The 72089-nt window shown below is 36.0% G+C and overlaps 1 protein-coding gene across 1 annotated transcript; it reads right to left on the bottom strand.

Annotated features, from left to right (window-relative positions):
• Positions 1 to 13375: 13375 nt before the first annotated feature.
• LOC131039966 (transmembrane 9 superfamily member 2) lies at positions 13376 to 46302 on the bottom strand. Its single transcript, XM_057972819.2, has 7 exons — positions 45777 to 46302; positions 36515 to 36555; positions 35772 to 36354; positions 35464 to 35601; positions 35004 to 35160; positions 34402 to 34886; positions 13376 to 14338 (listed from the first exon to the last, which is right to left on the bottom strand). Exons 1-7 carry the CDS (start codon positions 45935 to 45937, stop codon positions 14119 to 14121), a joined length of 1785 nt encoding a protein of 594 aa, XP_057828802.2. The 5' UTR covers positions 45938 to 46302; the 3' UTR covers positions 13376 to 14118.
• Positions 46303 to 72089: the final 25787 nt, after the last annotated feature.

The following is a 72089-nucleotide window of genomic DNA, read 5'->3' as shown; positions in this document are numbered from 1 at the left end:
TTGTGTTTGTTATCATACTAAGGTCTAGGTGCATGTAAGGGGGAAAGTGGGCTTCTCAGTGAGTGACTGGGATCACATGGAGTGGGTTGCCAGGTGTACCCAAGGTCTAGATCTCTAGGTACCTCACGAGAAGTTTTCCAATGTAAACAAGTGATAACCTAATTAAAATACCTGGGTTGGGTAGATTAGTCAATCTTAATAAGATAATAAAATATGTTGGCCCCTTTGCCTTGCCCTGCAGTAGACGACCGGGATAGGAATGGGAAGGCCTTGGCAACCCAAGTAAGCTAATCTCCCTCACTCCATAAAGGGAGATGGCTCCACATGTGCTTTGGGATAACCAAGACCAGTGCCCAAGTAACCACATGTTGCATGTGATGACACTCTTTTCCCTACATGTAGGTCCTAGTGCATTGACCCTTTTTGGTGTGTCGCCTCTAGAGGTCTATGTTGGAGTTCTTATTGGATCTTATGATTTTGCATCCTTGTTTCTTGTGTTGTTGTGTTGGTTTTCTTTTGGTTGTTAGGTGTCGGCCTAGATCTAAAGTATGAGCATGGGGGTGGTTCCTTTGGTTCCACATGGTCAGGTGGTTGGTGTTTTTCAATCATTGGGATGTTCTTCATTGGATGCTCTTGTGTGGATGTGGATATCTTGTCTTCTCATATTTGGATGGATTCTTGTAGCAGATTGATGTAAATGATTATATGGCAATGTATGCAATGATTCATGATGTAATTGAAATGTAAATAGAACTATGATCCTTGTTGTGAAGGATATTGTATTCGTATATATTATAATAGTATGTTAGGATAATTGATGATGTAACTCGTGATATTGGTTCATTGATGGAAATTGAATTATGACATGCTTATAGTCTTATGTGATGTTGAAAATATGATAGATTATCTTATGATTAGATATGATGATAGAAATGCATAAGTAATTGGGAGTAGGAACATTTGGTGTTGGTGTTTTAAAATGAACTTAAAAGGGGATGGAGACTAAGCTTAGTAGATGGATATAATCATGCTATAGATTAGTGAATGGTCATCTATGCATTGAAGGAATAAATCATGCTAGGAATTAGTCTGCATTTAGACTATGATGGTATTTGTGTTATCATGCTTATTATGTTATGATTATTGATTATGGTTAGTTTAAATGATGACGTTGAGATGCCCTAGAGGATGCTTTGATGTGTTGAGTTTAATTCCGCTTGCGTTATGCTCTTATGTGAATTTAATTATGATGGTTAGATGTTATTTGATTAATGGATGGTTATTGCATTTGATTAGTGATGGTAATGGTTGTATTAGTTGATGTTTTAAAAAAAAAAATTATCTCTATTAGCATGTTAGTTAGTGTATTTCTCTAGGGTATTTTGGTGGCCATTACACCAGTTCTTTTGTAGGAGTCGTAAAGACTATTGGAGGTGTTACAAGTTGGGCGTAAAGAATGAAAATAGAGCACTTTCCTATTAGTTGGTGGTAAATTGGTATGCTATGCACACTCTAAGAGGAGTCGGATTGTTTAGCAAGTTGTAGCTAAAGAGTTAGAGAAGGCAAAATTGTTGAAGAGTGAGTTTGTGGTTTTAGGCTAACAAAGGAGGTGTCGACATCAAGCAAAAAATAAGCTAATCGGGTATCAACAAAACTGCAGTTTATTACTTTAGGGAAAAAACCAGAACTTAGATGGAATGCATGGTAAGTTCTTGACAAAATTCTTCCAAACAGTTTGGAAAGTGATTGTTGCAAATAGGGACAACCTATTATAGTGGTATCAGAGCTTTAAGACCTACCAACTTGTTAGGTGTTACCATAGTTGTTGATATATTATATAATATATTATTATATTTGAGTGACAGAAAGAGAAGATATTATTAGCGTGAACTAAGAAAAGAGTGGCAACCACCATTAATTTCAAAAGGACAAACTGTGTCAGGTTTGTGATCCCACAATACTAGGTTACACTTTTTGGTACATCCTATTTTTTTCTAAAATCATACATTTTTTAGAAAATATAATGAGTTAAGCTTTAAGAGGTCCCATTTGAAGTAATTAATTGAGGAGAATTATGTCAAAGGCTCTTAGATCAAAATTTCTTGGATAGAACCTCTCTACTTCTAAATCATACCTGCAATGGAGTCTCCTTTGCACCTATCAAAATGCTGATAAAAAACCACTTTTACATTAGCTTTTTGGGGGGTCAAATGAATTCATTTAAAAGTTTTCTTTTTAATTATGTAAGTCCTTGTAATTGGCTTTCTATATAGTATAATTTTTAATATATTTATGTTTTATTTCTTATGAATGTAGGTTTTTCATCGAACATTAAGGATTGTGTTTCACACAAGTTGAAAATTTGAAAAATAGAGAATAAAAATTATAAAAAATATCTTTTCCCTAGGTATTGATATCCTCATTTCAACACAAAAGGAAGAAGTTAATTCAAATACATACAAAAAAAGTTATGCATTACGGAATACACCTCTGTCCAAATTACAATTACTCTCTCTTCAAAAATTAACGAAAAAAAATATATCTAAAAAAAATTTATGAAAAAATATCCATTCACTAGATATTGGTGTGACAATTCTATATTTTAAAAATTAGAATTTGCTTCTTGCTATAAAAAATGTTATGAATTACCAAATAAATGTTACTTCTGAAAAAATGTTGATTACTGTAAATATTGAGTTATAAAAAGTTACATAACAATATGGACAATTAATTTCTAATATTTTTTTCAAAATATGTTTAGAATCTATATGAAAAATCTCACAAATTAGTAGTTTACTTCATCTTCAAATTCTTAATGGTTTAGCTACTATAGGTTTTAGAAAGTGAAGATCTGATGTAAAATGCTTATTTTAGTGTCAAGTTTGACCAAAAAGTGTAACCCAGTATTAGGGGATCACCCAGGTATTTTGGGTATTAACTAAGGCTCTTCACAACGGGGAGATTACATTCCCATTGTCAATTACCCCAACGATCTATCTGTATTTGAACAAGAAATTGATCCATTCACAACAGAAAATATGGGTGAGAGAAGAGACCTGGGTGAGGAAAGGTTTATACAGCTATTAGACATGTTGGTACAAGGGCAGTAGTTAGCAGAACAAAGAGCACAGCAACAGAATCAATGGTTGGATTTGTTGACACATATCATAGCACGATAGATGGGTATTAATGTGAATAACTTAGGTGGTGGACATAATGTTGGTAAAAATCAACAAGGGGGTAATAATGGGCAAAACGATGGCAACAATGGAGGAAATAATGGAAGCGGCAATGGTGGACATAACGGAAATAGGGGAAATGGAGGACAGGTGAGTGATAATTTTGGTCATGTAGCACAACCCACTAGGACAACGAGTTGTAGGCCCCTCTTGCCCACCTTTCCACCTAGAGTTCCAGCACAACCAATTGTTGAGCCACAAATTATAGATCTACAGGATCAGTTTAGGAGAGACTGGGAGAGTTGAGGATAGGACTTTGAAGCAGCTATATCTCTACGTGACTACATTGATGTGAGGATTAGACATATGCCTTGTGCAAGAGACAGGAACCAAAACTACGAGTTAAGGAAAAAATTAGGGAAGTTGTCTCTACCATATTTTGACGCTTCTGGAAAAACTTCAGCACGATTTTGGGTTCAAAAGGTGGACACTTACCTTTAGCTTAATCATATACCTAAAGAAGAAGCCATTAAATATGCCGCTATACACCTTGATGGAGTTGCACATGAGTGGTGGCACCATGGCATGGTGACCATGGGACATGGACAAATTACTTCCTATGTTGAGTTTATAGAGCGATTGATTGAGAGTTTGACACCAAGGACCCTAAGTTGCATTTCAAGGAGCTAGCACAACTTAGACAGTGGGGATCAATAGATGCATATATTGCAGATTTTCAGAGGATTGCAGTGCTAGTGATTGATATCTCATAAAGGAGGCTTGTTGTTTTATTCACGGATGGTCTTTCTGATCCATTGCATGGTTGGGTCAAGGAACATGATCCTTTGACATTACAAGAGGCCATTAAAAAGGCTAGAGACTTGACACCATCATCTTATAAAAGTAAATTTCAATCTAAGGACTCTCATTTCAAAAAGGACAAAGATAAGAAAATTTTCCAAAAGGACACACAATAGCCACGTGAGGGTGCTAAAAAGTTGGACAATGACCAGTTGAATGAACTTAGAAGGAAAAAACTATGTTTTCATTGTAGGGAGCCATGGGACCCTTCTCATAAATGTCCTCTTAAGGAAAAGGCTAAGCAGATTGAGTATTTTTCAATAGAGGATACAACTTCAGAAAGTTCAAAAAATTCATCCCCTAATGGGGACAGTGGTGGTAGATCAGTAGTTGGTGGGGATAGCAATGATGATAGGGTGATAGCACGTTTGACGGGTACCCATAAGTCAATTACCTTTAAGGTGTGTGGTGTGATACAGGGGTAGCGAGTGATATCCTTGATTGACACTAGCGCTACTCATAATTTCATCAATGCTCAGGTAGTAACGAAGCAAGGGTTACTGACAAAGGAGCATGAGAGATTCAGAGTTATGGTGGCTAGAGGACACAAACTCCTATGCACGTAGAAAATTTCTTATTTGCATATGAGGGTCAATGATTATGAATTGGTTGATTATTTCTATGTAATTGACATGGGAGATTATGATGTCATACTAGGTATGACTTGGATGACTTCTCTAGTTGAGTTTACATTTAATTTGGAGAAGATAGAAATGAGGTTTGAACATCAAGGCAGGAAAGTCGTACTTCGTGGTTTATTGGATGGAGGACTTAGAGTGGTATCACTTAGATGGATGGAGAGGTTGATTCATCGTGACCAGGTGCAGTGGGGTGCCAAGATTTTGGCGATGCCAAAGGTGACAGGACAACAGAAGGAGTATCCTTCACAGGTTCAGACATTGTTAACCAAACACTCCAAAGTGTTTGGTGATATTCCACCACGTAGACCTCCTGACAGGGGATTTGAGCATGTGATAGAATTAGAGGAGGGAGCTAAACCTGTTATTACTTCATCCTACAAGCATCTGAAAAGGTATAAGGATGAGATCGAGGTATTAGAGAACTTCTTGAGATGGGGCACATTAGGCCTAGTAAGAGTTTGTTTGCTTCTTTAGTTGTGTTGGTTAAAAAGAAGGATTGTGTTGGTTAAAAAGAAGGATGGAACTTTTAGAATGTGCATTGATTACAAGGAGTTGAACAAGAAAACGATTAATATCTTATACCCCATATTGATGAACTCATAGATGAATTACATGGCTCTTATTATTTCTCCAAGATAGACTTGAGATCCAGCTAACATCAGATTCAAGTTAGGGAGGATGATGTGGAGAAGATAGCTTCTAGATGTCATTATGGACACTTCAAGTTCTTAGTCATGACCTTTGGCTTGACTAATGCACCAGCTACCTTCTAGTCCTGTATGAACAGGACATTCAGAGATCAATTGAGGAGGTTTGTGTTGATATTTTTTTATGACATACTGATTTACAATAAAACTTGGGAGGAGCATCTGAAACACAAACATTGTGTTGAGCATTCTTGAGCGTGAATCCATATACACAAAGATGTCGAAATGTGATTTTGGAATGACAAAGTTGCTATATTTGGGGCACATCATCAATGCTAAGGGTGTTCGTGTGGATCCAGATAAGATCGGGGATATTATGGATTGGTTGTCGCCGAAGAATATTTCTCAGTTGAAGGGATTCCTTGGTTTGTGTGGATTCTATCACCACTTTGTGAGGGGTTTTTCTTAGACTATTACTCCCCTTACAGATTTGACTTGAAAGGATGTTTTTGAGTGGTCAGATAGAGCTCAGCAGTGCTTCGACAGGTTTAAGGAATTGATGAGCACTTGCCCGATTTTGGTTATTCCTGATTCTAGTAGACCTTTTGAGTTGCATTGTGACACCTCGGGTGAAGGCATAAGTGTGGTATTGATGCAAGATAGACATCCCATTTCATTTGAGAGCAAGAAGTTGAGGGGTGTTGAGAGGAATTATAGTATATATGACAATGAGATGTTGGTGATAATGCATGCCTTGGCTAAATTCAGACAGTACCTTGTTGGTAGAAAGTTTACAATCAAAACGGATCACAATAGTTTGAGACATTTCCTTGGGCAGAAGGATCTGAATGATAGGCAATGGAAGTGGGTCAGCAAACTGCAGGCTTATGATTTTGATATAGTTTTTGTCAAGGGCAAGAAAAACATAGTCGTTGACGCTTTATCCAGGAGACCTCACTTGTGTGTGTTGGGAGTGTTGGAGGATGATTGGAGGGAGTTGATTTCTACAGAGTATGCAGAGTATGTGAAGGACAAGTGGGCTACTGGGATTATTGATGGCACTATCTAGGATAACAGGTACCTAGTGGTAAATGACTTGATCGTTTACAAGGAGAGGATCTTATTAGTGTCAAGATTTGCTATGAAGCAGAAGATCTTGAGATCTTTCCATGAGTCACCGTTAGCAGGTCACCCAGCGTATTTCAAAACTTACAGGTAGGTGAGAGAGTGCTGCACTTGGAAAGGGCTCAAGTCAGAGGTATTACAGTATGTGAGGAAGTGCCCTATGTGTCAGCAAAATAAGCATGAGCACTCTTTCCCAGGTGGATTATTGCAACCCCTACCCATTCCTGAGAGGAAGTGGTACAGTGTGTCGATGGATTTTATCACGAGCCTACATAAGGTCCAAAGTAGGGATTGCATTTATGTTGTGGTGGACCAGTTTACGAAGTTTGCGCACTTCTTTGCTATCTCATCCACCTATACAGTGGTTCAGACGGCTAAACTATTTTTCTGAGAGGTATTCAGGTTGCATGGGTTGCCACAGAGCATAATCAGTGACAAGGACAACAAGTTCATGAACAACTTTTGGCAGGAGCTCTTCAGGTTAGGTGGGACAGAGCTTACACCAAGCACTAGTCTAGTTATCACCCATGGACATATGGGCAATTAGAGATTGTGAACAAGTGGGTGGAAGGATACCTCTGTAATTATATTGTAGGGCAACAGTATGCATGGGTGGAGTGGTTGCATTTAAGAGAGTTCTGTTGAGTACTGTTATAACACCACTTATCATATGTCTATTCAGATGTCACCTTTTTATGTTTCTCTATGGCTACGAGGCTTTAAAATTTTTGGATTTTTTGTTTGGTGATAGTCAAGTACCAAAGGCTAAGGATCTCTTATAGGAGAGTCGGGATATAATGAGGTCCTTGAAGGAGAATATGCAAAAAGCTCAGAATCAGCAAAAGCAGCATGCAGACCAGAACAGAGTGGAGAGATCTTTTGAGGTTAGTGACATGGTTTACCTTATGTTGCAACCTTACCAACAATCCACTCTCAAAAGGAGTAGTGTAGAGAAGTTGAAGCCACGCTATTATGGGACTTTCAGAGTTATCAAGAGGGTTGGAGAAGTGGCTTATGAGCTTGAGTTGTCGACAAACAATAAGGTGCATAATGTGTTTCATGTATCTCGCCTCAAAAAGGTGTTCAATCATAACGTGGCACCTTCAGCTGAGTTACCTCCTTTGGATGATGAGAGGAAACTTATTCTAATTCTTGAGGCCATTCTTGATTCTAGGGAGCGTACTTTACTGAGAAGGGTCATCAGAGAGCATTTGGTTAAATGGAGGAATCTGTCGGTAGAGGATACTACTTGAGAAGGCGACCAAGTTTTACAGCATCCTGACTTGAGATTGCTTGAGGATAAGCAATTTCAAGGGGGGGGACTATAGTGTCCCCTTTTTAGCAGTCATGAGGTGATTTGTTGTTAGCCCATCTTTCCATGGTCCCGAGGGCTAACTAGGACTTTATAGGGATTGGTGAAGGTTTTGGCCTAAGCAATTTCAATTTCAAGCCAATCAGAAGTGTTTTGGCGAGTTTTCCAAATACTTACTATTTATAGTAAGTTAGTTATGGCTCAATGTCTAGTAATTTTTGAAGCAATTTTGGTTGTCAATATTTTGGTGCATTTAATTCTTCATCTAGATTGTTAATTTAATGGGTCATTAATTAATTAGACAATAAATTAAAAGTTCCTAAAGTTAAATTTAAATATTTAACTTAAGTGATTATTTTGTGTTGAGACTAATGTTAAAGGGGAAGAATTAAAAGTACCCTTTCTTTGTGGGGACAAAAAGGGATAATAATATTTTATTATATCATCCATTTATCCCACATTTGTGGTCTCTTAGGAAGTGTGCCCAAATGAAGTGTAAATAAGAGCATATAATGCAGATTTGTTCATCTGGGAATTTGTGTTATTTTTTGAAGTTTGGATTTTCTGGAGAAATCTGGAAATTGTTCTCAGGGATATTGGAGGACATATACCCTCTTGTGCAACATTTTCCACGCATATGAAAGATCAAAAGGCATTGGAGGACATATACCCTCTGGAAGACATTGGGCGAAGTTATTTCAGTTTGATGACGTATTTTCTCAGGCAGTAGCCGCAGCACTCGGGTATTTATCGAGTTTCCAGCACCTAGGATTGTTGTCGCAGATTCTTAGTAACCAGAAGGAGGTTCAAATTAAGTTTGGAATGACTTAGTCATATCAGTCCGACATGTCAGCCACAGGAAATTATCGCACTCCTTAATTTGGTGAGGTGACTTTCAACTTCAGTGCTGAAGTAAAGCATTTCCAGCTAGCACGACTTTATCATCAAAACCCTCTCTCTTTCGTTGGTGGTCTCAGTTGTTTGTCTTGTTGAAGACGTGGGAGGGGTGAACTGGAGTTACAGCAGTGTTCACTAATTAAGTAGGTTGAATTCTATTGTAGGAGTCGTAAAGACTGTTGGAGGTGTTACAAGCTGGGCGTAAAGAATGAATACAGAGCACCTTCCTATTAGCTGGTGGTAAATTGGTATGCTAGGCACATTCTAAGAGGAGTCGCATTGTTTAGCAAGCTGTAGCTGAAGAGTTGGAGAAGGCAGAATTGTTGAAGAGTGAGTTCGTGGTTTTAGGCTAACAAAGGAGGTGCCGACATCAAGCAAAAACCAAGCTAATCAGATATCAACAAAGCTGCAGTTTATTACTTTTATGGAAAAAATCAAAACTCAGATGGAATGCATGGTAGCTGTTTGACAAAATTCTTCCAGACAGTTTGGAAAGTGATTGTTGCAAATAGGGACAGCCTATTACAATGTATATAGGCATGGAAGGTACAACTATGGGTGTGGTAGGTAATGGTTGAGCAATATGAGGAATGAGAGAGGATGAAGGTTGAGTAGAAGAGAAGGGTTATGTGAGTAGAAAAAGGAGTGGTAGGACGTAATGAGTTATTCATAGCCGGTGGGGCAATGTATAGGTTGAGACATGAGGTTGGTATGGTGAAATGGAGGTATAGAAATGGAAGGTGTTTATGGATGTAATAGGTAATGGTTGAGCATTCTAAGCAATGGAAAAGAAGCAAGGATGGGCCATAGCTATGGAAGGATGGAGGATGGTCGAATGTTCATAGATAAGCTATAATTAGAATGATTAGAACCCCTAGGGGTTAGGAACTCATTGGTAAGCTATGGGTATGTAAATTATGGATAGGACCTAGGGATTGGGAAAGACTTAAACAAATATGGCACATCATATGAGTAGTTTGTGCATCTTCAACAAATTGCCTCATTGCCTTGATTGTATTTGTGACATGTCGTATGGTGAGAAGTACCTTCCAAAAAGCATCGATAAGTAGTAAAGTGGGGATGCCCTCATCTATGATTGAATAAAGATTGCAACTTATCAAGAATCTCATAATTATTTTGATTTTCAACTTTAAATGAACACGTCATGATTATAATATTCTTCTTTGTTATTAAAATACATGTGACAAGCATAAGAGATAGAGTGAAGATGGGTAATCATAATGACAAGAGTACAGTTTAGCACCATTTATTGCTTTTTATGGCATACTATGGCATGAAAAACAATAAATGGATGCAAAGATAGGCTAACAAAAGCAAATTTATTATAAAAAAGAAACAATGATCTACCCCAAAGGATAGATGTAAAAGTTTATTAGTTCATGTAGGAAAATAAATTACATCCTACATAAAAGAATAGAGGATAAAATGCCTAAATAAAACCCTAGATATATTTAAAACTTAAGAATTTGAGAGTTGGGTGATAAATAAAAATATATATTTTTAAGTAACTAAAACAAAAAAATAAATGCACATTTTTTTAACGGATATAAAGTTTGTCTAATTTATGGATATTTAGTAACTAAAACAAAGAAATGGACTTTTTTTATAAGGAAATAAAGCTTATCTAATTTATGTAACTTTGACCTTCACTTTGACCACTTTGGCTAATAGCATACATTTACGAATCCACATAAAATAGCATAATAAATAAATTTAAATATAAAATATACATTTTTATTCTTCGCAATAACTTAATATCCTTGTACAACAATAACATATTAAAACACAGAATAGGAAAACTTATGGCAAACGAAAGCAAGAGCGCATGGGCAAGGGCGGGAGCTTGTGCGGGTGATGGGGACACTAGCTCTACCTGTACCAACAATGGTGAGGGTAGCTTTGATAACGAAGAACTGGGAGGTGTTCTTTGTGGCTCGTTTGCAAGAGTTCTTGATTCGGTGGAAGAAGATCTCTCTTCCCCTTCGTCTACTCTTAATTTTTCCCTTTTTTGATGTGGTTGATGTGTTTGATGACGATGAGCTACTTTTGGACATACTATCGAAAGCTAATTTGAAGAAATGGAGGGCTTTGTTTTCTAACCTAGAAGCCTCTAATGGCGATAAGTTTTGGGGGTTGAAAAAGGGTTTCTTTCACCAGGTTCTTGATTCGTTGGAAGATCTCTCTTCCCCTTCGTCTACTTAGTTTTTCCCTTTTTTTGATGTGGTTGATGTGTCTGATGACAATAAGCTCCTTTTGGACATCCTATTGAAAGCTCATTTGAAGAAAAAGAGGGCTTTGTTTTCTAATCTAGAAGCCTCTAATGACGATAAGTTTTGGGGGTTGAAAAAGGGTTTCTTTCACCTTCCTCAGGAGATACATCCTCCAAATTGAATCACAATTCCACAGATAAGTCTAATTCCTCCCTTTCTTCTATGGACTAAAATGGGTCTTTATTTGAGATAGTGGAGGATGAGGCGATTTGATGTCCTTATACCCTAGTTTTTTTGAGGAATGCTTTAAAGAACAGTGTGGGGTTAATTCTAAGGTTGTTGTCTCTTCTCCTAGCAAAGATGAGCTAAATAATGTTGGCCTCGAGGATGATGCTCCTTTTGCTTTGGAGCAAGTTTCTACTCTTGAAGATGGAGGATCAGTGGCTACTTCCCCTCCTGTTGTTGTTGTCGTCCCTTCTCCAAAGAGTTCGAAGGAACCCTATGTTATGGTAGTTGGGGCGGTTGTTGTGGATGCTCTATCCCCTCGACTTTCTTTGGGATAGACTTTTTGTTCTACTTTCAATGAGCCTTATAAGGTTATGAAGGAAGGACGTTGAATTCATTATTCCTAGTTCTCTATTGGATGAGTTGGTGACTTGGTTGAGGAGCTCACTTGTAAAGAGATTTTGTGGTTTTCACCCCAACATCCATATTGTGCATAGATAGATCGTTCGGATATAGAGGCTTAGTGGATAGGTTGTGGTAGCTACAATGTTGAATGGGTTCTTTCTTTTTTCATTTTCTTGTGTGGAGGATTGCTTTAGGAATCTACATGATAGCCCTTGGTTTTTGGGCATGAATGGTTTTGTATTCAAAGTTGGCATCTTGGTTTTAACCCTCTAAAGGAAACTCTCAAGTTTCCTATTTGGGTTCATTTGTCAAGGTTCCTATTTGGGTTCATTTGTCAAGGTTACCTATGGAATATTGGAAGGAAAACACTTTTAGAATTATAGCCAACTCTTTTGGGCAATATTGTGCTACCAATAATGTCTCCAAACTCATGAAGTGATCGTTGTTTGCTAAATTTTATGTTTGTGGAGAAAAATCAGGTGCTTCCTACTCATATTACCATAGCCTCTAAATTTGGTAAGTGGCTGCAACAAATTGAATTTGATGTACTTATATTATTTGTCATTCTTGCCATAAAGTGGGGGATGCCTCCACTTGGTTGAAAAATAAGAAACAACACTTTGTTTGGAAAATGAAGGATCAAATCTCTATTTCTATAGTCTTGTTTTCCCTATATTTAGGAGGTTCAGAAAGTTGATATTAAAAGGAAACCCGGTATGAATTGTTCTATGAAGAAGTTGGAGGAAGGTCTTGTCAATGATTTTATGATGCCTCTTTGTCTCAAGAAATTTAAGCTCGAGGAGGAGGACCCCAGTTTTGAGTTAAAGAAAAGCTCCTTGGAGCATTTTTTTAAACCACCTTGACTTTGGGTGGGTCTACCTTATCTTTGAGTGGGACTGCTGTAAGCTTTTGTTTTGACTTGCTTCTAGTTGCCTAGTTGTTGTTTTGTTGCTGTTGTTTGGTGTTTTGCTGAGATAAATGCTTCATCTTTATCTTTGTACAACATACGAGGGCCCTTTCAAAATTCCTACATCCTTACGTAATTAATATTAATTTTAACGTATTAAAAAAAAAAATTAAATAACATTAACATTTAAAAAATTTTACACTTGCACTTAGCCAAGACTATACTGGATTGGTAACGAGGGAGTTGTATCATGATATTAATTTTTGTATAACTAGATTTAACATTAATATAAAATTGGTTACTATTATTATTATTCCATATAGTAACACATGTTCACTCCACCCCGCAAATAATAACATAACTATAAAGCTTAAGAAGCCAGTGGAAATGATTGCTCCTCCAAATAAATACTATATCCTTGTAACACCATCGAGTTGACCTTGTCTTTTAACAATAGAATACAACTTAAAAATTCATATTTAGATATTAATTTCTTTATTATTAGAAAACATATGACAGAAGATCAAAAGTCACCACTATAATTACAATTTAAATTTCATTTTAAGAATTTTTAAACAAATTATTATATTCTAAAACAGTCATGTGAAACGTTTAACTCTTATTAAATAAATCTCCTTATCATTTGCGGTTTAAACATTAGATAACATGATTTGACAAGTCCAGCCTGCCTTTTACATAAATTATCAATAAGTTAAATGCAAGACAAATAAAGTTTTAAAATGGTCATATTCTTATCTACCTAAACTTTACGTACTAAATGGGCAATGTCTATGCAGCCAACAAAACCACTGCAAATGGCAGTTTTAATAAAAGAGCAAATGAACTATTTTGTCGGCTGAATAGCCATTTCATACTAAAAGTATGGCCCTTGTCTTATAGAGGCAAAGCAATTTATAGAGACAAAGCAATTTATCGAGACACGCATTTGAATTAACTATTGAACTTAAATATACTACTTAAAATTATAGTTGGAATCAACTAAATCTTTCTTCTGCTTCTATGTAGCAGCTCTACATTCAAATTGTAGTTGTTCAATACATGACACAGCTTGAATTTAAAATCCTTGAATGCAGCTTGTTATCATATAAATTTTATATGAAACTAGTGCCAGTGGCTCTCATACTCATGAATATCTAAACTTCTGGTAATGAAGATGCATCGCACCAAGTCCCTTAAAGATACTGTGGCTATGACAGGTATAGATGCATCACAATTAATCACCATAGTTAACATAGATAAAACAGTTGCTACAAAGAGGCAAAACAAATCTGCTACATGGCCATGTGATTGCCAGCCCAGTGGTACCAAGAGGAACATATCGGATGATTTCAATAAAATAGGGCAAGAAATAGAGTACACACTGATGGAAAGCTAACATTTGCAGTTCCCTCTGATCTTGTTGGGTGCTTATTCATCCTAGAACTTCATATAATTGAGGTACAAAAATATTGGCTTGTCGCCATATGCATTTATCACAGAGAGCAACTGTTTCAGATTAATAATACCGCTTCTGTATTGATATGCTAATTATTCAATGACCACCTCAGCTTAAGCAGGCATTGAAGCTTACTTATATACTCCTTTCTTGACAGCAGGGCCATAGATTGTACGGGGATGGGAGAAGGGGAAGATGAAGCAAAATGCACATGCCTCATGATAAATGAAAATTATTCACACTTAATTGAGCGGTAGATATGGCGGACAAACAGTAAAGATGATTGGAAACCAACTGTTCCAAGCATTAAGAAGAAGCCATAACATACACAAGCCATGTACCCAAAGAAGAATGACACTTGCATGAATCCAGTCATATCTGATCGTGCAAAGTAATAGTAAAAGCAATATCCAAAGACAAACAAACCAGTTGATCCTCCACATAGAACAGACCTGCATCAATATCATAAGAGGTATTTCAGTTGATCCCGTTTCTCAATCAGATCAGATAAAGAAAGAATCCTAATTCATGTGAAGACGCCTTCAAATTTCTGAATTTGACCTGGAAAATACAACAATGCTATTTGTATAACCTAGAAAACAGAGTTACCACAACAAAGACAGAAAAAATTAACTTCACAAGGAAACAAACTGGCAAACATATGAGGAAAAAAATATTGCCTCTTATGTAATTCATGAACTATAAAGTCAAAAAATTATGCCAACACAAGATCCTTTCATGCAACCAAGTTACCAACCGATTAATATGGTATACTAGGAGTGCATTACACAAAATGTAGGCCTTAAAGTAGGGCAACTCCTATACAGCTCTAGACCAAAATTTTGACAGTTAGATGTCATTTGCAAATTGGACAACGATGCCAATTTTATTAGCTTATGCATGAGCACAGATACTTCAGAGGCAAAAATTCCCAGGGTTAACAAAGACCCAATTACAATGTCAAATGCATAAAATGCCTATTACCACACCAAGAACTTGCCTGTTTTTAAATGCTTCAAAAAAAACATGCCTGAAAAATATAGATTCAAAGAGGCCTCAAAACACAAGGATGAAAATATTCCTCAGTTTTAGTACAGATGCACTTACAAAGCTCTCCTCAGTTGTTCTTTATACACTATAGGAGAAACATAAGACAAGGTCTAAGTGGGCCAAAAAATTTGTAATTCCTAGTATGTATCCTTGAAGGAAGAAGTTCTTTAGGTTGTGAGGTCAATCGTGGAGATCAGAAATGGTAGAAATTGAATCCTTGATAAAGTGGAAATATGGAAACTGTCTAGAGAAGATTCCAATGATTAATAGTTAGAAACCACTTCCATCCAATGCATTATTTCATGATTTTGTTTCCCCCTGATACGGTAACCCTGAGGTGAACCTTTAAAAGCCTAATTTATCAAAATTTAGCTGGGATGTCTGGTTCTCCAGTTCAGGCCCCTGGTTCTGGTCCAGTTCGACATGGGTCCTGGTCCGGGGCCGGTCCGCTTGTGGGTCTGGACAGGGTCCGTGACCACGGGGCCTGGTTCGAACTAGTTGGACCAGGTGAATTTGGACGGACCATGGGCGAACCAGGCGGAAAAGTCCGCCAAAAAGCTGCTTTTTTTCCACAATTAATAATTTTTTGGCATCCACAACCCTAAAAAGTGGATTTATAATAACTTATGTCAGGTTTTATGTCTCATTTGGTGTGCAAATAGATTGTTTTCTCTTGAGCTGGAGCAAATAGGTGATTGAGCAAAAGTTTGGTTGAGAAAGAGGGAAAAGTTTGGCTGAGAAAGAGGGAGTTAGAAGATCAATTTGTGAAGCTTGATCAAGTGTTTGTGCTTCATTCCTACTCCTTTTCAAGCTTCTATTGGGTGAAGGAGGTAAGTTTTTTTTTCATTTTATTTTTATTTTGTTTAATTTCTTCAAATTTTTTCATTTCTCTTTGATTCATAATTGTCCAAAAGATCTACCTATTTTTCTTTCCATTCTCTTGTTTTTATTTTGAATGTGTATAGAATTTCTTCCCATAGGGAATACAATGGCATCTACCTCTTCCTCCATAGGAAATGCCAATAATGAACAACAACCAAATTCTGATTCTCCTTTGTGGAAGTATGTTGATATCATAAGACCCCTTCCAAAAGGATTCAGATGGAAATGTCAGGGTTGTGGTAAAAAAAGGAATAGTTCAAATTTTAGGGTGGCAAGGCTTTGTGTGGAATACTTGGTAGAGGAGTCAAGAAATGCACTGGAAACAAAATGCTCCTATAACAAATGAGACAATATTAAAATATATCACGGAGCATGACGAGGCAGAAGAGAGAGAAGCACGTAGACCAAATATGCCCATTATAAAAAAAATCAAAGGGAATGCAAACCCCATGTTCAAATATTGTGATAGAAGACCACCCCTTTTATACTACTGCACCCATTCCACGCAAGCCCCCATTCCACGCAAAAGAAAGGGACCTTTGGAAACTTCATTTCAAAATGAGAGTCAGGACATTGCCAACCAAGATATAGCAAGATGTATATATGCAAATGGGTTGCCTTTCAATGTTGTTCACTCCCCATACTGGAAGAAGATGCTGAAAAGTGTCAATGAAGCTCCAAAAAAGGTATAAGGGCCCCAGTTATGAGAAGATATGCAACACCTTGTTGGAAAGCGAGGTCAAGGGGGTTGAGGATGCATTGAAGCCCATAAGGGATTCATGTCTTGAAACAGGGGTATCCATTGTCTCAGATGGGTGGAAAGATTCAAGAAACTGTCCATTGATCAATGTCATAGCGGTGTCCCCTAAAGGGGCAATGTTTTTGAAATCCGTTGATTGTGAGGGGCAAGAAAAAGATGGGCAATTTATTGCTGATATTCTCATCTCTGCCATTGAAACAGTGAGACCTAGAAATGTTGTTCAAGTCATAAAGGACAACGCAAAGGATTGTAGAGCTGCTGGTTTGCTGGTTGAAGAGCAATATCAACATATCGTTTGGACACCTTGTGCGGTCCACTCACTCAATATTATGCTACAAAAGATTGGGAATAAACTTACTTGGATCAAAGATGTGTATGCAAAGGCTGAGGACATCCAGATGTCCATCACGAACCACAACATCTCAAGAAATTTTCAGATTATTCTCAAGTTTGGAGCTATTTAAGGTAAATGAACTTGAAGAAGTGATTTAATTTTAAAAATTAAAATTAGTATTTTACATTTTCTGATTTTCATAACTTAATTGTGTGATGTCTATTCTTTTTACATGTTCGTCTCTATTTAATTGTATTTTTTTGCTTTAATTTGTATTACAAGTTGTTGAGACCTATTTTGCATCTAACTTAATCATCTTGAGGCGACTTGTAAAAGTGAAAGGGGCACCTTGCAATATGGTGATCAGCAACATTTGGTCTATATGGAAGAAAAGCAACACTAAGAGTGCAGCAAAAATTAGGCTAAGGATATTGGATTACTCATGGTAGGAAAATGTGGAATATCTCCTTCACTTCACCGAACCCATTATGAGCTTGCTTCACTACACTGACATTGGAGAGGTGTATGATAGCATTGACTCCATGATTGAGAAGATGAAGAAAATCATAAATGACAAAAAGAAAGACCCTCAGGAGACCTTCAAACAATTAGAAGCAATTGTTGTAGAACAATGGAACAAGATGACCACTCCTCTACATCTTGCCTATGCATTGACACCAAAATATTATAGCAACCAATTTCTTGATATGCTGGGAGGGCTTCCACCATATAGAAATTTAGAAGAGTCTGATGGTGATATGCGAGATTTGATTTCAAATAAGTTCATAGAGTTTGTGAATGCGAGAGGTCTAAGTATTGACGCTCTTCGTCGTCAATTTAAGAAGGATGCCCATAGTTGATGGTACCTCCATGGCCAACAATTCCAATTGTTGCAGCCCCTAGCAATCAAAATTATATCACAACTAAGTTTTACTTATAATTTTAATTTACTTTATCTTCATAGGTTGCTAAAAATTTTGTAACTTTAATAATTTAGTTTTATTGTTTACTTTGTCTTGTCTTCATAGGTTGCTAGTTCATCTACATCAAAAAGAAATTGGAACACATATTCTTTCATCCACTCTGTAAAGCGCAATAGGTTGCAATCAAAAAGAGCAGAGAACTTAATATATGTGCATTCCAGCTTGCATCTCCTTTCACACAAGCAGAATGAATACAAAGAATGGGAATCAAAGATGTGGGATATGAATGGAGAGCATATGGACTTGGATGCTTCCACTTCTCAACTTGCAGTTGCTTCATTGGAAGACTTGGACAGCAAGAATGTTATTGGTGCAGCCGATCCCATTGGCCTTGGCAGTATTGATGAATCAACTAATGCCGTTGAAGAAGAAGAAGAAGAAGAAGAAGAGATGATTTAAACAATTTGAATTAAACTTAGTATAAAGTTTAATATTTTGATGTTGAACTTGAAGTATATGATGCTATGATTACAAGTTTATGGTGTTTTTGTTGTTTATAATATCAATGAAGCATTAATCGTTTGGAGAATTAATCGACAAACCAAAAGTATAAGATTTTTTGAAAAAATCAGGAAAAAATTGGATTTACAAAAAAAACGTTAAAAAATGAAGAAAAACAATCAGATTAATTTTATATAATTATATTGATATTTATTATTTTTAAATATATTTATATCAATAAAATAATAGATACATATAAATAAAAAATAATACTGTATAAATAATATTAAAAATATATAAACATATAGTATAATGAAATAATATTTAATATATAAATAAAAAATATGACATTATATAAATTTAAAAATGTAAAATATATTTATTACAACACATGTAAAATTTTATTTATATATTCACATTAATAAAATAAAATAATATTTATTATTTTTAATTATATTTATATATTTATATTAATAAAATAACAGATACATATAGATAAAAAATAATATTGTATAAAATATATAAAACATTAGTATAATGAAATAATATTAAATATATAAATAAATAAATAAAAAACAATATAACAAATATTATATAAATTTAAAAATGTAAATATAATATTTTTTACAACACAAATGTAAAATTTTATTTATATATTTACATTAATAAAATGAAATCATTATTTTATTTAAAGAACAAAAAAGGATAAACCCTCGAATCATTCCTCTTCGCGCAGGATCATGCCCTAACTGCAAAAGCTTCCGTTGGATTAGGGGAAAGTACCTTCGAAGTCTCAAAGCGTCAAACTTTGCTTCATAAAAACAATAAAAGTTTTTCTGAAGCCTAAAGTTCTGCATTATAAGAATTTAAAATTTTCCCATAATTTTTTTATAAACCGATCAGGGGGATAAAGTTTAGTTCTACATGTTTTGATCTGATCAAAGATTTCAAAGAAATTTTGCCAGCTTGAACAAGCAAAAAGGATTTCTCTCTAGCTCTGACAGTTTGTGAAAAATAAGTATTTTCCCACGTTTTTCACTTAATTTTCTGAACTCATTGCAGGATGCAGTTTTGAGGTATCCTACATCCTTGTTTTAATCAAGGGGGGGGAAGCTTATTCCCATGGGAGAAACAAATACCAGGAAAAATGCTGCCAGGACCATCAGTGAGCTCCATGGTGTATATTGTGGTCCACAAGACTATCAGATCTGGATGTCACAGGAAGCTGGACGACCACAGGAGGATATAGGACAACTTGTGCCCACTCAGCAATTGGCATAATGTTCTAATAGCAATTTGGTTTTAAAAAAATAAGGTTTTCACTTTTCAGTAATGTCCAATTTTGTTGCCATATTCATCTAAAGAGGACCAGACCAACCACTTTATTTTGTGAATGGTTGTGTGTCCCTATTCACATATGGTATTCTAAGTAATACGAAGTCTATGTCTCCCTGTTCATATGGGTCCAGAGAGAACATACCTGCTATTGAAAAGTGTTAATGGTCGTGTCCCTATTTGCCCTCAAGAGTGTTCTTTGGTAAACAGCTAAGTGAGTCCATGTTTACTCAAGTGTGCAGGGACTGCAGTGTGTATCCCAATTAATATGAGAATGTTTCTCAATAAATTGTGTGTCCAAATTCATCGATTGATTGAAACCTTAAGTATGATGAACTGTGAAACATGTTCTTGTTCACAAACAAAGTTGTTTCTCTCCAAATCTCACAAGACTGACGTAATAGGGGAGGAATGTTAAAAATATGTATTACATCTTAACATAATGGTGTGGTGAATAAATATTAATAAGACGTTACTAATTATAGATTAAAACAGAATGTCCTAATAAACTATAGACAATAGTGAGATAAAATAATAGAATGTCCTAAATAATAGGACAAACTTTTGTACCAATATCCCTTTATGGTATGAATAAAATATAGTTGTACATGAATTTCGTCGTAAAACTTCAATGCCTATTAGTTTTAGAGTCACACAAAATTGCATTTTATTTAACAAAGTCTACTGTTTATACTTTTAAGTGACAATTTCCAATGATTTGATAGAAACATCATATTTCTAAGGCAATTTTGTTGGGAACCAAGAAAGAAAAAAAAGTTGGGACTTGCCTGATGTTTTTTTAAGAGTTGAAATTTTTTAGTCTTCTGAAGTTATGTAGAAATAGGCACTGATAAGGCAGTTCTACCCTTCTATCAACAAATTTGTTAGCACTCTGGCCTGCTTGAATTATCATGGCTAAATTATTATGAGCATGCGTGGAAAGTTTTGAACATGGCTCATTATCATCATGGCAGTGCTTCATTTTATAACTGACTTAAGCATTTGACTGCCATCAATACCCAGCCCAATTGTCCAAAATAGCTCATATCCAACATGAATGCTCAAGACTTCTCGCCCTCAACAATATCCCTTAGGCACAAGTTTAAACCTATTTTTAAATCAACTAATCTAAAAGACTCTTCTTCGCATCATCTATTGATCCAACATGAATGCTCAAGACTTCTCACCCTCAACAATATCCCTTAGGCACAAGTTTAAACCTTTTTTAAATCAACTAATCTAAAAGACTCTCCTTCACATCATTTATTGATCATGCCTTCAACTCTAAGCTGTTAAAAAATATCACACCTTTCATCGATGAAATGACCATACATTCGATTGCATATTCATAGTTCTATGCAGTTATAGATGCTGATACAAGATCCCATATACCTAAGGTAGTACCAAAACTTGCACTCATTAGCACCAAGCAATGTAAGAGGATAGTTAGTTATAGGACAAACTTAATCTTTATCATCAACATCTAGTATATAAAGTAAATCCAAGGAATGTAGTTATAGATGTTGGTGATAGGATATAACATATACCTAAGGTAGTACCAAAACTTGCACTCATTAGTACCAAGTGGTGTAAGAGGACAATAAGTTCTAGCAAGAAATTTGTACTTTTGATGGTGCGACCTGAATAGAAGAACGTCCTTGCAGCAACAAAACAGAGTGCAACTCTTGCAACAACATCAGAAAGAACCTCAAAGTTGAACCACAAGTTGGCAGAGTACAACAATATCTTTCAACCATTGGAAGGAATGCCCACACGCTATCCACTAAGCCATATTATCAATTTGATTCATAGACCACCTTTACCTAATGCTTCTTTGTATGACAATCATTTCTAGAGATCAAACAAAAGATCCATGAACTTGTGGAGAAAGAACAATCAGACCTAGCTCATCACCTTACAGTAGCCCAATTGTACTGGCATAGAAGAAAGATGGCACATAGCTACCCTCTTCCAAGGATTGAGGACTTGTTGAACCAGCTTTGTAGTGTGAACTTCTCTAGTAAGATTTATCTTAAGTCTAGATACTGTCAAATTCTAGTTGAGCCCACAAACATCTGGAAGACAACCTTCAAGGCAGAAGAAGATTTGTTCAAATGTTACCTCATGCCTTCCAGCCTAACCAATGCTCCAGCCATATTCATGAAGATGATAAATGACATATTCAAGCCATTCACTACTTTGTTTGTAGTTGTCTACCTTGATGGCATTCCAATCTTCAGGAAGACTTGGGAAGAACACCTACATCATATTGAGCAAGTACTTGGTCCACTTTGTAGAAACACAACTTGCATGCAAACATGGATAAGCATCCATTTGCCAAGCAGGAAATTCAATATAGGATACAATGTAGGTGCACGGGAAGTGCATGTGGATCCAACCAAGATTCAAGTCATCTAACATTGGCCCCAACCAAAGAATCTTATGAAACTCTACAAGGCTCTATAGCACATAGCAATTTTTATGTTTGCTTGGGTTTCCAACCTTTGGTGTAGACACCTAGATTTCACCACCTTAACTTCATCGTTATCTCATGTTGTCAACTAATTTCATTATTACAAACAATTAATTCTATCATCATTTCTTTTGTCAATCATATAATTTTGTTGTCTTCATCATCTTGTCATGTTACTGGTATATCAACTTCACCATATTAATCTGCATTGTAGATTAATTGATTGCATTATATTAATTAATTAATATTATTTACCCTTATATCAGCCCATGACTAATTAATTGGTTAGTCATTGTTAATTGATTAATTAACAGTATTTACCTTTATATCACCCCATGACTAATTAATTGATTAGTCATTCTTAATTAATTAATTAGTAATCACAAATTATTTCATTAGCTCATTGTTGACGTGTATTTTGTACACAATCATACACAGAATAAAATACCCAAAGGCATCTTATCCTCTCTTGAATAAAGTCTCTAACTGCTGAAGATATCGCAAGAAGGATCAGTTAGGGTGACTCCAATGTTCTTGTAAGTAGGGTCTCTACGTGTGGATAAGCACCAATGGTCGTTGTGATTGCTGTGTCATCAAAGGGCCTTACGTTTCCGAAGAATTTTCTAAACTAAACAAGCTCTCAAAAATATCAAAGGGCAGGGTTTGCAAGAGATCTAATCTAGTCTAACCCTAAGAATGACTCCATGTAGACGAGACTTGGCGAGATTCTACCAACTTCAATATTGCCATAAATTAACAACTCAATTGAAATTGATGCGATCTTCTAAGGTAACAAATGATTTTTCAATACATCAAGTATCAAGGACACTACCACGAAGGTACATATCCAAGATACAATAACGATTGAAGGTTTAAGCGATTCAAATATCTCCAGTCGACCACGCAAGGCGTTCCTACAATCAGCAAGAAGCTAGTGGTTTGGAAAGCGAATCCTACCAAAGATCAAGTCCAACACTTTGTCCTTCGAATTAACACACTACTTTGATTGAGAATGATTCAAGAAAATGAACAACCATGAAGATAACCACGAGAATTGCAATAAAACACCATAATTTCAATATTTTATTGATCTCAAAGCCATCATGTACAACAATTGTTTGAAATTCCTCCCTCAAAGCTCAATCTTGCTACAAAAACAACTTGCTTCTAATCTCTCTAATTTCTCCTTAATCTCTAATTTTTCTAGTTCTAGTTACAAAATGAAAAGAAATGAGGGTATATATAGCATCCTCAATTACAATGAACGGTCCAGATCGAAAAGAAGATAAAAGGCCAAGATTATGACACCTAAACCCTAATTAGGGTTTTATTACAAAAGTCCCCCTTTTATTGGACAACATTAAATGCATAGCCAATTATTAAATTTGGCACGAAAATCTAGGAGACATAGACCAATGACAATTAAGGTGCCATGTCATCTATAATAACCTGTCATCTAGAATCTTATTCCCTTTCCAATGCTCCTTTTTAGCATATGCAATGAATCTAGACACGATTCCTTCAATCTCAGCAATTGGAATCTCGGGAAGATTCTTCATTCGTTCTTCTAAGTGGATGACCTGATCAAATGCCTGGAGAAGAGCAGCGTCCCAACCAGGTTCAAGTTCCTTAGTCTTCTCAATCAGGAGCATGGTAGCATACATCTGATCTCGTTGCTCATTTGTAATAACATTCTCATCTTTGCAAAAGATGACTTTGACTTTATCCTCCAATTCCTGCAAATCCACATCTGTCTCAACTTCGATCCTCCTGCCAAGAATGGTACGTAGTACCTCAAATACTCTGTCCTGGATCGAGTGGATAACCTCCTCAACATGATTGCACCTAGAACTGATGTCCTCGAAGAGAACTTCCTTCATCTGGAGTAAGGTTGACCACTGAAGCAAACTATGAGATCCTCCATCCATTATCTTTTCCTGTGCCAAGACCTTCCTTGATGTTTGTCTGATTACTTGCAAGACAGGAATGATAACATCTTTAGTATGAGCAAAAGCAGTTACAGTTATCATCAAGTTGTGGATGACCTCAAGAACCTGAATAGCTCGGTGAATGGTCTGCATCATCCTTGTTGCAAATTCAATAGCAACTGTATGGGATTTGTCAATCCATGAGCTCATAAGCTGAACCAAACTCTTGACTCTCTCTGCCTCACCAATTGATTGAAGGGGAAGTGCCTGTGTAGGGGATACTGCTGGATCCTGACGTCCCAAAGGTTGATTGAGATGGCTGAAGTATGTTCTCCATGCACCGACCTCTCTCTCAAGCTTTCTATTTTTCTCCATTTCTTCCCTAAGCTTATCTTTCAATGCCTCAAATGAATCGGTGGCATCATCTAGTGTCTGCTCGGCTGTGAGTGGACCAAGCTCAAATGTCTCTACATCATATTCTTCTGCAAGGATCTCACCTTCATACTTGTCCACGGCCGATGTAGCTATCTGCAATATTCTGGATCCAGTCTCATCTCTAATCATCTTGGACATCCTAGTAGCCTTCCTCTTCTCTGTCACTTCCTGGGAATGTCCAACGAGACTCTCCAAATCAATCACATTGTCCTCATCCTCGACCACAATTACCTTCGTTAATCTTTCCTTTAACCAATCTGGGATGGCAGATCTTGTTTCTTTAACCTGAATCTCCTTAGGCATTTCTTCTTTTCTGGGAGGAGATGTCACTTCGTTATCTTCCCTATCTTCATGCAACTCATTATCTTGGAGAGATCCACCTGGTGACCTTCGAGGTGCCTGTCCTTCTTTATCATTCTGCACCATTGATTCCATGGATTCCTCCATCTCAAATGTCCTCTTCTCCTGTCGAGAAGATGTGCCGGATGAACGATCTTAGTTGGCCTCTTGCTTCTTCTTGGAGGATTCCCTTTTCTCAGGTCTTTCTTTCCTCTTCGAGCCTCTAGGATGGAGATTGCCTTCACTTGCGCTTCGAAGGTTGCCTTCACTTGTATTTCTGGGATTAGGATTACCTTCGCTTACACTTGCCCCACCTTCAACTGGTCTCTCCTCCAAAGTGAAAGTCATAGCTATGCCCTGTTCTCTCAACTTTTGATGCTGCACATCAACCCATCTGCGAGTACAAGACAAGACTGGAGCCATCAAGGCATCTAGATCCACAACCTCAGGTTCATTCCAATCTAGCTTCACTGATTTGCTTTCTCGATCATAAGATGATTGAAGATGCCTGCCACTGTCCTGAGCTTGGTCGGCCACTCTGTAAATCTTGCATTTCCTGATGAAATCTAAAGGCAATCTAGAATGCATCTTTCTTTTCACTTCAAGATCATCTAAGAGATTCATCATAAAATCTTCTATTTGAAACTCATGCTTATATTTCCTACCGACTGTCTCTTCTATATATCCATGTGGATCAAAGCTCTCTCTCAAGGCAAAGAATGAAAATGAATACAAAGCTAACTCCTTCTCTGCGTCATCCATGGCTAGAGCATTAGGACATACCTCAATTGAATTTCCTAATATGATAGGTACAGGAACTCCATTTCCATGTCTGTGTCTGAATGCCTTTGCATAAGCTGCCAACTGTCTAGTTACTTCAAGTAACACTATTCTGTCTGTCGGATATCTCGGCAACATGTATGGAGGTGAAGGACATCCATGAACTCTAATATAAGTAAATTTCGGAAATTGGATGAACCAAGCACCGTACCTCTTTACTAGCTCTTGTGCATCCTGTGATAGCCTATTGTGAATCCCGCCTTGCAACGTCCTGGTGATGTTCATCGTGAAGGTATCATTAACTAACTTGTAGTTCCCTCCTGGTGGATGATGCAAGTGGACATAGGAATCACAAACTCTAACCTCACCGGGTCCTTTTCCAATCACTCCTCTGTGAGGTAGTCCTGCATATTCAAAACTCCTGATTAAGGCATATATGACGTATGAACTCATGTGGAAAGACTTGGTAGCCTTCAGTCTCCTTAACTGTACGTCCAAGCAATGGCTAATCATTCTAGCCCAATGAATTGTTCCTTTTCCCTGAACTATCACTTGGATGAAGTAGAACATCCACTTCTCGAAATAGAAGGCTTGAGGGGCTCCTGTGACTCGGTTGAGCATTGTTATCAAATCTCTGTACTCCTCCTGGAAATCAATCCTATGTGGTGTGTTCGGGATCTTGCTCAGGCGAGGACGACTCTTAAGTAACCAATTCTTGTTGATGATGCTTAGGCAAGCATCTGGATCATCTTCGTACATGGACTTGGCTCCTTCTAAGCTTTTATAAATCATATCTTTATGTTCTGGTAAGTGAAGAGCTTCACTTATAGCCTCCTCTGAAAGATAAGCAAAAGTGTCTCCTTCCTTGGACACGATCGTTCTGGACTGAGGATCATAATGGCGAGCACACTCGATCATCAACTCATGGCACTGGACTGCTGGAGGGAAGCCGACCGCCTTAATGATGCCACTTTCAATTATCCTCCTGGCGACAGGTGATGGCTTGCCAATATAAGGGACCTCTCGAAACTTCTTCGTACTGAAGTTGCCCAAGTTGGTATCTCCAATGTTGCTCCACTTAGACACGATCTTGGTCTCCAGTTCTTCGTTCTTTTGATCTTCCTTCATGAGAGTTGGACGACTGGTGGATGCTCCCACCTTCGGGGTCGCCATCGTAACACCTACACAACATTTCATAATAAGTAATAGATTTTGCAATGTATAACTATATATTAGAGATTAAATTTAGGAAACTTCATGATAAGTCTTTGAGTTATCATTTCCTAAAAACGATTAAGCTAATGGAATTTCAAATTTTCAAAATTCAAAATTTAAACTATGACGATCAAAATTCAAAATTAAGACAAGGGATCTTCGCCGTACCTCTCTTGCGAGCTAACTCTAAAAATGCAAAATAAGGCGATTTGTCTAGACAAAAATTGGAGTTTTGAAGATTTCAACGTGATCTTCCCCAAGCGAACACCTTCCTTAGTAACTTCGCCAACCTTAGGGGTCTTCAACGTGATGATGGCAAGTTCGCTCAACTTCAACCTAAGTTCGCACTCCCTTTTATGATGTTTCGCATTACCTTGATGAAATTCGCACCTTGTCTTCTTGATATTTCGCATATGAAAGGATGAATATGATGGTTTGAAATGAGATATCACATCTTCATTATATAGGCGCTCACCCTCTAATTGCACATAGGCCGACTTGGAAATAAGTCCAATAAAAATTTAAAATAAAAAAAAAAGGAGGCCGACTTTGCAAAACATTTAAAATAAACCCAAGCGCTCTTTCTTTATTTAAATTAATTAATTAATTAATTAATTAAATGCCTTCGTAATTAATTAATTCAATCTTTTAAAGGCAAAAATAATTAATTAAATGTTTTGCGCAATTTTTAAATGCTAATTTTAATTGGATATTTCAAATTTCATCGATTTTTAGCATTTAATATAATTCAAACTTCATTGGCGCCAAAACATTTTGTTCTTGATTTTCACGCCCTTTTGCGTTCAAAGTCACTTCTTGTACGTCAAAATTGGCATTTTAATTGGGGAACCTTGAGCTTGATCGATTCAATCTTTTGAATGAATGTCCCCTAGACCATTTTCGCCCTGGTCCCTTGGTGAGGGACAGGAGCGAACTTTTGTATTTCTCCTTGATCCTTGATCATTTTAATTGCCAACTTACGTCACAAGGCAAGAAATAACTTTATCTTATTCATTCTATGCATACTTAACTTGTCCTTTGCAAGGCCAATTTGATATTTAAGTGAATATCGCCCTGGTCCCTTGGTGAGGGACAGGAGCGAACCTTGTATTTTAGCTCCAAATTGTCAACTTTTAACATTAACTCCTTGTTTATCACCTTTCTAATGACATTTCGGACCTTGCATGACTTCGCCTTGATATGGTTTTTTGAAGGAAATGACCAGTTTAATGAATATCGCCCTGGTCCTTGACTGAAGGACAGGAGCGATTTTGCATCTTTGCTCAAGTTGATCACCTTTTGACGTTTGGTTCCTTGTCCATCATCCTTCCAAAGACATATTCGATCTTGTGAAACTTTGCCTTGGCGTGGTCTAGGAAGAAAAAGATTGATTTCATGAATATCGCCCTGGTCCTTGACTGAAGGACAGGAGCGATCTTTTGTTCATTGTGCTAATCCTTGATTATATCGACTTGCAATTGCCTTCACAGTGTAAAATGAGGTCCCTTGATCCTTCTTGAACGTATGGAATGGGATTGATATTCAAAATTTAAGCACATCTAGAGATTTCGCTCTGGTCCCTGGGAGAGGGACAGGAGCGAACTTAGGCATTTCATCATATTTGGCGATCTTTGCAACTTCGTTTCTCTTGAAGCACCCTCAAAACATCATTGCCTCCTCGTACCTTGGTCTGGAGTGATTTTAAACTTGTAAGGAAGGCAACATAACTAATATTTCGCCCTGGTCCCTGGCTGAGGGACAGGAGCGAATTTGCATTTGTAAGCTCAATCACACTTTGCCAATGTTTAAAAATATCTTCAATGGACTCGTCATGCTCCCTTTCATTCATTTTTAAGATGGAATTCGTTTCATCTTGGCGAGAAATTTGTCTAGGGAAGAAATCGCTCTGGTCCCTGGCTGGGGGACAGGAGCGCCTAGGACACCATAGGCCTCACTTGGCATTTTACAATCTTCAAATTATCTTCAACGGGTTCGTTACACCTCCATTGCTTGCCTCAAAGTTAAAACTTACTTGATCTTTGCCTAAATCTTGCCTTATAAGGAAATTCGCTCTGGTCCCTGAGAGAGGGACGGGAGCTACCACTAAAACTCGCCCTGGTCCCTGGGAGAGGGACAGGAGCGAACTTGCTTCTATGGTCCATTTTCCTCATGATGACATTTTCAAGTTATATTCAACTGATAAGATGTATCTCCTTTGTTCCTCTCAAATCGCGAAATCGTTCGAATGTTGCAAGGGCAAGGCAATTTTGGGTTTTAAGCTTCGGTCCTTCAGTGAGGGACAGGAGCGATTTTTGCTCCTGGCACATTTCCATGTTTGCAAATTTCCTCAAATTATATTCACTGGAAAGAACATGCCTCCCCTCATCTCTTCCAATCCAAAATTCATCTTGATCCTGCAAGGACAGTAAAATTTTGAGAAACAAGCTCCGGTCCTTCAGTGAGGGACAGGAGCGATTTTTTTGTCCCTGAGGGCAAATGTTCAACTTTTGTTGCAAATGACTAAGTCCTGGCATTCCATCATGTTTATTCCATCTTTCATTACGTCCTTGACGTTTTAGCTTGATCAAAATGAAGTCAGAATGGTCCAGACAAGACATTTCGCCCTGGTCCCTGGGAGAGGGACAGGAGCAATTTGTCCTAAAACTCCAAAAAATTCGCCATTTTCAAATCTCAAACTCTTCAAACGTTTCAATTCGCGTTCAAACGCATCTCCTGGCGACCCTACACAAGACAAATGAAACAAATTAATAACCAGGATGCATAAAATATCACTTTCGCCCTGGTCCCTGACTGAGGGACAGGAGCGATTTTGCTTCCCTAGGCCAAAATATCATGAATTTAGAGTTTTAACCACTTGACAAGGCAACAATAAGACTTTTCCAATGTCCGGAATCAATTATCAAAATTTTCAAAATTTGGTCAAAATCATTCAATTAGACAAAATTCCACAATTCCATCATCAATACTTAGGCAAAATTTGGACTTATATTCAAAATTCCGACTGAACCTAGACCAACCTACTCAACCTCTGACGAATTTACCCCACTTCAAAATTGCATCCTACAAGAGGAAGCTCAACAATCTCTCAAAATTGGACTGGATTCTGGCTTAAAATCACCAAAACGGAAACCCTAAAGCTAAACCCTAATCCAGACGACTGAAAAACCCAAAAAGCGGAGAGAGAAACAGGTAAAACCGAGCAAAAAAGAGGGGGTCCCCATTTTAATGGGGCGATGTGTGAAATGGTCACAACACTCATAAAATAAATAAATAATCCTAATTATCCTCACCCACATTTCATTCATGTCAATTTAGTCAGTTCCACAATTCACTCATCAATCAAAATTGTTACCTGATTATTTGATATAGTTAACTCGCAATCAAATTTGTTGAATGAACAATCAATTCAGTTGATTGACCAATCAAGCTAGTTAACTGGTCAATCAAGTTAGTTGACTGATCAATCAAAGCTGGTTAACTAGTCAATCAAACTAGTTAACTTAAAAATTAAGTCTCTAGTCTCGAGATTGATTGGTTAATCAATCTTGACTTTTCCTTTTTCCACCTAAAAATCTATAAATCCACCATTCTTTTAAGAATTTGGGGAGCTCTCTGAATAATCTCTAATATATTTCTGAACATTAGAATCGTGTTTGACCCCTACCTCTAGATGTCCTTATAGCTACAGGAAGATTTTCAAAAGTTCATGGGAGTGGAACCTCTACTTGCATTGTAAAACTCACGGTTGCACATTGATTTCCCCAAACTAATTAAGGTTTCCTACCAATACAAATTAGTCAATGTTTTAGCTCCACAAGTATGATGGAATCAATATATTATAGTGGTGTAGTATGATCTATGTTCCTTACATAGATGGTTTCAGTCAAGCCAAAAGGCATTATTCCATTCCTACAACCAAAAGACAAGAGGAACCTAATCATGTTTAACCCCTACCTCTAGGTGTCCTTATAGCTACTAGAAGATTTCCAAAATTTCATGGGAGCAGAACCTTCACTTACATTATTAAATTCATGGTTGCACATTGATTTCCCCACACTAATTAAGCTTTTTCATTCTTTACTTTATCTAATATTTTCTACTAGTACAGATTAGTCAATGTTTTAGCTCCACAAGTATGATAGAATTAATATTATAGTGGTGTAGTATGATCTATGTTCCTTATATAGATGTGTAGTGTCATTAATTGTAACCCCTTCACAATTTCACACTCCTTTTTGGGCCCTTGCTTTAGTGTGCTCTCTCATTGCTCATTTTAAGCCTATTGCTGGCCTTGTCACTACAACACTATCGTCATATACTAATTTGTTGACCAAATCCTATGTCCTGGGCTTGTGCACACTCTACAACCACCGTTAGTTTACCCTTTTTTGGGTGGACTAGGGCACCTAGGCGCCTAGTGCCATAGTCCCCCTGAAAAGGGCCATAGTTGACCAGCATTTTCAAGCTCAGATTTCAGGAGCAAGGTCATTTCTGTATCTCATTTCCAGATCTGTATTTCTGTGTTTTCTTTCTGCTCTATTTCTTGCATCATTTCTTATATAAATTTATAATCGTATCCAATCATATCATTCAAAAAGGGAACAATTAAACATAGTGCTCAGCTCTCATAAGGGACTGAAGCTGAGCCTAATTGATTGTTCTCAAATGAAAGTTGGATTCAGAATGATTCCTGGTTTGCATTTTAAGCTAGTCCAGCACACTTATTTCCCCGATATTTCGAGATGGTTTCCTTCAAGCCAAAAAGGCATTATTCCATTCCTAGAACTAAAAGACAAGAAGAGGAACCTAATCTCATACTAGATGGATTTTTGTCTCCAGTGTACTGGTTTATAATTCGTTTTCACAGTCTAATACAAAATACCTTCTTAAGCATTGTGGATATAGGATCTTGATGACCCAAATATTATTGACCATTAAAAAAACACTCAACCTTTTATATTGTTCCAAAGTTTGAGGGCTTGGACGAGCACAAAAAATAGCATAAATGATTCCCCTTTCTATACATACACACATAAAGACAAAAAACTGACATACTATGGTTAGCTTACAACACATACCTACTTAAGAATATGTATAAATGGTGGTCAAGTTATTAGAAAGCCCCCTGATTTGGAAAAAACCAAACATCATCAAACATCCATAAGGTGGTCATCAAAAATCCATAAGGTGGTAATCATGGTAACACATCTTGGAGTTATTAAAAAATTGAATAGCCATAATAGTGAGAATTGACTTGGCACTAGAGAATAAGTCTGCAAGAGCTGACTAAATTCCAACTCAAACTACCTAACATAAACTAGCAACAAAGCTTCAGAGTTAGTTTTGGCGTCAATTTCATAGCTAGTATGATAGCACTCAGGCAACCAAAAGAGCACTATGACCATGATGATAACCTGTGCTGATCCAAGGTCCTGGTACAAAGGAAAAGAGAACAAGTTTTGTGGGCAGCAAGAAAATTCCTCTAATTCTTACAAAGTTGGAGGGTTTGAATAAGCTTATAAAATTGAAAAAAGAGTATGACTGACTCCCCCAACCTGCACACACACATGGAAACAAGAGATATCACAATACAGTTAACATGTAATGCATACCTATTAGCGAATTATGGGTAGCAAGGCTAAGACTGAATACCATGATAAGGAAAAAAATAGTTAAGACCGTCAATAAACCTTGAAGCATGAAGAGAAGCATTGCATGGGTGCTCAACAGTTATTCAGCAGTGTTGAGAAAATACCAACTCAACGCACCTACCTCAACTAATGAAGTTCCATAATTAGTTTTGATGCAAGTTTTGTATTTAGTTTGGAGCTTGGCAATAACTCACCAAGAAGCTGACTCTGCTCTATTGGAAAGTAGAATCCTGATTACTCACCCACTCAGGTGGCTATGATAATCTATAAATATGATTGATGAATAAACTAAATGATCATAACAATTCCTTTCCATCCTATCATAGTTAGATGTGTTTGCATCTGCTTTGTTCAACTAAAAATTCCTCTGCTGCTGGAAGATGAGTCTTTTGGGGCATGGTACAAGCCTAGTAAGAAAATAGAATCAGGTAAATTGTAAGATTAAAATTGATCACAATTTGGCAATTTTCTTTAAAGCTCACCTTGACCTGTTTAATCACTCAAACACCACTATTAATAGGTTATCTGCCATATGGCACAAAAACGCCACTAGCACATAAATTGGTTTCTACCCGTCTACCACTGTTCTTTTTTGTCAGCACAAAATATCCTACATAAAATGACAATTAGTCAACACATATCATCAAAAGGTAGTAAGCAATCCAATTTACAGTAACCTATCTGATAACAAAATAAAACCACCGTAGGATGCACCAAGGTTGTGTAAAAATATAAGAATTCTTATAGTAGAAAAGTTAGAGGAAAGGTGAAGGGGCTCCATCCTCCATCACTTAGCAATGCCTTCCCTTTAACTCAAATCCTAGTTAAGTTTCATCAAAATGAGCTTGCAAACACTCTGCTGGCTAGGTGGAGAATGAACAGTAAGTATTGGGGAAGTGTGCAGCAGGCTACATTATAGAGATGGATAGCATATGACACGGCATTCTTTAGGACTTATTTAGATTATTTAAAAAGCTTGGAAGAGATTAAGGTCAAGTGTAGCATCGTATAGTTATAAGCTTACCTATAGGACAGATGAGAATGAATTCTATGGCCTCATCAGCAGACGTTTGGTCTTGTGTTGTAGCAGCAATTTGAGGATGCTAGTCCAAATCTTGAGGTTCTCTGATAGGAGCTTGCGGAAATAAAGCACTTCTTGCAGCTGATGCCCTTTAGGTTCACTTTTGTCTTTGGCAGAGGCTTGTTTTGACCATATAATTCCCCTGTTGGTGCCATTTTATGACTTGAACTTCATCTTCTCAACACCAGAGTTATTGTTCAGTCTGCATGCTAAGGATTCTATCACCCCAACTCTGGTCATTACTTCATTATAGGGGAATATTTATTGTTGCTTCATGTTCTGTGTGAACTTCTGCAAATTATTTGCTCACCCTTTATTCAGATTAGATTCTACGTTTTCTGTAATTGACTCTCTTTTATTTTAGAGATCATATTCACTCCCAAATGACTGTTGGTAATGTTCTGTTATGGATTTTTTTTAATTTGATTTCTCTGGTACATGCTTCTCCTTAGCATGGCTCCCATTTCTTTTTAAGAGGACATTTCTGGTGAGGGTGGTTGTTGTTCGGTGTATATTGCAATTTTCGAGATTTTGGTGAAGCTTGTTTTTCTACTCAAAAACCTGCATTTGCTGGTCCAATTATTTTTTTGTAAATGCTTTATACTCCTAAAGTAACTTTTAAATTGTATATCAAGCAATTTCAAGGAAAAATAAAATAAGAGAACGTGATAACAAGATTTGCCCCCATGAAGCTTGATAACTGCAGTGGTGTCAAGAGATGTCTTCATGCAGAAATACAGAATAGAAACAATGCATTTCATACTATATTATGAAACATATAAGCTTAAAGATTTTCAGGAAACATACCTCCACCACCATTCATGGTCCTCTGCTGCAAGCTGGAAGTATGTTAATGCAATGGTAATAAATGCAGTGACAATTATAAGGATGATGAAGACAATGAAGAGAATGCTGTATATTGTGTAAATCTTGTGACCCCATACACTGGCAAAAATATAATATAGCTCAATGTAAATGGCACTAAATGGCAAAAAGCCTGCTGTGGCCATCTGAGGAACAGCCTTTCTGTACCATGGCAAAGGAGGAATCTCCCGGGGATACTTTGTGGTACGGCATGGAGCATGGAACTCTGTTTTGCTGTTCTTACCAGCAATGCCACCCAAAACAAGCAAGGGGGCAGTGATTAGCGTCCAAATAAGAAGAATTACAACAATAGTCCCAAATGGCAATGCTGCTGTAGAGGTATACACAATGGCTACCGTGTTCAGGAAGCAAAAGGTTAAGAACAAAGGCCCACAAAATATGCAACCTGTCAGCAACAGGTTCCTTACCTGCAGCATGAAAACCTTAGATATTCACCAGCAAATATAGAGTACAAAGATATATTCAAAAACATCGAAATTTACTTCAATAAAAAAAGAAGAGAAGTAATGACATCTTTCCAATACCCAATTAGTTCCTTCAAGTTGGCCATAGAAGGAGGCTGCAACATAGCCCGCAATGCCAGATGTAAGAGCATATATAACCACAAGGGCAGTATACAGAGCTCCCCTGTTGTATGGATAGAAAACTCCCACCAATGCAAGCATAAAGATGAAGATAGCTCTGCAATGCAATGATGGAGTAGCACTGTATTAGCAAAAGGTTAATGTTTCTAAAAGACTTATTTTAATCTACCATGCAGCTTACAAATGATGAAAATGATTGCAATCATCTTGGACTTGAGGGTATAAATGAGTGTGAAAGATCTATAGGCAATGGCTCTTTACAAAGTCAAAATCAAGAGAAGAAAGCAAGAACGCGGAAGCTTATTTCATAGAGAAAAACTCAGATACAGAACATATTGCATGAAACTTTAAATCACTGAAGGAAAGCAGATTATCCAGAAATTGATTCAAACCTACTCACAGTGCTAGCAGCTGAGTTCCAGATCCCAGAACAGCAGCAAACAGAGACTTGTGTGAAGGATATCGGAACACATCTCCATGAATATACTTCCATCCTGTCTCTTCTTGGTCATCCATTGTTTCCTCATCACGAGAATATCTTCACATTAATAGGATAGGAGACACAAGTTTAAAACAAAGCACAAAGGTATGTCCTGTACTGTAAATCCTATCCAAGACTATAAGTTTCAAGGACAAGAAAACATTAAGAACTCTCACTCATTAAGATTAAAAAAATTATGTGCAATACCAAAAATCAAGCCACATTACTTGATAAAATCATTCTTCAGAATTCGCATGAGAATTGTTGCAAGAAATCCCGTCAAAAGGAGAACAGTTACACATGAATTAATGATAGAAAACCAATGGATTTCCAAATGTTTAGGTAAAAATGAAGATTTTGCATATTTATCCATTCGGTGTTCAAATGGAATGTCAGTTTTTGCCCACTTGACAGAATATGTGAACTCAACCTCAATTTCCTTGTCATCAGTAATATCCACTGTGTAAGCAGGATCTGTACTCACCTTAATTTCTATCACTCTGTTATTGTTATATAGAATTTCAAATTGCAAATGTCTGTAAATCAGATACCTACGATCCTTTGGTTCTCCTTTTATATTTTCAATCTTTCCAATAAAACCCCATACAGGCAAATCATCATAGTACATCTGAAAGTAGTAATCGTTCTTAACTGCATCTCTGAACTTCATCAGATCCACTTTGGTCAGTAATTTCTTGCAAATAGACTCCAAGTCCTTGTCCACTCTGAATTTTAGTTTATACTTAGCATCAACCATACGGTCACCATTTAATAGTTCTCCAAGAGCCTCCCTCTTCTCAGTCACATGATCTGCAATTATTTATTAATCAACAAAAGTAGAATGGCTCTCAGGATCACAAAATGTAATGAGAGATGCTACTATCCTAAAGGTAAGAAAATTAAGATATCCAATCTCTTACAACATACAGAGATTTTTGAAAGAGAAAATGTCATTCAGCCTATAACCAACCTGGTGGGCAGAATGGCAAATCAAAATACCGATATGTCTCACTGCCAAAACATCACAATGACCACATTAGTAAAGGAAACGTCTTCAAATTACATAGTTATGTAAGTGGCTAGTATCCAGCTCTAGTTGTAATAAATATAAAAGTGTAAGCTATCATGAAAGATAAAGTAACCATTAAGCAGAAAAAGTCAAGTTTTTGTGAAGATAAGCTACTTAATTCCCAACTACTAAATAGATCCTAAAATAAACATAAAGTGCAGAGCAATCCAGCTACCACTTGTATCAAAGTTCAATTGTTTCCATTCATAATCATTTCAGATTTATTTTAGTGTCCTTTATTTAGAAGGATGCTGAAATCTTAAATTGATAAAAGAAGCATGATAGACAAATTGGATATATTAAGTAGTTATGTTTTCTGAATAGCAAGCAACAATGGTAAAACAACACTTGCTATATACCTGAAATAATACCAGATGAGGCATCAACCTATGAAGAATATTAAAAACAAATACCAGGCATCATAGGCTGGACAAGCTTTGTATCCAAAGAATATGTTATTTTCATCTAAGTTGAAAGGAGAATCAATCTCCTAAAATTTGTCAGGACTGAACAAGCTTTGGTCTTACAAAGCTTGTCATCATCCCATTATTCTTTTGTTGAATCCCTAAATCTGATTGTGGACACTCCACAGCTCAATTTTGAGAAGTTACCAACAATTCTCTTGCAAAAGGAGCAGAGGCAAGATCATGTTGAAGCATCAACCTCTGAAAATACAGAAAGTGCATTCAATGCAAGGATCAAAGGCAAAGGCAAACACAATACTACTAGTTCATCAAATAGCTCCTTCAAAGGTGACATTAATTCGAAGAGATCTAAATGGAAATGTTATCATTGTAATAAGCATGGATTTCCAAATAGTATTTGTCAGAAAACATCAGTGTGATCTGGAAGCCAGTGGGAATCAAACCAGACAAATGTTGCCAAGGCTGACAAACAAGAGGATGCACCGTATTTGGTGCATCCTGAACATCCATTAGCACATGATCTATGTAATTTTTCTGAACAACAACAGTATTCAAGTTGTTGGTTGTTTTCCTAATCATTCTTGAGTCAATACATATAATCTGAGTTTCTATTATTGATATATCAATTTCTTGTGATTAAGTTTACATGTTACACAATTTGAAAATCAAATAACACTAGTAGAAAGAGTTGGTGAAATACATGAGTTTCTAGGAAATTCAGGTGTATCTCTTGAAAAACAAGTCCAAGTGTAGCATTCAAAGCTTCAGTGGAAAAACAAGAAGATAGACAGATCAAGACTCTTGGGTCTGATAATGGAGGAAAGTTTCTTTCAAACAAGTGTCAGAAATTTTACAAGAAGAATAGCATATGCAAACAGTATACTACTCCATACACTCCACAGAGAAATGGAATCGTGGAATGAAGGAATGGGACTGTTATGGGGATGGTGACGCACACAATGCACAATCAGATTGTGCCATATCATTACTGAGTAAAAGCTATAAATAAAACAGTCTACATCCTTAGCCAAAGTCCATGTTAAGCATTGTCGAACGTCTCTCACAAGAAGTATGATCAGGCAGGAGATCGTCAATGAGTAAATGTCATGTTTTCAGTTATCTCGCTTTTGCATTGATTCTTTTAGGAAGGAGAAGTTAGATGTATACAGCAAAACATATAGGTGTTTTGGCTATAGTGACCAATCAAAGGCATGCAAGTTACATATTTCTACAAACAAAATTGATGTCAGTAGAGACATTTTTGTACATAAAAAGATATCTTATTTTTTTCAAGTAATGGTAAATCTACATATAGCTTTGTATGGGTAACAACTGCTGATAATTCTGGAAGAAGTTTTGATGATAATATAAAACAAGACTCAGACCAAAGAACATCACAAGAATCAAGTTAGAATGGAGACTTGATGAAGAACATAGTGAAACCCAACTTTCAGAGGTCCTACAATACACTTTTTGTAGTAAATTCTTTTATACGTCAAAAGAAATCTCGACTACAGCATTCTATACTAGCGATTGCAAACTTCATGCTTTCTGGATATGAGAATTCCAAATGGGATGGATCAGCTGTTACTAAAAAGTCTACAACAAATTATGTTTTTACTCTTCAATCCAAAGTAATTTCTTGGCAGAGTAAGCTACAACAAATACTAGTTGATCTTCAAATTAGACCCAACAGCATCAACTTTGCTTTTCTATGACAATCAGAGTATGCTCAAATGATAAAGAACTCAGTCTATCATGCCATAACCATGCAAATTAAAATTCATCATTATTACATCCTGTTGTTGGTTGATACTAAAAATTTAAAACATTCATCTTTATTATCGTCCTACAGAGAAGCAGATTGCTGAAATAATAAATAAGACTCCTGGAAGAGATAAACTTAAGATCGTATTTGGTTTAGTCATTAAAGGGATATTAGATATATCCTAAATATCACTAGAATATTTATGCAAAATAGTTGTTTGACTTTGCTAAATAGTGGCAGACTGTTACACCTACCAGAAGCTCCTTAAAAATTTTGCTACCTGGATATTATTTGTACTTTGAGGCTGCCGGCCTACATATAGCAGCACCATAGAGTGTAAATTTACAGCTCATGAAATAATTCAATAGACCCCATGATTAAATGGAAAGAAAGTCCATTTGAGCAGTCGTAATGTCCCCTATTAGGAGATAGCCTATTTTGAATTTTCCAATAATTATACACATCTCATCATACTTATTTTATTTTAGTATGCATTTGTTAGCCCTAGGGAACAATTAGCACACATCATACAAGGGATAATCAACATAGCCAAGTCTAATCCCTAATCAATCCTAATGATCAATGTTAGCAGAGATTGGGAAGTATCTTTGTTAGGGCGCCAAAAAACCATCCTCCACAAGTAGTGCCTTTGTATGATGTAACATATGCCCATTTCACCGCACACCTTATCCATTGCCTTTGTATGATGTAGCACATGCCCATTCCACTGCAGGCCTTACCCATTGCCTTTGTATGATGTAGCACATGTCCATTCCACCACAAGTCATATCTACCTTGCAAGGTATATATATATATATATATATATACTATGCATAGGGAACTCATCCCACAGACCCCAGTATATGATTGAACCTGCTGTGTATTCTTATCAATTGTTTATACCCTTTAGAAAGAGACACACCCTTTCACCATTAGCACCCTTTGAAAGAGTGCAACTCTTCATTATTTCTACCCTTTGAAAGGAACACAACCTTTCACAGTCAGATCTGCACTTCTTATTTAAATCAGATCTGCACTTCTGATTCCCAAATTATCCCCCCTCAAATGAAGTTCTCTTCTCCCTTTTATATCTCTTGTTTGAGGGAGTCCTAACTTTTCATTTCATGTCTTTTGACCATTCATTAACTTAATTAAATTTAAATAATATTTAATTACATTATTTTATATTTTAATTTAATTTTTAATATTTTAATTTTATTATTATTATTTATTATTAAATTCTATTTCAAAGTGGGGACCTTACACAGTCAATAAACCTATTTGCACTATTATGTATTTACAACAAAATCATGTAACGACACTTGTTCAATGGGTTGCTAGTTGTTCTTGATTTGAAAGGAACTCGAACGTATTCTTTCATTCACTTGGTGAAGCGCAATTGATTGGCGGTGAGTAAAACTGCAGACCTAATTTATGTGCATTCCAATTTGCACCTTCTTACTCACAAAAATGATGAGTACAAGGAACAGGCAATGAAGTTATGGGATGTACACCCAAAGCATACTGACTTTGATCTTTCTTTTGTTGCAAAATTTTCAGTTTTTCAGGAGTTGATTAGCCAACATATATTTAATATGAGTGGCAATGCGGTTCCATGTGGTTCTGCTAATGTTAATGATCATGATGATGTTAGTCTTAATGATGACTCTTATTATGCTGATTACTTATTGTATTGTTTTAATGTTGAATAATGATCAGTAATCATGAATGTTCAAGTTTGACAAATTGATATCGAATTAATATCTTGCATTTCAAATTTTGAAATTAGAAATATTTATGGTGGTTTTGTTTAGCATATTCAAAATATATGGTATTCTAAACTTAATTTTGTTTTAGGCTGCAAATATATAAATATGTTTTTGTACAGATGTACCCAGAACATACCCAGCCTGCCCAAAAAAAAACCTGTTGTACTATCTATCATACCCATGTACCCTACCCGTACCTAATTCCGATTTGGCAACTTAGTCGATAGGTTCCAAACTTCTAACAAAGCATAAACCCTAACCCTAATCTCAAGTTTTAAGGTTAGAATATTTAATTTTTTAAAATAAAGACTGTTATATTTATGCTAGGCAACTTGCAACAGTTGCAAACCAACAAAATCCTTCTTGCAGCAACTAGGCGAATGCTAAACAACTTACTATAGTTGTTGGAAGAGGTCATGTTCATATCCCACGGCTGTTGTAGGTTGTTGTTTGATTCTTGTCTAAGTCATAAAGTTCGTCATATTTTATCATAGATCTTCAAAATCCAAAAAACAATTTTAAAAACCCTAAAATTGATACGAAATCAACTTTAAATTCGCCTATACAAGCTTGTACCAATGTTTGTGACTCATGAAAAATAGTAAGAAAAGTATCACTTCTCCAATAGGCGTCAAGAATTTTCCAAATCTAATGGCTATAATAGTGTTGGCATCAAGTCTGCAATTAGTTGGTCTCAACCAACATATTTTACTGGTAAATCTTGTTTCATCACAAAGTCTTCTCTTTCCCATTGCCAACAAAAGTTGAGGCCACCTCATATTGATTTGATCAATTTCAATCTCGTCCCAAAAAACCTGGAAAAGGTAGGAGTTTGGAAGTTAGTCGTCATTGGCCTCAAAGCTGCTTATTGTGTGTGCTAGGTGACCAAGGGATTTTGGATTCCTTAGTTAAAATATTCTCTATTATATCAATAATATTTCTTCTTGTTCCTTTCGCTTTTTTTTTTTTTATTTATTTATAGAAATTTGTGTATTAATTTTACCTTTCAGCGTTTAATTTTTTATTTTATATGTATAGCTTTATAAATATTATTAACACCTAATACATTTAGATTACATTTTAATTTAAAAATTTATCTGCTATGTATTTTAAAATATATTTAAACTTTAATAGTTTTAAAAAAATTTATTTTTTTATCAGTCAAAAAAGGGCCATAGCACTATTCTATTATAATAATAAAAAAGAACCTAAAGAACTCAAGGGGAACGACAGTTTTTACTTCTTTGACGAGCCAGAAGGTAGGAATACATGGTAGTAGTGAGCAATGACCATAACATAGCTATCAGAATTAAGGAGCATCCCCGTACTGTTCTTTATTTTAAGTTTAGTATAATATATTTAAGTAAAAATAAAAATTGTCAGTTTACATTTTTGAAATTTTAATAATGAATATTTTTTTAATTTTTTGAGTTGACAAATTTGTTTTGAATTTCTCGCCGCCAAATTTGAACACAAGCACAAGCCTTGTGATATAGCTTCTTACAGCTGCTGTGGAGGGTTGTTTGTTGTCTCACAGATGTAGGTTGTTGGTTGCTTCCTGCAGCTGTTGCAAGTTGTTTTGCAGTCCTGCAGGAACTGCACAAAATTGATCCTAATTCAGAATGGATAATAGCCAAGGAGAAGCCTTCATTTCGTAAAGACGATCTGGCTATATTGCATGAGGCTTTAAATGATTATGAATGCACACATATGGAGCAGAACAGGGATGTAGGGGCATCGATTTCCACTTCATATTCTTAGTCTAGGAGGATAGGAGCCTTAGAGGCTAATTGTGTTCTCAACTTTTGTTTTGTAAATGTACTCTAAGACCAAAAATTTAATAATTAATGACAATTTGAGAATAATTGGCAACATTGAATCTTTATTTGTGTTTTATGTTTTACGTTGAACTTTTAATCGCTCTCTATGCACTCTACTTGGCAGGAAATTGCAGTTCTTTTTCCATGTTTTTATGAGTATTTTAGTGTTTTTTAATTTGTCATACTTTCCCATTTTAAATAGATTTAAGGTAATGCTCCTATGGTCTACGCCAAAATCTGATCAGCATTGGCATAAGAGTTCCAGCAACAAATGTCTTCCAAAATATTACCACCACTATTGTCATGTCAAACTGGTGCACAGCACAACATGTTGAGTTGGAAGTTGGCACCAAAACATTCATAACAAACTTGCCTAGTGAAACTTGGCAACAATCCCAAACTCTATACCACAAAATACACGTAAGGCTCTATCCTCACAGATCCAAAAAAGTATTCCAAAAACTCTAATACCACATGTATGTGTCTTCCCTCACATAACAGACTGCATATGTACATGCTGTTATTTCACTATATATGGAACCGTATGTTACAATAACCTGATCCTACTAACAATCAATTAAAGAAAATATTATGTGCAGGAAATGTAATAGAAGATATAATGTCTAACAAATGGATGTCTTCTGGAAAACAGAAACTAATACAAAGGAATTTTCAGCTGTTTGTCATGGAGTTATTTCAATAGAGCTTAATGAACAAGTTGATAATGCTCAAAAAATTGATTAAAAAGGGGGTTTAAAAGACCTAAAGGAATAGAGGCAACTGCAAGCGGTGGAAATAAGTAATTCCAAACCCTAATCTGAGAAAAAAATTCAACATTCTTTATGGCAACTTTGGATCAGTCATATCAACACCTAGAGATCCAGATTGAACTTATAGTAATGCTATACACACCACACTATCATATCACAGACCCAAGCCCAACCCCACGTTTCCCTTTAATGTTTTAATCTTTCCCGCTAAAGTTTGCCTAAACTTTATTTTCCCTCTAAATGGCCTAGCAATAGTGAATAAAGGACCACAGACAGAGAACACTGTATCAAAACTACCTCACATGGTGCAGAAAAAGAAATTGCAAGATATGCTCTATATCAAAGCACTATGTGAAGATGGCATGTACAAAAAGAAAAATCAAAAAGTGGGAGAGGCTGTGCAGTAAATACTGCAAATTGCCAAGCATGTAATAGTACTTAAGAGTATGAGATTATGTTGAGACTCGGTGAGTCTTGGCAAGGACTCACAGATCTGAGTCTGAGTCCGATTCAGCAAGGCAATAGCCAAGAATCGCAAATTTGGCTGAGTCTGCCAAGAAAAACAGAATATAGTTTTCAAAAAAAACCATTAAAAGAATTTAACATATTATATTTTTCTTAAACTACCAGGTTTTCACTAAGGTTTTCCGCCAAGTTCAAGTCAAAAAGAAGCTTGCTGACTTTTCACTGAGTCTGAGTCTCAACACTATAGAATGAGATGGTCAACAACAGCAGTAAGCATAATCTGACATTTAATCACAAATTAATTGATGGCTTACTAAATCTAGTAAGAAATCTATAGATTAGATCATCAAAGAAATGAACTACAAGAAGCTGAACTAGTTACTTCTGGTTATTGACCACTATGCCTATATGTTCTAAGATGATGACACATGAACCCATATCGGCTATTCAAGATACCAATAATGTAAGTTAATCTTGGCTCTGGGAAAACAATAAGAATATGTTATCTATTTACAACAATTTGACCTCAAGTCATGGATAATGGAATGCCAAAATTCATATTGCCTTCATCTGTTTGTATCTCGGAGATACAAATACAAGCTCAATTTCGGGCAACCTCCAATGAACTTTCTTTTCTACACACACTCAAAATAATAAATACTTACCTTTCCTCAACCTAAAATGAAGGGAATGCTCACAATGTTTCTTGACATGTCATAGAACATTACTATAGAAGAAATTTATAGAGCATTGCTGTCATCTCTGAGAGTACAAGGGTCTAATACTACTAAAAAGAAGTGAACGTGTTATGAGAATGAAAACAAATAATGTATACCACTCCGAGCTTCATGTTTGCTTAGCTCTCAATGCCAATTTGGGTTGAGGCAATTATCACTGCAACAACCATATCCACAGCAGCACTGATGCTGATTGCATGAAAAGTTTAGAGTTATGACATGTAAAATTGATGACAAACTGGAAGTGTAGATCCATACCTACAATCTAGGATATATTATCCTAAATCCTAGTTTTATTCATCATTTCTCTACATACGTTTCTTTGCGGTCTCATACAACTCAGCTAGATGCTCGATAAAATTTTGGCAAGCAATCATGCGAATCAAACAACATCACAACCCATGTAGGTCATAATGTTAGAAATATAGCTTATGCTCTTCGTATATCGATCACATTCATTGAAACCATTTTGCTGTCAAGGAACATTTCATTTGCAAGATTAGCAATTACTATATGCCCCAGCATACTCAGATAAGGTACAGGCCCATGTACACATCTCCTATTGTCTATATTTAAATGTAATACAGCCAGTGCCGTAATAAATTGATGTTCCTTGTTCGGAAGTCATGTTCCATCATTTGTGTCAAAACCCATTTGGGTAGAGAAAACCCTCATGCTGGACACACAGAAGTGATGGAATTATGCTTTTATCATTCACAAATGTCAAACGTTTTATCCAGTACTAGGCATCTCTTCTCCCATCTGTGGCTTATAGAATTCTCGGGGTAAACAGGACCACAAATTATTATGGGTGTGGGCAATGTAGTAGCATACACTGAGATTGGCAATCTGTTGCGGCAACTACGAAAACCTGCCTGGCGATCGAGGTCTAAACCCGGATGAACTTAAAACGGGTGCAAGCAATTGAACCCTTAGCATCAACAGCTGGAAATTTTAGATGACAATGTCCCCCAGATTGGATCCTAGGTCTCATCAAATTAATTCCATCCCCTCACCCACTCAACCATGGGCCTCTGACCACAATAAACACATTCACGGTTATACTTATAGCATTTTTTTCACTACCACCCAACTTTCCCTAAGTGTACCGTATGCATTTCACACACATCATGCTCATACTCACTCTTCAATAATTACCGTACCTTTTGATAAACGAGATAACAGTCATGATGGCCTTCTAGATCTAGTAATCTGATCCTGTCCACATGTAAATGAGGAAGGCTAAATTGAATAAAGCACAAATCTGAATTGGGTATAGAGATCTATAGAGACACGCGTGCTAATTGGTGACAAAGATTCTTCAGACTAGCCGTATCTGCAAATTCACAACATGCACGAGGAAGATATAGAGATCGAAACATAAATGCAGGAAAAGAGTCAAAAAGTACCTGGGATTCTGAAATGGGCCGACCTTGTTCGCATACAATGACACCTCATCCCCCATTTTGTATTTGTGATCTGATGATGCACACCATCCAATTTGAAAACTGCATATTAATAGCACAAGTAGACTCAGGACACAGACCATTGCCTGCTTATTCATCTCCATACTCACTCCGACTTTGATTTTCTCTACGATCTAAGATGAGAAGAAGCGGTGCTTCAATACTAGATTGGTTCTTGAGGACTTTAAAAATCCACGTTATACTGTTTAGGCGAGTAGTATTTACTACTTTATTGGTAAGTAGTCAAAACATAGAGCTCATGGCCATGGGCAGAAAATGCGTGCGGATCCACCTTGCAGGCGTAATAAATTAGGACTCAACAGAATTTAGTTCGGTAACCAAAACCCATTTCCCCGAGGGACACTGCTTCATTAAAGACGATGAACTCCACGGGTTAGAAGTAATCTTGCTTAGATTTGTGAAGAACCCAAAAGTTCGTGACGAGGAAGATTTTTGTATGATTTCCAATTTGCATTTTGCGACCTCGTGTAAGGATGATGATTCATTGAAAATAGACATTTTAGGCTACTTTTAACAAGTTTAATTAAAAAAAATATAGTAAATCATTTTCAGGTGAACTTTTTTCAATTCATTAATAGAATATTTTAATCATGTTAACAAAAAACAACATTCATTATTTTGAATAGAGATAAGCTAAATAATAGTTTTTCTTAGTATGAAAAAAAAAATATTAAAGATTTGTAATGATTATATAAAAAAATATTATAATAATATTAACAATATTTCATAAATTATTTGTAATAATCATTTATAAAAAATTATTAATTTAAAAATTATTTGATATTAGATTTCTAGTAGTGTTGGCACTTGACATATGGACTTTATTTTCATAATTAGCAGCGTCTATTTACATATATGTTGGTCATCTATTTTTGGTGATAGTCTTTATACTAAGGATGGCTCAATTTTAATAAACTCAGTTTTGCTTATATGGATAAGATATGCAGATGGATGTCTCTGTTTATGTGATGCATTCTCGTCTTTTATGGTTGATATGATATCTAATAGATGGTTTAGTCGTTTGGAAGCTGTTTTTGGCTTCTGCTGTGCAGGGGTTACATATATTGACCTGGGTATTGAGAGTCGGATTTCATGGGAAGGTTGTAGCAAGGAACAATTATGTACCCTTCCAAGAGGACAATGGGAGCGAGCCATGTTTCCAAGGGCTTCAGTAAATAGAGCTATGTTTAACTCTGATATATTGTAGCAACTAGCCAAATTACATTGAAGGGGAAAATCCCTCAAACTTATATATGTATTACTCTATTTAATTTCCTTTTACGGGGCGAGACCGGAGGTTTTCTCCACTCGACTGTTTAATAAATAATTTACAATATTTAAAATACAAGAATTATTATATACGAAAAATCTCACCTTGGAACAATACTATAAGCACCATCTACTTGCAACCACATCTCACATTTTCAATTGGAATGGTCCTTATAAAGGAATGCAAGTAGCAACATTATAAGCACTATATACATTCAAACCACATGTCATATTTCCAAACTATTTAAGATAATCCTTATAAAAGATTTGATATCATTTGACTATGAAATCATGAACTATTTCATTGTTTTGTTTTTACTTTTAATAGATCTACGTACAAAATTAAAAGGAGAGAATTGAAACGAAATTTTACATATTTAAATAATATTTTATCATATAAATCTATGCAATGACATAAAAATGTTGGGTGCAAACCAACAATAATATCTTTCAATATGAAGTCACGAACTTTGTGGAACAACTTATTGCTATCACTCTACCGTTATTTTCATATATTCCTCCAATCTAAGATATTGTTTAAAAAGAAATTTTTCATATTTTAAATAAGTATTACATTTATATGAAAAACTATAAAATATATTTATATTTAAGATATTATGGAAGAATACTCTCTTGAAAATTATGTCTTTTATGTTTAATTATATTGTAACATTTGTGTCACTTACCCTTTGAAACTAAAATATAAATCATTCTAAGAATATGTAAGGAAGTCCTTACCTTGTACAAAAGCTTTTTCAATTAAGACATGTGTTTGATTTGATACATAGACCACAAGTTTCTCATCTAAATCTACAACAAATTTCTTTAGAGCCTTACTCTATATAGCTGACAATGATACCAAAATTGCATCACTTGTTGATCTTTGAATAAACCCACCACTACCTTTACCTATTATTCAAATATCTTTTAAATGAAGTATTTAAAAGGTCGTATAACTATAAAAAGATCGAGTATAACTATCTAAATTATCAAAGCATTTGAAATGGTCCTTCTACTTACGTTGTAGTAGTGTAGTAGCTTATTTTTTGTTTTATGTTATATTGCTTTGAATTGATGACCCATTTAAATTTGAATTTGAATTTTAAGGGTGTAACTTTTTCCACCCACCCTTTTTTTAATATGTGTGTAACATTATTTATAAATTGTAGTATGGAATCTATTGGCCTATAAAACCTATTAAACATATTATTTTAAGTTTCATAAAATAATGAAAATACAAACAAAAGCAAACTATATACATATAATATGTATACTAGAACGTGAGAGAAAAGAATCAGGGAGGTTGATCATTTTTGCAAGCGAATCATAGACTGTGGTTTCAAGTTCAATGGCATCAGGAGATGTCATCCATGTCAAACTAGCAATAGAAAATCCACTATTGAGCATCTCTCTTAGAAATGATGTAGTGGTCAACCTTGTAGAGAGTATGCATAAAAATTGAGATTTTGGCAATGTGTCGATGCAAGTATCATCTTATCTTTCGCATCTACACTAAGTCCAAATATAAAGAAATTGATGCAAGTCATATAATAAATATAGTAATCATGTATGAAGTAATTATCATTAAATTATGTTTCAAATTTCATTCAATTTGAAACTAGCAAACAAACCTTATATAAAAAATTTATCATCTTAAGAACAATCGAGCTAGAGTCATTTCATGTCTTACTAGAAAGAAGGCTTTCTAAAAAAACATGATTTTGTAGAGCAAATTTTAGGATTAAAGAACTTGAGTATCCAAACTACAAGAAAATTTATTTTAAAAACATAAGCAAAAAACAAGATAAGTGCAAATAAATACATTACTAATGTTACTTAAATATAATTTAGATGATAGTCAATGATTTGGATCAGTGCTACTCTCAATTTATCTACATATCAAAAAATAAAATCATCCTACCAACATTTGGCAAGAACTTCACAGCAATGTGGCCTTATTTACATATAAATTTGGGATAATAAATTAGTATAAATTTTTATTTTTATTTTTTTGGTAGATAAATTACTACTTCGAGGCAACACCCTTATATACTAAGAAAAAAGAGTACAATATAGTTCATCAACTTTCTTCACTTTTTGTTCTACTCCTTGTTGGGTGAATATTTTGTCACCAGCGTACTAATGACAAAATATATAATTCACACAACGCTATGCTAAGAAATTAATCTCTCCTCTCATCAAGGGGAGGTTCCCTATGAAATTTCTCCTCTAATTAATAAGAAATTAAATTTGTGGGTTGGTGTTGGGCATATAACTCTCTTTTTTTAGAGTTTATGTATTCTCCCTTCACCTAGTTACAATTTCTCTACCTCTTCAGATACTTAAAGAAAGAACTATTAATCTAACAAACTACACCAAGAGTTACTATTAAGCAGCACAAAGTCTCCTTTATGGTAACACTAATTCACACTGATCATTACAAATTAAACAATTAGAAACTTAGCTTAAAGCTCAAAGTCTTCAAGTATAGATTTCTAATCCATTAAACTACAAATAACCGCAACAATACAAAGCTTACCACAAATTACTTGATTTATCAGCAGATTTCTCAAGTATGCTAAGAGCACAAAGCCTACTTTGCGATATTTGAGAGCTCTCTAACCACATAGCAATATCTTAAAGATCAAAGAAGTAAAGATAATATAGATTCAATGGACATAGGAACATCAAATTATATAAATGAGTTTCTTGGTACAACACAAAGTTTGTAATCAACAAAACAATTTTCTTTATTCGTTTGATAGGATTTTCACCACAAAAAGCCCAAAGTCTTAGTTGGGATAAAAAATCAGCAGAGTTTTGCTAAGTGTGAAAAAGATAAAATATTTACAAAAAGGTCCTCCTTATATAGAAAAAGAAGTTGAGAAAAAGGTGGGCACAGTTGACTTGTTCAACTGCATAGTCCCATTTTACTACAACTACTACATAAAGAAAACGTGCAGCTACACAAAAATTGACAACATCTATCGATGCAGCTGCATGAAGAAAGAGTGCCAAAAGAGGGTACTTCATTCTTGATTCTCTTCTTCATTGGATTTCTGGAAAACTTCGAATTTAGCAAGGATGGCTTTGACCTCTGCTTCGTTCGACATCAAGGTAGAACTTGTGATGATTTGGACACGAGACATTGCATCTTGAATATTCACCTGTTTCTTTTTAACATCCTTCAACATGGATGCGAGGACTTCAAAGCTGACCTGAAATTCTAATAGTTTATCAAAGGTATCAAGCAAGAAATCTTGTCTCGTGCATTGGTACATCAAGGAAAGGAATTCTTGTGTGACGACTTCAGCAGTGACGAGATTTTGATCACTATCATATAAATAGCAAGGGAGATGACCAACTTTAGAAAAAACAAGGTCAACCTCATCGTCACCTTCTTTCTTCTCCCAGTCTAGCTCTGCAATCATTAACTTCACTGTCTCTTGTTTATGAGACAATAATGACAAGATCTGAATGTACTTCTCCCTTATGGGAATTACCTTATTCTCAACCAGGACATCTATCCTAAAATCCTCCATTTTATTCCACAAGGTAGTGCTTTTCACAACTTCCTCAATTTCCTGTGATAAAGAGGTTTTGAGTCTTTGCATTCGACTCTGGATCACTTCATAATCAGACAATAGTTCCACTATTGAGCTCAGAAGATGAGAGCCTTCTGACCTTAGCCGCGAGATCCATTCATCCATGACCCGGCCTTTAGCTCCTACCTGTTCAATCTTTTTGAGAGCTTCGGTGTCTATTGATGATCCTACAAGTTCAACCTCTTGAGAAGATTGTGTTACCTTTAAGAGGACGTTGGTCAGTTGTTCACACTTTTGCTTCAAGATATTTTTCTCATCCCTTTCTTGATCCAATCTTCTCAATAAAGAATTAAGGGCTATCTGAGAATCTAATTTCACACTCTCATGTGTTTTCACCCCGAGCTCTACGACCTGCATGGTATAGTCTTCATATTGTATATTGCCTTTGTCCTTGTCTGATGATGGCACCATGACTTCTGCGTATTTTCTCTTGGAAGCTAGGTCTATTACCACCCGAGATACCGTCTCTGGATTTTTTGTTCCCTTAGGCTTTGGGGGAACTAAAAGTTCAAAGTCAAACTCATTTGGGGATATCACCTATTTTTTCCTTTTAGGGGCCACTACTTCCATCCAGGGGGTAATTATGGATTAGCTGATGGAGTAGTAGCTCCTTGCTGACTTGGAGTTGAAGCTTCAGAAGCAGGGAGACTAGAAATTGGTGCAGTTGTGAGTGTTACTGATGGTGTTGATATTGAGGCATCCAGTGAAACATTTGTTGTTGCCACCTCTTTAGTTACAGATGGAAGAGTAGAGGGTGCCGTGAATGTAACTTCAGCACTTACCAGTGGAGGAACTGTCGTGATGGTGGTAGTAGTGACGAGTAAATCTATTGAAACTTGTTTTGTAAGTGCATCTTGCAAGGTCTCATTAAAATCCATCATGGTGGATTCAAAATTAGATGAAGGGATATCATCTAAATTAGAGAAGTTGGTTATTGTAAAAAACTGACCAACTATCTCTGATTGCATCATACCCATAGTTAGATCTCCATCTTCTTGAAAATCTTCATCTTCTTGGTCAGAGTTAGAGTCAGAGTCAATAGAATGGACGATTACCTGTGAATTAATCGGGCATCAACTTCAGATGGATGTGATACTTCCTCTACCTGTACTTCCTCTTGTTGAGGAATTTCACCTTCTTCTACCTCCTTTCCTTTTCCAACTTCATTGGCAGGCGGTTGTTCTGGCTCCTTCGCCACTACTCCCTGTGATGTTGATGATGACTCACCCTTCTTTGACCCTTTAACTATAAATTTGATTTTGGGTCCTTTACCTTTCGATTGTATCACAGGAGCCGAGGATAGTGCTTGTGAGTCTGCCCTGCTCTTTGTTCTTGTTTCGGTCATTGTTGTCTTGCCCAATGGGCCATCACTATTTTCATCATCTCTTGAACTAGTGGGAAGTTGTTTCATCCTAAGGTTCTGTTTTAGCAACCAAGCATTGGTGTTCGCTAAAATAGGAGAAATCCTCTGTGTAATAGATTTGCTTTCTTTCTTTGACCATTGCACAAGTGGAATTGGGGAGTCAACAATCTTCTTCTCATAATAAACAGGGTCCACTATATCATCTGTGTCTTTCATGGTCATTGGGATCTTAGCTAAATCCAAATTTTCAATTTGTTCTAGAGTAAGGCCGCTGAAATCCATCCTTCTTATATCCTCCTCATTCTGACAATCTGCCCAAACATCCTCAAACCTATAAACATGAGTATAAGTCCTTTTGAGTTTGTTCTTTATACCCCGAAAATCAAAATCGGGTCTGGCCTTGAATCTTCTCATGGTATTCCACAACATTTCCTCCTCCATATTTTTGGCCTTGGGGTTGGTTAGCACTGAATACCTGCCAACTGACTTTGGGAATTTCAGCCCAGTCTTATGTGCTTGTGATTGTTTCTCATGCACATTAATCAATTGTCTGCACAACTCCATAAGGACGATTTTGTCTGAAGGGAACCTTGGAAGAATGAAGGGCTCACCTGAGAAACATCCAATTCAGATATAGGTGAATGTGGGAAACTATAGAAATACACACCCAAAATGAGACACCCTGCTGTAAGCGGCCTCTAATATTCTTCTCTTCTACAGACCTTTATAAAAAATGCACTTCCATACAAAAAATAAGATGTCATTAACCCTTCTATAATGATTACCTTGATTCTTGATTGTCAGGTGGTCATAGTACTCCCAAACGGGCACCACTCTTCTATCACCCCTGGTAGACAAGCCTAGATATTGCCTCATTGAAGCAGCTGCATAAACTAGGTATGAGGTCATGTAAAACTTCAGTGTTACCTTGACCTCCTTCAATTGAGTGCAAAGCGCATCACTGATCTGTTCTCCCCAATCAATTCTTGGGGTGCCTTTTCTGATTATATTTATGTAATAAGACATCCAACTTTGAAAATAATGAGAGTCCTTTAATCCTCTCACTCTGGATAACATGGTGACCATGTCGTTATATTCCTCATTAAAATCACTCCTGTGGAAAGACTTAGGACATCGTGAGGTGAGGGAAGTTCTTGCAGTAGAGAGATAAACAATATTGATCACTTTTTTGCATTTATCCTCATGTTTCTTGTAGTACTTTGAGCACTCTCTTGAGAAATATCAGCTACTTCTTCAACTGATGAACCTTTAAAGACGCTATTGAAGAATACACTATCTAGAGTCATGATGACATTATTATCTTCATCTTTCACTTGCCTTGTGCTTGGATCAAAGTGATCAGCTATTGCCAGTACAAATTCAGGATCATGAGCTGCAACTGGGAAAGATGCATACTTATGCAGCTCAGATTTGATTAAACTAGTTAGACGTGCAGGAGCCCTTTGAACCCAGTCAACAAATTCTTGCATATCAACATGTCCAATTTCGATGTCTCTGATCTCCTTAATATTTGAGTCCACTGAACTCTCTGGGTACAGATTCAAGTACCTATCGTACTTGTATTTCATCTTTTTTTATGATGCTTTACTTGGAGAAGGTTGTCCTGAGGAAGACTCGGGTTTGTTGTGAGAGAGCTTTGACATTCATGCACAATGACTGCATTCAACACTGATGATTAGCTATTCATCATTTATCAAAATTAATTTTTCTCAAATGGATCAAAAAACGGGACTCAAAACAGGCTTAGGAGTAAAACTGCCAAAAACAGCAAGTCGAGGAAAAAAGTTTGACCTGCTTCTTTACAAACAAAAATTTGCACATCGGACTTTAAAGTCCAATGTGGAGACTTGGGACAAGTTAACAACACATCAGACTTTAAAGTCCAATGTGCAATCTGGAAAAAACAACCTACACACCGGAGTTTAAAGTCCGATGTGTAGACTTGGGAAAAACATCAGCACATCGGACTTTAAAGTCTGGTGTGCAGGAAAAACAAGCACATCAGACTTTAAAGTCCAATGTGCTTACAACGGGAAGGATAGCAGGTTGGCATATTGGGTTTTAAAACCCGATATGTTGACCTACTCCCCTCCGCATATCGGATTTTAAAGTCCGATATGCAAAAGTTAAGATCCCGCATATCGGACTTTAAAATCCGATATGCGGAGGGACTAATCTTCAGCTGCACACCGAACTTTAAAGTCCGGTATGCAACTTTAGAAAGGGGGATCCGGAGGACAATCGGATTTTGAAGTCCGATTGTTCTCCGGAACAAAGGAGGCAATCGAACTTCAAAATCCGATTGTCCTCCAGATAGAAAACCGAAAAATACAAACAAAAAGAAAAAGAAAAGAAAAAACGAAAACAAACAAAGCGCAAACCCAAAGAAGAAACCCGAAAAAGACAAGATAAAACCTTACCTCTTCCAAAAGATGATCAAAAAATCCGACAAGGGGGCGATTCGATCGAGTCAGGGTGAGCAAATCTGAGTTGCGATGGAGAAAACGGAGGAGGGCGCGTGCACACTAGTACATTCGGGTCAAAATTTTGACAGCAAATCGTAGGAATTCCAACGAAATTTCGTCGCACTACCGACAAAAAAAGTCATCAAATTTTTTTTTTCAGAAGTTTCGACTATCCTTGTGGTCATCGCAATTCCGACATCACCTCCAACCTTTCTGACGGCCACCATGGATGCTCATACCTAGAAAGAATACCGTCGCGATCTCAGCCTATCGTCAGAATTCCAACTCCAAAGGGTAAAATTCCGACGAGGATGTTGTGCATCCGATGACACTCCTCTGTCGGAATTTTACCCTTTGGAGTCGAAATTTCGACGATAGGCTGAGTTCTCAAAAAAAAAAATTTATAGAAAAAGATTCACATTGGTATCTCTCTTCTCTATCCCTCTCTACTATCTCTCTTCTCTCTCCCCTCTCTAGGTCTCTTTCTCCATCCCTCTCTTCTTCTCTCCCTCTCTACTTCTCTTTCTCTACCCTCTCTAGGTCATTATCTCTTCCTCTCACCCTCTCTCTCTCTCTCACCTCTATAGGTCTCACCTTCCATTCCTCCATCATTACCCATGTTGTCAAGTTGCAAGATATTTCCCAAAATACTTGGCTGCTAGGGTTGATTTGCTTAAGTGTTGGAGTCGGAGTTAGATGAGACCTGCATGATTAAGCTGTATTAAGTGATCAAGTCACCAAGATCTCAATTGTAAACATGACTAGGTTCTAGGGTTTTAGGGTAGCATAGGTCAAGATTGAGGTATGGTGGTCAAGAATTACCTTCCAATGACAAAAGACATCCAAATGATGAAGAATGAAGCCGATGAACTCATAGAAGTTTGGAGGAGATAATTTGACTAAGTTAAAATTTTGTTTAAGTCATGGTCATGATACTAGCTTGCTCATCAAGAGCAATTTGTGTGAATGAACCCTAGAAATGTGCCCATGCTAGAGAAGCAAGAATTCCAATAAAACCTAAGGCAATGCTAGTAAGGGGTCAAAATTAAAGAATTAGGGTACAAAAAACAAAATTTGGCTAAGTCGAGAGGTTGCTCAAGGATGACCTAAATCATGGAGTGTAAATCAATCATGAAACATGAGAATGGATAGGTCTTGACCCAAGCAACGTAAGTCCCCCTTGTGATTCCAAAAGATATCACATCACAATCATTGAGTCTATCTGCAATATAAAGTCAAGACCTGACTATTGGCATCTTGGAGTCATCCCATTTGATCACGTAGTTTAGCACTTGGGAGGATTTTGTTCAAGAGAGGATAGAATACTTAGTATTTTATTTTGTGTTGCATAGTGCATAAAAAAAACATCAACATAAATCATTGAAAGGTTTGGTTAAAGCCTTCGAATCACAATCTCTACAAGAAGCTATCAAGAGTGCCCAAAATTTGGAAACTTTAGTATCCAAGAACATAATTCATAAGGCACCACTTTTAGAGCAACCAAAGAAGCCTATCAATGTAATATTTTATTTACCTTGGATATGTTTTATCCTAAGTGTGATATTCCACTATTAAAAAGCTTAATTAGGTAATATTTTTACTTAGGTAGAATAAGATAATGAGTTGCACATTCTCCTTCTTTGATTGAGATTCTACTTTTTCCTTGTCACAAATTTGGAAACTTGGATAAGCAATTTCTTTTTTTGGTTTTCTACCTCTTCACGATCCTCATGGGTATGGAATCTTGGAAGCTATATATTGTAGGTTTTTCCTCGATTAACATATCAAATGAAACTATTGTGAGCTTTCATATCTTAACATACCAAGGGCTTAAGTTTGGGGATGACAGGGGGATGACGAAGGGGGCGGGGTGGGATGCAAATATATATACAACTTAAAAAATTAATTATAAAAGGATGTGTATAGAATAAGTATAACAACTGTAAATAAAACTTTGCCACACTATGTAAATTTACAATAAACATTAAAAATATGTCAATGATTGCATTGAAATTTGAACATTAACAATGGTGGTAGAGTTTTGGAACTTTGGGAACAAACTAAGAATAAGTATAAGAATTGCAAATGAAACTTTAGCATACTAAGTGTTTAAACTAGTCAACATAAAAAAAATGGAAACGATTGCATTAACAATAAGAATGGTGGGTAGAAGTTTGGGGTCAATGGGTAGTGCCCCTTGTGGGGGGTTTGGGGCAAAGCCCCCATCAAGGTTAGGGGGCATTGCCAAACCTTTAATACGGATGACATTTTCACAATAATTTCACCATTTTTGTTAAGAATTGGAGATTCTAATTGGGGGCCATGGGAGACTCATAGGCATCCTCAAGATGGTCAAGAGACTCCTTGGAGTCCCTAGGACGTCCCTAAGTGGTGCGGCAAGGGGATGTTTCCCCTAAGTATTGCATCCTGAAAAAAATAGGGATTTTGGAGGGGGGGAAGGGGTCCCCGTGTTTCAATGGTTTCAAAAGATTCTAAGTTTTTTTTTTTATCTTGTCATAACAAAATATACTCCTCTTGCATCCTTGGATGATTTGAAAATTGAAAACAATTTGACAAGAAAAAACTAACTTCTAAAGTTTAGACTTAGTTTTCTTTTTTTATCCAAGTCACTACAACATTTCAATGATCAAAGTAGCTTTTTTTTTGTGGTTTCGAAGCATCCAAAAGGCTTGAGAAATTCAATATTATCTTTCAATCCACCAAAATTGGAGATCAAGAAGCATGCTCACAAACAAGGATTTGTTTGTAACTTAAGGCAATCGACTAGTTTTGGGGGCATTTTCAGGTCTAAAGAACCTACCATTGTGTCAAAAAGGCCCATAAGACCCCATTTTCATCTAAAACTTGTCTCTTTTGGTTGTAGAAGCATTTAAGGAAAAAAAAAATCACACAACCAATGATATGCCTATACCATACATATTTGAGTTAAAATAAAAATAAAAAATTGACAAGGTTTGGAGACCATTGAACAATTTGGGAGATTGCTAATACATACACTCAATTTATAAAGTCTCAATTTGATGTACTTACTCTTCGAGAGGCCTATACAAAAGCATTTTGTAATTGCAAACTAAGATAAATTTCCATTTTTGGCAGTTTTCATCATGGATTATGGTATTAAATTCTGACATTCTATTGTCAAGATAAATTCAAATAAATTTTGACATTCTATTGTCAAGATAAATCACATCACCTCAGTAATTGAACTGTAACAATAAGATTGCATACAAAGTGTAGGTTTGCTATGAAACATGTTAAAAGGGTTAAATTGTTTCAATTAATACAAACACTGGAACTATTAAACAACAATAGCTTGTTGGTAATCAAGATTTTGGACTATACCCACATTTTACACCTTTTCATACAGTTACAAAGAATATAGAAAACATGTACGTGGAACTACATATTCCAACATATGTAAAAGTATAACAATCTAAATAAGAATGGGAAGCATGTGGAGAATGGTTAAGACATGCATAAATAAAAGGAAAACAAAAATCTCTCAATGTGTATCACAAACAAATCAAGGAAAAAAGCTTTTAGGCAGGGGACCGATATGATCATAAAAATTTCAAAACTTCCAAAGTATAGAGCATTTGAGATTTTACAGAGAATGCGCTAATTCAGCTTTATTCATGATGAGGCATATTCACAACTTTTGCAGTCGCACCATGGTCTTGTTCGTGTTGGTTCTGTTGGACCCTGCAATTAAGATTCAATATACGTACATTATTCAATAAGATTAACTGTGCAACATAATGAAATATTGAAAAGTGTGTTATCTTATTGAGCTTCGCTTTGTTTCAAGAATAGTTTAATATTCTCTACTTAACAGGGCCAACCACGTGAAGGTGGAAGCTCATTTGGCCCCTCCCCCCCCCAAACATCACTCTAAATTCCCCGTTAACAGCTAATATTCATTCATTCTTTCATCCATTATCAAAATATAACATTCATTCATTATCACATAACGTTCATTAACACATAAAATTCATTAACTTTCATTAAAACGCAACATTCATCAATAATCATCAACACATATCATTCATGAACATTCATTAGCACATAATTACATTCATTAACACATAAAAATCAGTCATTATCAAATAAGGTAGATTACAATCATTTCTTTCTTTGTTTTTTCTTTGAAGCTATGAAAAGACTGAGTGGAACATCGGTTTCTTCATCATTTCCCCCATCTTTGGATGTTCTGCCCTCTTCTCGTGCTCTTGATGTATGCCTAGTCCTATACAAAGGACGAGGATGTTGAACCAAAGGGGGGTCCTCTGCAATAACAAAGAATTGGGTTAAATTCAAAACATTTTTTTATTATTGTTACAAGTATTTCATTAATTTAAAGAACACAACTGTTACACTCTTTACCTGATGGGGCCACATCATCTTCCACATCAGTTTGTCTAGCCTCAACCTCGACATGCTGAACACCCTCTAGATCCTCTGGAGTTGAAATACGAAACGTTACATTAATCAACACACCAATTGCAATTAAATTTGTTTAAAGGAATAATAGTGGTCCTCTTTACCTGATTGGGGAACATCACATTCTTGATGTTGTCTACCCGGATCATGCTCCACTTGGTCATCACCGACTACATGCTCTAAACTATTAACAATAAAGGTTACATTAATTACTACACTAATTTTCAATTTAAGATGTTTAATTGTATTAATAATTACATAAAAAAATTTGAATAGCAAATGAATACCTCCACTACTAGGATGCACATCCGGACCTTCATGTATAGGTTTTGTTCCACGATTATCATGCTACATTCCAATGTCATGCGCAGTGTTATCATTGCTTGCTTATTTAAAAAAAATATAGTCACTTTATGTTGAAACTTAACATCAAATATATTATTGGTTAAGTATTCAATTTGAAATAATTTTCATTTAGCTTATTTACCATTGTGACAGATGCATCAGAATCTTGTGTTTGCCCACTCAATTCTCATAGTCGTTTAGCCACGGCTATATAGCCTTGCTGGTAGCCAATTATCTTGTCATCTTCTGTGGGTGCTCTATTGAATTCAGAGCCCTGCATATTTGCTTAGTATTGTGAATTTTGCTTGTATTGTTTGATTAAAAAAAATTGTTTACAATTTATAAATATTTTGATGTGATACTTAATTTACTGATTCTTACAATTCGTGCGGCAAGTTTCATATAACCACCAGAGCCGAGTTCGTGTTGCCCATGCTTTTCTTGTCTTGCCTTGGTTGTCTTTGACTATGTTAGATTATATATATATAATGAATAATTAGTACATATTCACATTCTTAATAGTATCACATACCTTCTTCTGGTGTCTGGTGGTGTATTTCCTTTTTTCCTTTCAATTCTCTCCTTTGCATCCAAAATCAGGTCCTTCCACTCCCTCTCTGGAATCATGGGGGGACGCCCATACTTTACGTTCTTCTCTAAATGTGTCCTGTATTGGTCCCTCACATACTTTAGATATGTGCCATCTTTTTCCAGGAGCTTAGTCTTGTCGAATGTGTCATTTCCAAACAACCCTACCATACTGTTTGTGAGTTCATCTTTTAACTTTTTTTCTTGGTCATTCCACCTTTAAAGCAAAAACAAACCTGTTAGATTTAGAAAGAAATTGAAGCTACCTTTGATATAGTTCAAGAAATGGATAAAAGGAAAACTATTCTAGCAATGATATGAAATCAAAATAGTGGATAAGGGTTAGTTCACGTATGATGTTCCACCTTTTACGTATGGTGGGCCCAAATATATGCAATGTAATGTTATTAAATTTTTTATAAAAAATATCATTTCCTGCAAAAAAAAAACATGGGATCATTAGTCCAAAATGAGTGATCAGTAAGTAAATTACAATTAGACTATATATAATAATAATTTTAAAGTACCTGGAACCTTCTGTATCTTCAAGAGAATCAATTCTTCGTTGCTCACCACCAATGTGGCCTGCAACGTTCTTGTACTAGCAATACAGGTAGATCCAGGAAATGGTGGTATGTTATCACCAGTACTCACCTCTGGCGCATCCTCATGTGCATCTCCTACCACAGTAAATGAATCCACTATGAAATGCCTCCAAGAAAGAACACTTCAAGGGTAATAAACACATAACAAAAGAGAGAGAAAAAGAGGGATCTACCACCAGTGGGCGGGTCAACATGAGCCGGTGCAACAGACGATGTTTGCATGCTACGTGTTGCTGACAATGCAGTCAACAATACAGTTGGGGTCAACCTCGGACCCATGTCAACACCTGAAGAATAATACATTAAATATGTAAAACATTAAAAAAGCAAGTTCACAAGTCCAAAGGAGTGGTTTTAATATATAGAACATGGTCATCACCTGAACTACCCGCAATACCCTGATCATCGCCACCAGGATGATGAGGCCCTATAAATTTCTGTAAAAACAACACATACATATTTTAGTTAATGACATAAAAGAGAAAAAAATATAAACCATTATTGAACTTTTGTTATGATTAAAGCTTTCATTACTGCTTACTTGCAAGTTTTCCATTTTCCGCAACAATAGTTGCACCCTCTCTGTTATCTCATCAGTTTGAGGGCTTATGGTTGCCAAATCAACAATCTCTTGTCTAATTTTTCTAATATTCTTTTGTACAAATTGTATAGGGTTTGCGCTAAGTGCGATGTCATCATCGCATAACACTGTCGAGCGCCCCACATCCCTATGGAGGTGTTGAGGTACTGCAGGTTCCTTTCCCTTATCCCGAACATCCGTCTGTGACAAGAATATAATTAACACTATCAAAATTACTTCAAAACACTCAAGAAAAGATCATAATGTAACAGTTTGCTTCTATCTAATTTGTACAATTACAATGAGGTTTACCTGCTCCGTAGAAGTGTCAGGACCTACACCCCTATCTGTGCGATGTGGTGGATCCATGTGGCCCTGTGACAAAGAAAAAATATAAAAATGTTAGCGAAATGAAACCAATAGACTTAGCAAAAAAACTTAATAATACAATGGTTTATTGGATTCATTAATTGGAAGTTGGCTTAAATGGTATATATATAGTACGTACCACCCCCATGATAGTAACTTTGTTTGTATCTATATGATTCAAATTGTAATCGATTAGCAGCTCTTCCCTTGCACTTATTGATTTTATCGCACATACAAACACACAATTTCCCTCACATGCCTCAAATATGCAATTGGGTTGCTTATTAGTTGACCCAGGTCATGTACTATTTATAAAACCTGCAATATTCCCTGTTGCTTTTGGCCTTCCATCAATGTATATAGCCACTCGTTTACTTTGATCATTATCTTTTTGTTGTATATAATTGGCTGACAGTGCATACCTATGCATACTTTTTTTATATCGAACAATCTGCATCCAATCATTATAATTGTAACAAGGTCCAACAAACTCCATTAATTCAGCAACCTTGTTGTAACAGACCTTTATGTTGTCCATGGAAAATAGGCCCAAACCATGTAACGACAAAGGTGCTATGTGATATATCCTCTCATTAACACAAAAATCAGTGTTTATTGGAGGAAGTTCCTTGGGTACACATTGTTTCAGTAGATGTTTGTACCTCAAGGGCACCTCAATGTTGCCTTTGGTCTCATCATCATAAGAACATGACCCCCCTTGAGCAAGAAAAATTTCATGCGTTTATTGAATTTTCTTCTAATCTTTTGACCTCTAGTTGATCTCCCTATTTGAGATCTAGTACATGTCTCACTTTCCTCTTCTATTCTTGCATTTCCCTCACTCAAGGAAGACACATCTGACAAATACCTATTCGGTGATACCTGTGCACCATCAAATGAGAGAGTTAGTTGGTAATGAGAGAGATATTTTGCAAATGAGGGTAATATTGATGAATAAGTCGGCCATAAAGTTGATGTTGAGATTAAAATTTGAGTAAGTCCAACTGGGGCCTCAAGTGTTGATAACTGTATTAGATTTGTTGCTAATGTTGAGGTTTGAAAAACTGAGGAAGTTTGTTTTTCTTGTAATTTTTTAAAAATATATTATTTCTATAAGGTGTATTGACTTATACCTGTCGATCCATGAGACTGTGCAGGATCCTCGTCAAAGGGGTTCAGGTTCCTACACCGACAATTGAGCATCATAAGCATTACATTTGTAATTTGATAAATAATAAATACTGCAGTATCATAAGCATCATAAGCATCACATATGTATCATCATATATGTAATTGAGCATCATAAGAATCACATATGTATCATCATAAACATGCAATCCATCACATACGTATCATAAATCACCATCCATCACATAGCTAATAAGTAGTCCACATTCCATAAATAAACACAAAGTTCAAAAAATGTCACATGTATCATCATAAGCATGTAATCCATCACATATGTATTTTAAATCACCATCTATCACATAGCTAGAGGTGCATCATGAATTAATTAAGTAATGGCATTAGAATTCAAAACATATGAATTATTTATGTAACCATATAAGTCAAATCAATTTCTATCAAGATATCAATATTAAATAGATAATATAATAATCACATCTCATACATTTCATTCATGTCATTGATCTTCTTCTTCATCCAACTCATCATCATGACCATCATCATCATCATCATCATCATCATCATCATCATCATCATCATCATCATCATCCTCGTCGTCGTCGTCGTCGTCATCATCATCGTCATCACCATCACCATCACCATCACCATCACCATCACCATCACCATCACCATCACCATCACCATCATCATCAACAACAACAACATCATCATCATCAGCTTCTTCTTTGTGTACATTTCCATCAGGAACATCATCAAGTAATGGTTGATCGTGATCACCATCTATATCATCTTCTACTTCTTCGGTATCTTCTTCTTCCATCACATTATACATTATCGACCTTCCTCTTGGATCATGTCTAACAACAAATGACCAACCCGGTTTATGTGGAACCTCCGAGTAAAATACCTGCTCACATTGACTTGGAAGAACATAGGGCTTATCCCCAACTCGTTCAAACGACCTTGTATTAACCATTGTAAATCCATTATCATGTTCGATAACAGTTCTATCAGGATCATTTTTATTCAGTCGTAGCCTATACCATTTGATGATGAACATAACTAATTTGAAGGAATTAAAGTCACACTCAAGTATATCATCCAAAATGCCATAGTATCGATTTTGAGACTCTTGAGGATGTATGTCGTTTCTAGATGAAATATTGGTCACCTCAAAGACTGCAGTTATCCCATAATCACAAGTTTTCTTCGTGTCATCCAATTGTTTGATGCAAAATTTATGACCATTGCAGCACATAACCTTGTGGTGTTTGACCTGCAATATGTCTAACATATTAAAATTATTGCATCATGAGTTGATAAACATACGGGTGATTAATAAAATTATACGTACCTGTTGATCTCTTAAACCATATGCTAAATCAATTTCCCTTCGTGTAACATTGGAATCTACATTACGATGAGCTTCTTTAACCAATGAAGCGACACCATCCCATGTTAATGTGCAACTAGAATGTTGACATCGTTCAATCCACACCATCATCCAATCAAGATTGTTTGCAATATACAAATGTAGCACATCCCACTCCCAACCAACTGTACAAATAATTAATAGACCACTTACAACTGATTTATTTAGAAGATGAAGAATTAATTTACTACAATAACATCTTATAATTACCTCTCACTTTCTTCAATCTACCTTTCCCCATCAAGTGCTCCCCTTCAAATTTATTAATGGGGTTGGGATCCCAAATGCGATCTATGTGGATTTTTGCTGCAAACTTAGGAAGATATTCAGTAATGTACACCATAGTTTGGTATACCATATATCCCTCCACCATAGAACCCTCAGGATGTGCTCTTTGTCAAACCAAAGCCTTCAAAAATTTCAAGTGCCTCTCAACCATCCACATTGACCTAGTGTGTACAGGTCCACACAATTCGATCTCCTCAACTTGGTGTATGAGGTAGTGTTCCTGTGCATTGAAAAAATTTGAAGGTAGACACTTTTGCATTTCACACATTAGATGAGGGATTTTTCTCTTCCAATATTTTATATCTTCCTTGTGGATTTCTTTAGATGACAACCACCTAAAAGAGATTGAAGACGCAAAAATATATAAACGAGACTTTACAAAATAATATACAATATATTGCATAACAAGTAAAACAAATGGCAAATATAATATCTATACAACAAATTGAACAAACATCACTACTTACCTCATGTATTTTCCAAGATCATATATGACTTACTTTATATTATTGTCGAAGTGGTCTGGGAGAGATAGAGGTAGAACGTATTGCAACAATTATAAAATGATCTTTTCATTGTTTTCTAACATAATACAATGAAAAGTACATGCGCAGTATACAAATATATAGTAAATACACAAGAACGTGAATTACCTTAATGAAGGTATGCCAATCATGCATTTTCATCCCTAGCCCAAATTCACTCTTCTTTGATATGAGATTGTTTATGTTCGCAGCAAATCCTGTGGGAAATTGAATTTTTCATATGACTTCTTTTATAGAATTGCTTTGCTGCTCCATTAATAACCAAGGAAGGGCACTTATATTAATCTGATCTCCATTGCTATTTGATTGAATGACATTTTTCATTGCATGATTGGATTCCACAATGTCACTACAAATTTTGACAATTTTTTCTTTGTCACGCCTTCCATCCAATATTTTCCATAATGTCTCTGTTATATTCTTTCCAATATGCATTGTATCAAACAAATGCATAATTTGTAGCTGCTCGTAGTAAGGCAACCTACTGAATTGTCTAGGATAACTTTTTAGTCCCTTTGGAAGGTGGCCATCCATGCCTTGATGACCTTCAGTATCATCAATTACATCATCAGTAAACAAAACACGATAGAAAAATTCAAATTCCAAACATAAACCATTAGATGGAATGACATTACCTTGATGATTAATTATATTATATTCCAACTTCCATAAGTGAGGAGTCATTCTTCGTGGCTTTGATGTAGTCTCTTCTTTCCCATTGAAAAGATGTTTTTTAGTATTCTGGTACTTATGATTTTTGTGAAGGAAGTGCCTATACTCATCAAACACCTGCTTTCCTAAACTTTTTGAATGACGGGATTTCATCTTTGGACCACAAACTGGACATGCAAATTTTCCCTTTGTTTGAAGACCTACAAGATAATGTATAATTCTATTAAATTTGTTAATTTTTATAATTATAATTATCATGCGCAACTTGAACACTATAACGTACCACAAAAATGTGTTAGCCCTGGGGCATCATGTATTGTCCATACAAGCATTGCATGGAATTGAAATTGTCTTTGTCCTATTGGTCTAGAGATGTCATACATGGTTACACCATTCCATAACTCCAGCAACTCATCGATAAGAGGCTCAATATATACATTCATATCTTTAACTTGGTACTTGCCTAGTGGAATGAACAAAAACATTACATAATTATTATGACCATTTTACTGCAATATTTATAATTAAATGTAGATGACTATTAAATGATAAAATACCTGGAACAATCATTGCCAACATTATGTGCTCCCTCTTTATTGACATCCATGGAGGAATATTATTGTTGATAACAAAAATAGGCCACACCGAGTAAACATATGTCAACTCTCCAAATGGATTGACACCATCCGCTGCCAATGAAAGCCTGAGATTATGAGGTTCTTCTTTAAAGTGTGGCCACTTTTCCTCTATGTCCATAAATGTTGAACCATCTGCAGGCATTCGACTAATGTCATCTCAACTTCTATTGTGTGCATGGTAATCCATAAATTGTGCCAAGCTAGTGCACCTAAATAATCGTTGCATACATGGAATAATGGGAATATAACAAAGAACCTTGCGAGGCACCTTTTTTGTTATTTGATCTGTTCGATATCTACTGATATGACATTCAGGGCATTCTGTTCCAAATTCATGTTGTTTATGATATATAATATGATCATTGGGACAAGCATCTATTGTTTGATACTCCATTCCAATATCTTTCATAATGGTAGATAATTCTCGGTATGAGCGAGGTAGAATATTTGATGGTGGTAAGAAAAACTCACCTATCAATCTACAACAAAAAAAAAGTTTGAGGTGTTAAAATAAAGAATATTAATGGTACATGATTCACCATTTATTAACTGTAATGACATGTATGACACACCTTAACATACGTGATATTGTTATGTTGGATAAACCATTCAGAACCTTCAAGTTCACCAACAACAATACAACAGAGAGAAGAGTTGTTTGGGAGTCTTTGTAAAGGGGCTCATATGCCTTCTCAAGAAGAGGTAAATCATGAACATCAAGGTCATCCTGATCATCATGATCAGTTGTGCCAGTACTAAATGTGTCATGGATCAATGTATTTGTACCATCATCTTCAATTGTGTTTTCTGGTGCATGATCGTCATCTTCCATGGGATCATTATCTTCAGCTTCGATATTCACACCTCCATGTTCCTCCACTTTGAAAACCATATTCTCAGGGTTTTGTTGATCCATACCATGTGCTCCAGGGTGCTCCACCTATATAAAAATGATATACATAAATAAACCATGATCATGATCTCATTATCAAGTGATTTCTTATGTATATAAATTGTTAAAACGATATTATGAACAACTTACCAATGGATGATAATCATGTCCCCCTTCAATGTGACCATGCTACCTACAATGTTTCTTAGTTGTTTTGATTAGAAGTCTTCTAGTATTTAATCCCTTACAAATTTTGCAGGGACAATAACATTTCCCATCACCTTTTCTTTTCAAGTTAGACCATAATCTAGCAATTGTCTCCTTATTTTGTTCTTCGCTGATATTATCTGACACGGTCTTTCTTCACAAGCAAAAAAACCAAGCTATGGAAACTTTAGTGCAAAAGCTTCACAAAAATTGCAAATCGAACCAAAACCATTTAACTCTTCTTTTTCATCTTAAAACATTGAACTTAATAGAGAACGTATTTAATGTAGCTGATTGTGTGAATTTTTGAGCATTGTGTCTGCAAATTCTTACTAAAAGTTTGCCTGTTGCAGACTTTCTGAGAGACATTTTTGAGTATTCTAAGCAAAGCATTTATTTTAACATACACTTATTCATCCACATTGCAGGGATAACAATACAAGGCTCACATATTGCTCTAAGAGGATGCCATGGTCTCACAAAGTAACCAAGAACCATATGAAATGATGGTCTTGAATCCACACACAACTAGGGAGGATCCATACGATTATGTATGACTTCCCCCTTGTTTGTTTAATGGGATTAGCCTCCAAGACATAGCCGTCAATAATCACTAAGAATGTACAAGTGGATCATAGCTACCCATACAACAAACACTTACCCCTATCCTCAAATTTTCCCAATGTTTGATTCCTTATATACACTCATCCAAGGTTATCTACGTCGATCTTGGTGAGAAATCACATCACAACAAAGAAGGCAACATTTATAAATAGCAAGAGTTTCACTAAACTACCAAAGATCATAAATATTGAAAGAAAGAAAAAATAGTACCAATAATAAGTCAAATAAATGTGTTCAATTCCAATAGCAAATCAAACATAGCCACAATAACTACACAATAGAGAAAACTCACAATAGTGATTAAACTAATTCAAACAAGATAAAATAAAATTGTTGGCCCATGCAACAAAGATGAGAGATCATCAATAATTGAAGGAAACTTCACAATCCTTAAAAGTGCACATTACATAACTATACGACTAGAAATTGTGGCTAAATAGAGTGAAGATTCATCATGACTCCAATAATAGTCCCTCATGTGTGCATTTGTGGCATGAACACAAAAACTCCCACATGGCATGGCCATGTGCCTAATGGAGAAGACATGCCTAGGCTACATGCCCAAAAAACATGACTAGAATAATAGTCCCTCACGCATGCATTTGTGGCCTGCACACTACAAATCCTAACATATCATGGCAATACACCTCATAGAGAAGACACACCTAGGGCCACATTGCACATAGCAACGTGCCTCACAAATAAGACATGCATAGGGCACATGCCACATAGCAATGTGTCTTGTGGAAAAATGTGCATGCATGTCACACACCAAAGCTATATGTATACATCATGAGGCACATTCATATGTTATCAAACACAACCTATTGTATCTAACATGAGTTCCTCTCTACATGTGTGCAAATCTTCCAACACTAATTGCCACTAAGAAGGAATAATATACAATGCATCTTCAAATATTTTTGTGTGTGTGTGGAATTGTGTCTTTGAACCCAAATCGCTACCATCAACAACATGTAACCATCACCTACACTATATCAAAACATAAGTATGGTGTGACATCATGTCTATTTGCATAATGTCAAAACACATGCAAACATGAAAATAATCATAGCATGACAAAAATCAATCTCCACATGTTTGAACAAAGATATAAATAAGATAATAGGGTAAGAGGAAACCCATACCAAGAACCACATACCAACTATCGGCAATGCCATCAAGATAAATGTAGGATAGGATACCACTATGAGCCATCCAATGGTCCATTCTATGAGGAGAACTAGGGGATACTATCTTTGAAAGGTGTGGTCAATAGAGATAATCCCTACTAATGCCACAATATGTCACCATAGCTTCTTGAGTTTTCCATTCTTCTACTTAACACCACATTTATTGAGTTCCTCAACATCGAGGTTGGTTCTCAATAGGATGCACAAACATGTAAGCACACGAGCATGGTTTCATCATACTTGTACAACAATACAAATTCATTTTTCTAGTTAATTACTTAGTGTAAAAATCACTCCATTACATAACATAGGGCAATAATCACCATAAGTTTTCAAATAAATTGCCCAAACATCAATTGGAGTTACCCTTTCTAAGGTACAAACATAGTTTATTTATAACTTCAAAATTAAAATAATCACAATACATCCAAATAAGTTCAATAGTGCATGGAAATAGACAACATGATCCATAATTAAACCCATAAATTACCCTAATTGGATATGCTAATAAAATGGTGTCTCAAATAATAGAGATTATGTTGGACCTATAATAGAGATCTGGACTTTGTTTCATCATACACAAGCATGGTTTCATCATACTTGTATCCAAATACACCATCCATAGATAGGTACTCAGTACCACAATCTCATGGGTACCCTTTTAGCTAAATTTACCCTATACTTAGGTGAATCTACCCTTGTATCATTCCTTGATCTAGTATGTCATTCTGCCAATCAATAATTTTTCCATATTCTTGGGAGAATACACTATCCCTTAGGTGAATATTCCATATCCTTAAATGAATCCTCCTTGTCATCATCCTAAGTCCTCTTTTTGTTAAGTCTTATCCCTTCATCTTTAGGAAAATCCACCTATCCTTATGTGAATCTACTTTCTCTTAGGTGAATCTATTTCACATAAATCATTTATCTTATCCATCTTTCTTACGCAAATGGTGAATTTTTCCTATCCTTAGATGACTACACTCCCATTTAGGTGAATCTATCTAGTTTTAGTCTCCTTCCATTATTTTGTCCAAATTTGTATCCTCTAGTTTACATGAATCTACTTGTTCTTAGGAAAATCAACCCTATCATTCTAAGGAAAATTCACCTTGTCATCATCCTTAATCATCTACCTTTCAAGTGTATAGTCCATCCATCCTTGGGAGAATCTAACATATTATTGGGAAAATCCACTCCCTCTTAGGTGAATCCACCTTTTCCACCTTCTCATTAATCTATTATTTGTTCTAAGAAGGACACAAAAGTGGATAGAAAACAATAGAGGAGATAGTACTCAAACAAGTACTAAGGAATTGCATTAGTGACATGTCACAAATGTGAGTTATACATGTTCCAAATTGATTGATTCTCATGAAGGAACTAAGTTATGTACAATAAATAGCCACCCAAGAAACCCATTTGCTTTAGGCAAACTATCTTCTTAGTAGTAGCTTAATTCTTGAGACACTTGATTTAGATATGATCTTGTAAATGGTGTTAAAAAGAGTAATTAGTCACCAACCAACCACACTCTTCATTTGTATATTTAAGAATTAGTTTGGTCAAACCTTGATTGTAACAAGCATAACCAAATCCTCCATGATAAAGTTAACAACAAATATATTATTGCATAACCAAATCTTTGTGGTGGGTGTGTTCAACAAATATATTATTGTGTGAATTGCTTTTGTCCAAAATGTAGGAACTTGATCTACATATCCATGAAGGCATGATTAGGTCTCTATACAACACTATTTTGTTGATGCATATATGTAGTGGTTAGTTGTTTTCTTTTAGTTGTGGATAAACCATTTTGAGTGAATTTCTCATTTACTTGAGCATTTTGCATTTAGAGAACAACTGGATGACCATTCAACAAGGGGTTTAAACTCTTTGAACTTCACAAATGCTTGAGCTTTTCTTATCAAGCAATGTACCCACATCTTAAAGACATGAAATTATGAAAGATGATAGTCCCAAATCTGCAAATGACTGTCACAACATAGTGAATAAGGGAAATCCATAGATACATTAATGAGTAGCCCTAGATCAATACAAAGAGAGCACATGCATGCTAAGGGAGCATTGAACAAGCCTTTTTCAGGATAATATAATGGTAGTAAAAGAAATCAATAAAGAGCATAAGTTAATCAAGAACAATTCTTAGCCACAAAGATCTAAGGTAATCATAGAGGAGCTGATAATAAGCGAGTTCAAGAAGACACACTCAAGCCTTTATCACATATATAATCATAGAGGTGATTGACGATGAATTTTTTCAGGTTTCAGATATAATCAATTTGGGTTTCTTGGGGCAGGATTTGGAGTTGATGCTAAATGGTAGGCTCACGATATGGGATGAACTTTTTTTCTTTCTTTTAAATTCTGGTTTCTTTTTTTCAATCTTTTGATGAAAATCTCTCAATATAATGTCACTTTGGCGAGGGTGCCTAACCTTCTCTTTTGTTTATGAGATACTTTCTATTATAAAGATATCAACAATGTTATTGGTTATTTTCTGAAGGTAGATTCCACAACCTTTGATACCAACCACTCTACTTTTGCCTATATCTTGGTGGACATTGACATTTCCAAGACTCTAATTGATGCAGAGCCCCAGGCAAGGTGTGGAATAGGTTCTTCTACTCAAACCTCCAAACAAGGACCCTAGAACTTCAAACTGACTTCATGGGGTGTTCAAGACTTGGATATATAGGTTCCATATCACTTCCAACTTGTTTGCTTCTATGCAGGGTTCTATCCCCCCAACGCTCCCAATGGCTGCAGGAGACTCACTAGGCCAAATTTGTCCAACTATGGTTGGAACTCTTCCCAATGAAAATGTGACTAAAAATGGTATGATTTGAAGGTTTCAAGGTCAAAGAGACCTTATCCCAGGCTTGGATTGATTCTCTTAAGGT

This window comes from Cryptomeria japonica, chromosome 11 (assembly GCF_030272615.1).
Source record: "Cryptomeria japonica chromosome 11, Sugi_1.0, whole genome shotgun sequence".
NCBI classification, from domain to species: Eukaryota; Viridiplantae; Streptophyta; class Pinopsida; order Cupressales; family Cupressaceae; genus Cryptomeria; species Cryptomeria japonica.
This window is presented reverse-complemented; position numbering and strand designations above follow the sequence as displayed.

What these genes read in the sequence shown, in the direction of transcription:
- LOC131039966 (XM_057972819.2), bottom strand. Translation starts at nt 45,937, where the DNA reads ATGGAGATGAATAAGCAGGCAATGGTCTGTGTCCTGAGTCTACTTGTG. An exon ending in GGCCCATTTCAGAATCCCAG is followed by an intron (nt 36,556 to 45,776) that starts GTACTTTTTGAC and finishes ATGTTTTGGCAG; the next exon opens with TGAGACATATCGGTATTTTG. An exon ending in AACTTGAAGGAACTAATTGG is followed by an intron (nt 34,887 to 35,003) that starts GTATTGGAAAGA and finishes TTCATGCTGCAG; the next exon opens with GTAAGGAACCTGTTGCTGAC.